The 69,583-nt window shown below is 30.7% G+C and overlaps 9 protein-coding genes across 9 annotated transcripts; 4 read left to right on the top strand and 5 right to left on the bottom strand.

Annotated features, from left to right (window-relative positions):
- Positions 1-13,046: 13,046 nt before the first annotated feature.
- On the top strand, positions 13,047-16,472 carry TRIADDRAFT_56629 (uncharacterized protein; the record flags this gene model as incomplete). Its single annotated transcript, XM_002112483.1, has 6 exons — positions 13,047-13,078; positions 13,737-13,808; positions 14,121-14,192; positions 14,923-14,994; positions 15,262-15,333; positions 16,391-16,472. The coding sequence occupies 6 exons, from the start codon at positions 13,047-13,049 to the stop codon at positions 16,470-16,472; spliced, it is 402 nt and encodes a 133-aa protein (XP_002112519.1).
- A 617-nt stretch (positions 16,473-17,089) lies between these two features.
- Positions 17,090-26,096, top strand: TRIADDRAFT_56630 (uncharacterized protein; the record flags this gene model as incomplete). The annotated part of the gene is made up of 21 exons (XM_002112484.1): positions 17,090-17,142; positions 17,686-17,757; positions 18,439-18,510; positions 18,950-19,018; positions 19,169-19,231; positions 19,870-19,950; positions 20,052-20,123; positions 20,247-20,312; positions 20,423-20,494; positions 20,645-20,716; positions 20,847-20,918; positions 21,063-21,134; positions 21,592-21,663; positions 22,350-22,421; positions 22,568-22,654; positions 22,758-22,829; positions 22,962-23,081; positions 23,654-23,725; positions 24,071-24,142; positions 24,246-24,317; positions 24,767-26,096. The coding sequence occupies 21 exons, from the start codon at positions 17,090-17,092 to the stop codon at positions 26,094-26,096; spliced, it is 2,805 nt and encodes a 934-aa protein (XP_002112520.1).
- Positions 26,097-29,876: 3,780 nt separating this feature from the next.
- On the bottom strand, positions 29,877-30,907 carry TRIADDRAFT_56631 (uncharacterized protein; the record flags this gene model as incomplete). The annotated part of the gene is made up of 5 exons (XM_002112933.1): positions 29,877-30,079; positions 30,153-30,193; positions 30,437-30,501; positions 30,641-30,720; positions 30,856-30,907. 5 exons carry the CDS (start codon positions 30,905-30,907, stop codon positions 29,877-29,879), a joined length of 441 nt encoding a protein of 146 aa, XP_002112969.1.
- A 971-nt stretch (positions 30,908-31,878) lies between these two features.
- TRIADDRAFT_56632 (uncharacterized protein) lies at positions 31,879-39,525 on the bottom strand (the record flags this gene model as incomplete). The annotated part of the gene is made up of 17 exons (XM_002112934.1): positions 31,879-31,938; positions 32,197-32,240; positions 32,322-32,352; positions 32,765-32,838; positions 32,921-32,945; positions 33,023-33,063; positions 33,390-33,458; positions 33,545-33,643; positions 33,854-34,091; positions 34,722-34,787; positions 34,900-34,959; positions 35,119-35,235; positions 35,591-35,681; positions 35,893-35,950; positions 36,363-36,522; positions 36,930-37,036; positions 39,462-39,525. The coding sequence occupies 17 exons, from the start codon at positions 39,523-39,525 to the stop codon at positions 31,879-31,881; spliced, it is 1,404 nt and encodes a 467-aa protein (XP_002112970.1).
- Positions 39,526-39,965: 440 nt separating this feature from the next.
- On the bottom strand, positions 39,966-40,911 carry TRIADDRAFT_56633 (uncharacterized protein; the record flags this gene model as incomplete). Its single annotated transcript, XM_002112935.1, has 3 exons — positions 39,966-40,363; positions 40,482-40,761; positions 40,828-40,911. 3 exons carry the CDS (start codon positions 40,909-40,911, stop codon positions 39,966-39,968), a joined length of 762 nt encoding a protein of 253 aa, XP_002112971.1.
- A 157-nt stretch (positions 40,912-41,068) lies between these two features.
- TRIADDRAFT_56634 (uncharacterized protein) lies at positions 41,069-42,860 on the bottom strand (the record flags this gene model as incomplete). The annotated part of the gene is made up of 8 exons (XM_002112936.1): positions 41,069-41,213; positions 41,308-41,403; positions 41,562-41,635; positions 41,749-41,807; positions 41,947-42,008; positions 42,347-42,480; positions 42,563-42,661; positions 42,810-42,860. The coding sequence occupies 8 exons, from the start codon at positions 42,858-42,860 to the stop codon at positions 41,069-41,071; spliced, it is 720 nt and encodes a 239-aa protein (XP_002112972.1).
- Positions 42,861-43,688: 828 nt separating this feature from the next.
- On the top strand, positions 43,689-45,553 carry TRIADDRAFT_25085 (uncharacterized protein; the record flags this gene model as incomplete). Its single annotated transcript, XM_002112485.1, has 10 exons — positions 43,689-43,730; positions 43,848-43,911; positions 44,231-44,304; positions 44,430-44,475; positions 44,569-44,674; positions 44,759-44,804; positions 44,890-44,986; positions 45,074-45,194; positions 45,263-45,369; positions 45,456-45,553. Coding segments are annotated over 10 exons (801 nt in total), but the record flags the coding sequence as incomplete, so codon positions are not given.
- A 3,130-nt stretch (positions 45,554-48,683) lies between these two features.
- Positions 48,684-50,428, top strand: TRIADDRAFT_25022 (uncharacterized protein; the record flags this gene model as incomplete). The annotated part of the gene is made up of 4 exons (XM_002112486.1): positions 48,684-48,843; positions 49,109-49,275; positions 49,371-49,761; positions 49,944-50,428. 4 exons carry the CDS (start codon positions 48,684-48,686, stop codon positions 50,426-50,428), a joined length of 1,203 nt encoding a protein of 400 aa, XP_002112522.1.
- A 6,511-nt stretch (positions 50,429-56,939) lies between these two features.
- Positions 56,940-57,826, bottom strand: TRIADDRAFT_24789 (uncharacterized protein; the record flags this gene model as incomplete). Its single annotated transcript, XM_002112937.1, has 3 exons — positions 56,940-57,130; positions 57,433-57,632; positions 57,711-57,826. Coding segments are annotated over 3 exons (507 nt in total), but the record flags the coding sequence as incomplete, so codon positions are not given.
- Between the last annotated feature and the right edge of the window lie 11,757 nt (positions 57,827-69,583).

Below are 69,583 nucleotides of genomic sequence, written 5' to 3' on the forward strand. Positions count from 1 at the left end.
TGACAGTAAGTAATCACTGCCATCTCTGATCTGATGTAGAAACTGAAATTCCTGAGTAATAGTGAAGCACTTAAAACTTATGAATTATAAAGCTATAGAACAACTGTAGTGTATTTAGAATATACCGTAACTATATTCTACTGTTACAAACCAGCTTCGTGACAAGGATAACGTAAAACAAATCTTTAAATCTCTATAGTCTCCGGGATTCAGTATCCCTACTCACAAGAATTTAGACGCCTTTGATTCTACGTTAAAACAACTATACAATTGAGAACTGCTTTATTCAACTATCTGACGGGTTTATATACCCTTCTACAGCAGCTAACATTCACAAGTCATCTTATAAAAATACTTGGGTGAGAACATCTACTAACTAGTTTTTCACAGTCAGACTACAATATGTCCATTCACAGAATCATTTCAGCACACATTACAGCACAGCAATAAATTTACTGTAACATATTTATAATTAGAGTAATTCCTATTGTAAGTAACTAGTTGTAATATAATATCACTATATAATATTAACCAAATTTAGATATCTATTTCTTCACGGTAGTTCGCACCGTGACATCTACTCTTAAATATAGACATGTTGTATTGATCTTATATTTAGACATATCAACAGTCTGTTCTCTCTACAGTGCAATTCTCTGCATGACAACTAAAACCACATTATCTGACTCTTCGAACCCTCCATCACAACAACGATAAAATTAAAAATACCAATCAGAAACATTGCTACTGATAAGAATTGATGATCTATTGATAATTAAGTAAAGAATCCAAAATACGTCTATGCTAGTGTTACATTACAAATTCACAATTCATAAAAGGTACTTACCTATTATACGGAGAATCGCTTTGCAATTTGTTATTGCATATTGTTGAACACAATTAATTAATAAATAACTTCTCTAAAATTACAACGTTCATTAAATCAGTTTCCATATGGCTTAGTGCTACCTGTACCGACGGTTACAGAAATTTCGATCACTTTATTATCGTAAGGCAGACTCAGTTTTACTCCCGTAATAAGCACAAATACTTAGTTACGAAGTGTATGAACGCAGATCGTTATAGAAAGATTTTAAATTTATTCTTAGACATATTTATTGTTATGCTCAAATAATTCTCAAGAAATTTTTTAATGTCTAGACAGTTTGATTTCAGGCTCTTAACTTACTAACTTAATGTTAGCCGGAGATCTAGGCGAATAGACACCTAGAACATTTGAAAAATTTCCAGTAATTTCTATATGAAAGATGCTTATTGTGACTTTTTACGCAATCATAAGCGTCAGATCGATATTAAGTCAATTCTTGTATATTAATTCGAAAATATAGCTTTTCTACCGTATTCCAGTTTCTTAAACCGTTAGGGTATTAACATCAGTACAAAGTGCATTTATTTTGTGAAAAATTTTATAGTAGAAATTTCCGAAATATACATATTCTACTTTAGCTATAAAATCATCGTACATTATTCAACATTTGACAGGAAATTTTATATACAATTAACAATCTTAAATTTTAATTTTTCCTTACATACCACTTTTTATATTTTGAAAATTAAATAACACGGATAGCACCTGTATTTACATCAGTAAAGTTTTAAAATCAAATACCATAAACTATCTTCTGAGAATAATATATCCTGTATTCCGCCCTATTTTAAAGGCTATTAAAATTTGAAAATAAAATTTTTCAAATATAAATATTTTAAACTGAGATAATATCATTAAAGGGTACAAACTATCACCTTTATCATCAATGATTCCGAAAACTTCTTTTGATTATTGGTAACCGCATAATAAACGAATAAATAATTTTTAATGACAAAACCTCCTACCTTTTCATCGTTCATTACGCAAATTATTTTTAAACATTAATAATTAGAATTGCTAATAGTGAACACAGATAGCATCAGCGTTTCAAGATTCTCAATATACTCATGAATTGAATGATTATGCGGAACTACATAAGGCCCTTATTAGCGATTAAAATCTCAGATGCTGTTAAAGAATAACAGTAAAACATACAATTCTGTTAATTTTCTGACTATGCTTAGGTCTTTATTTGAATGGTAACTACGTAAGCATAAATTCGTCACTACCATATCATTCTTTTATAGCAAAATATTGCTTATATTAAGATTAATTATTTGTAATAATGATGTTGCAACAAAATTTAAAATAGAATTTAAATAATTAATTTGTTGATAAAAAAAATTTAAATGATCTATTACAAGAATATCATGAAAATTAATTACAGCCAACCGATAAATTAATTGTTCCCATGGATATCATTGAGGTTACTAACAAGAAAAGAAGTAGTCCGTTTCATTTTGGATTGTTTTTGAAGCTTGACAGTAGCCGTACTTTGTGGGATATCTCAAATCTTGAAATCAGTAAGTGGCATCTGTGCAACGAGCAAGAGTTGACATGTTAATAATTACATCTATAACATTTGAATTTATATAATCTAGAATATATTATCAATTATTTGTTTCTGTTGTATATTTTGCGATCAATTTGGGTTCCAAATAGGTGATATATCTGAAGCCTTAGTTTCTTTCATTTTAAGCTGTGGGCATGAAATATTTGTTTTACCTCTCAGATTTCGTTTCACAACTTTAATTTAGCCCCTCATATTATTGCACTTATCAGAATTAATTTTAAATTGCAAATACAGTATCGATATAGTTATAAAACTTCACGAATTATGAATATAAGTCGAAGATTTATATTTGTACAATATTTAATCAACATCAAAGAATACTTTCCTTAGAATGAAAATTCAAGTCTTTTAAACTACGTAGAAATAAATTGGATTTAGTGGAGAAGTTCAACTTACCTTGCGTCACCGTACTCTAGCACGAGTAGCTGATTATAAAGTAATATATTTGTCAAAGAATATATAGACAAGGTCATTAGCATATAAAATTGTCTAATATTTTATTTTTTCTAATGTTAGATGATGATTTTATCTTGAAATACCAATTGTTTCCTTTATCAATTTTGTAACCTTGAAATAGTCAACATTCAACAGCTAATAAATATCTGATATTTATAGTAATGTTAAATTGTAATCTTATTACTTCCTGTAATTTCTGATATTACATTAAATCTTGCAAACATTAAAACTATTTCGTTACAGCCTCTCTACATAATTTAGGCTTATTAGCTTATCGATCCGATGGTAGAATCAAATTTATCGTTTTCAAAGATACTTGATTATCGGTTTTCGATAGATTGATTTCTACTTCGTTATTACTCATTTCGGAGTTGATAGAGACTAGTGACTGTTAAGTTATCATCTCATCTAGTAATAGTTATAATTTAATCTATCTGACGATAGTAAATGCACTTCTATTGATTTGAATATAAATTGATTACATACTCTGTTTATAGATTAACATTCGACACCAGCTATGATTTGAAGTGCATTACGATCATGGAATCGATTATATGATAAATTTTTGTTTAATTTTGTTTTATCTACTTCAAAAGTATCAATGAAAAAGCTCAATCTATTCCATTTTCTTGCTATGTAGTGTTTAAAAATATGCTTGCATGTATTAATGTCAAAATGCAACACGAAATTCTTAATATAATGATGTTATATATATGCAATCATTCTTTTTTGTTCAAGCTTAAAACGATATCATATTTATTATACGATAAAGAATACTTTTCACATTCAGTTGATAAAATCTTTCCTATCTTTTAATTTGTATATTTTTTATCTAAGGAAGATATATTCAGCATTGAATATTGCAGTTTTAGGAGATTTGTTCAAGCGTAATTATACACTATATCCGCTTATGTTATGTATTTTTCGTGTGATTAACATGTAGCGTGTATCCTTTGGTATATAATGGCGGCTACCATCCTAAGTAATGCCTTACGGCGTAGCTTAGTACTTCTACTGATTGGAATTTGGTTTCCATCAGGTTAGTTAGCAGTCGTTACTACATATACAAAGCCTATAGATTATTCGCGAATTATAGATTTCGATATATTATTTAACGTATGTTGGCAATTTAATATTGGTTTTGCTGCAGCACTAGTTTATTTCTAAAAATTTATGCAACGAATATAACTTAATATACTGTTGCGAAACAACTAAATTCAATATATGCATATCAATGCATTCTCGTGATTTTTATTTGTACTGTATTTTAATCCATAGTTTAATATTTAATTATTTTTGATTTTAATAATTCTTGGCTTCAGTGCAAATTAATTGCGGATATGAAAAGATTTTAAAAGTCAGTTCTAATGATAATTTTTATCACATAGTAATAAGGGATGAGTATCGCTGCAAACTATAAGGCCAGCAATTATTGATGATTAAACTATAGCGTAATTTACTTTGCTTATTAAAATCATTAACTGAAGAGCCATTGTGATATATACCAATCACGAAATTCCAAATTTTAGAAAAATAAGGGCTTTAATGAATCTTATACAAAGATTAACTACACACAGCTCTACTCTAGCCGAATACTACTACTAAAGACTTCTACAGCGAACTAACAGAATAATCTAAAGTTGCATGCTTTTATACTTTTCGTAGCATTCGCAGCTACAATCCGCATGGCAACCTTTTACCTTATTTTACACATAGTTAAATTATTCTTATTAAGTAACACTATTCTACTGCGGACCATCATTAATCCAATATGGATACGACTACAGTACTTACGTAGATATTATTCACACCAGTCAAAGTACAATGAATTAACCATATCCTAATATATGATTTACAGTTCTATTTTTACCTATAGCCTTATTAGTAACTCAACACCTTACTGTATATAGTCATCTGTACTCTAGCATAGGGTCTATATCACTACAGTCTATAGTTATAGCTACCAAATATCTCTTAGGATAAATTTCTACCGTACATTATACTAAACATGGCTAACAGTCTATAATCACAATACTAGTTACATTACAGTCATCCAATGAGTTCATACAGTGCTAACTGAAATTAAAATTTGGTTATTTTGTATTATCGTATTACTCAGATCTTCGAGTTGACAATTTAATATTTAAGTAATAATATCGTCGCCATTTACAGAACTTTATGATCGATATAACTACAAGGAAATGTATTTGAGATAGTATAGATTTTAAATTAACTTCTACGTGTAGTAATCATCAATGACACAAAAGATATTTCGTTCCACATGAAATATACATTACTTTGTAAACTACTCTTCATCACAGCTACCAACTCCAGCGATGCTAATTAACTGCCTATCTTAAGCTAGGCTGCTTATATCGTAAAATTTTAACAAAATATGAAACACCTTTTCATAGTGTTATTTCGAAAATAATTCTCTCGATATAACATTATTGAAATGGTTAGTAATGGGATGATGAATCTTTCGATAGTGATAAATTAAAAATGCGCTTAATATGTACAAATTAGCAATCAATGTCGTAAATATGAGACAATGCCTTGAATACTGTTGCCATTTCGATTAATTAATTATTAATGCAACATATAATTAGAAACTAACAAATGATAATGATACATCAAATCATTTTACTTTTGATTTACAATGACTAATTCAAAAAATACAATAAAGATTGATTCTAATTTTAGATTGAGTTTGCATAATTCGTTAGTAAATTCTGTTCTAGAAACTTATCTTTCCTAAAGAATTCGTAAGTACAAACATGATTATTTTCATAAGTATTAAGTTTAATATTGTATGAATTAATTGAGCTAAAATTATCGTAAAGTTCTGAAGACGTATCTTTAGATATTGCATGCAGTAAATTACTCCATAAATTACGATGAAAATTCTTCAGAATGTCTTTCATGGTGACACTTAATAGTGAAGAATATGATCAAATATTAATAATAATGTTTCTAAATTGCACGAAGTTCTGTATTAGTAACAGAAATGATATCATATTTTGTTACGAAAGATCACATTATTATTGAAACAAGAAATGATATCTTAATTAGTAAGCATTCACAAAGTAACATTTGAATTGACTCATTAATTTTGGTTATGGTCACCTGGTGGCACTTTGACGAATAATCATATTTCCTAGGTTATTGTTATTTATTGCATAGAACCGATCAACGGAAACAAAAATTCATGTTATTGCTAATAACGGAATTAGTGCTTACGTACGATCTTTGTCATATTTTACGTAAGAGAGTCATTTAACTCAGTTCGTACAACGTAAAGATCTGCAGTTATTTGGAATTAGTTATCTTCATACTTTTAAACTAATAGTCTACTGTACATCATAAAATCAGCGATAAGAAAAATACTCGTACTGGCTCAATTCCACTTTAATAGCCCTACTAAATCTATTGAAGGCTTGCACCATTTTGCCAATTGATTTGAATTTTAGATGCATAATACTAATTATTTTCTCCACGATACATAAAATACTATAAATCTTGTATTTCTTAAATTACATACCTTACTATATAGTATGTTAAATTCCGAAAGTATTCCTGTATTGGGTATCTTATCTAATGATTAATTAACAGAATTCGAAGACATTTTTAATAGTAAATACTTAAAATCAGTTTATAGACTTATACATAAGATCATAATTATTGAAAATATAAATTTATAGTTTAAATTTAATTACAAGTATTCAGTCTTGAAAACAGTATTGCTACAAGATAGCGTAATTTACGAAGCATAAATCGACTCACTGAATTTCATATCGTGGAATAATATCTGCGTTATCGGAAATAATTTTCTTCTACTAATAGATATATCATGAATTAGACGCCTCGTATTATGCATTAAACAATAATTTTAAGAAATCCTTTTATCATTGGAGCGCGGTATATCGTATTCATATACTCCTCTGCAGTACTTCTTGAGTCCTAGTTAGAACTATTAGCTTTAAAATCTTTCAATGAATAGAAGTTGATCGTACCTACCGCTACTTTAGGAAAGTGACAGTATTTACAGACATAGACATCTAATGACAAATATAAGATAATCAGATTACATTGCATTCATACATGGAATATTTTTGAATTAATCTGCAATTTACCATAACTTAGTTACAATCACAGTTATTCGAACTGTAAAGTAGATATCACTTCGTGACAGTCACTGACTGATACCTATCTTATTTTCATCAGATAATATTTTGTGATATTTATTAAACATGTCGTTATTTATGATGTTAGACGTTCTTTTAGAGACAAATGTGTAGTTACACAACATTATGTATGCACTAATAACTAATAATTACGTATTGAGTATAAAATTCATTAGTTTATCAATATAAGTTTGGGTTTATCTTTGTCAAATGAGACTATAAGGTTATTGTTCCTTAGGACGATAGGAAACCGTGAGCATTCAGTGTTTTAATGTAGGTAGAAATCGGGGGAATACCTGACAGTAGACTTGTAGTTTTAGTTTTATGTAGTAGCTAATTTTTTGCCGTTACGAATTTTGATTTGCAACAGTAGATTATTCTAAACTTCGTTATTTAACTACTAATTTTAATATCGTGATCTCGCGAAATGTCAGCACCATATTAAAACACTATGTATCTTGTTTACAAACTTGACTAAATAAGAGTAAGCGAGCAACGTTGTAGTAACATAGATATTCCTATTCTCATATCTAAAGTACTGTGATATAACACTGTGAAGCCTATTGTCAATAGCTCATTAACTGACAGCATTACAATTAGTTCTCAAGGCGTAAATTAATTATCTATCATATTTTAAGAGTAAAAATGATTTTAAACTCGTACTAGAACTATACCGTAAACTAATAATTTCTATTTCAAATGATCTAGCCTCAGCTTTGTGGTGCATAGATGTTAAATATTGCAAGTGCGACCAGAAAAATACAACAATAATGTGTTCAAATTTCGAAATGAAAGAGATTCCAACTGGAAATGCTATAGTTACCACCGTTGGTGATCTGTAAGTAATATATAGAAAGGAACTTAAATTTATTATAATATTATGTGGAATTAGAAACAGACACGCATATTTAAAGTTATAGAATTGCATCGACAATTATTGATAGATCTACGATTATGATGTCATATGCCCACGCCTATTTTAGAAATTAAGCAATAAAGATATATTTAATCTAGATTTAGAAGTTTGGTAACAGGCTGCATTATACAACCAGTAATGAGAAATATCGATTGAAAGATAATCATACTGAAATAGTTACTATACCATAGACATTTTTGAAAATATCCCTTACGTTTATGCGTTACTGCAGCATGAACATTATAGTTAATTATTTCACCAGGCTAGTGTAACGTAATTGGAAATCTACAGATACCTCATAACTCTAAGCTCTTAGCCAAAAGTAGAATTGAAATAGTCACGGCAATAAATGATCGGTAACTGTCACTATCATCGATAGATGCCGTTTTTAGTATTAATGTAAATATTAAATACTATTCGATTTTTAACGATACCACACTTATCTAGGATATTGGTAAATAATTCTAAATTTTAAATGATATTAAAATCAATTAAAGAAACATTATATTACTATCATTTCAATTTTAAAAAATTTGGGATAAGAATTTCTGAGAAATACGATATTTCCAATTTAAGCAATTTATAGAGAATGCTTTAAATTATCACTAACCTTGCACTTCAATCAGGTCAATAACCGAAACTGGAATCAAAATTATCAGAAATTACAGCTTTATTCAATATCCGAACCTTTCAAAAGTGTAAGCTAATGTCTCACATCTTTCATTGTCTGATTTTGAAAATTATACACAGATTGTCACAAACCAGCTTGGTGACGAGGATAACGTAAAATAAATATCTAAATCTCTAAAAATCTGCGGATTCAGTACCCCTACTCACAAGAATTTAGACGCCTTTGATTCTACGTTAAACTCAACTAGACAATTGAGAACTACTTTATTAAACTATCTGATGGGTTTATATACCCTTCTACTGTAGCTAACATTCATGAGTCATCTTATAAAAATACTAAGGTGAGAACATCTACTAACTAAGAGTCATCTTATAAAAATACTTAAGTGAGAACATCTACTAACTAATTTTTCACAGTCGGAAATACAATATGTCCTTTCTCAGAATCATTTCAGTGCACATTACAGTACAACATTACATTTACTGTAACAAATTTATAATTAGAATAATTCCTATTGTAAGTAACTAATTGTGATATATTATCACTATATTATATTCACCAAATTTAGATAGCTATTTCTTCACGGTAGTTCGTACCTGACACTGATACAAAACAACCTGAACCGCGTATGAGGGAGCAGTATCTACTCTTTCAGGAACACTTTTCCTATACTAGTAGACTACAAAAAGACTTAGACGCCTCGTATCTTACGTTAAAGATTAAGCATAAGAACTAACTTTATTACACGATTTTTTGCATTTATATACTCTTTTGCAATGGCAAAGATATCCTAGTTAGTAATATTAACGTTGAAACTTGATAATGAATTAAAAACTAATTTTATCTACTGCTACCTAATGAAGATAACAGTATTTGTGAACATAGACATCGAATGACTAATACAAAATTGTAAGATTATAATATGTCCTATCACGTAACATTTCTACAATAATCTAAAATCTACCATAAGTAAATTACAATCACAGTGATTTGAATTATAAGAAGATTATTCTCGATTCCCTAATTAAACTACTAATTTCAGTAATGTCTGTATATATCACTATAAAAGCTAGTGCTATATTTAAATATCACACATCTAAATTAGAAACTCTCCATATAAGGGTAAATCAACAAAATTATCCTAGCATAAATGTTTCTACTATAATTTCGATATCATAGTGCATAACACTGTAACATACGCCTATCCTGTCAAATAAAATCAGCTAAGATACGTTTAGTATTCCTTTTTAAGCTAAAAATACGATGAGTTTCTTTTCCGAACATTTTATTAGTAAACTTATGAAAATTAAGTGACATATATCCTATAGCTTGTTGTTATGGTGTTGCGTAGTCATTAGGATAGTTTAATAAGTACAGTAGTAGCTAGTATGGAGAATATCCATATTTGTAGTGCTAGGTAAGATAAGTAATGCCTTAACGTGGATGTTGTTTGTAATAGTTCATTACATATTTGATATTGATTGTTATTGTGTGATAGATAGCAGTAAGATGATTCAAGTTCTAGTTAATGATAGTTGTATTAGACAACCTTCGAGCTTAGATTAAGATTAAGTATGAGCAAGAGATTCAAAATATTTACTGATAGAAAAGCTATGTAAGGAACATCTCAGTTCGAGACGTTTCTCCTAGTAAGGTATAATACCAACACTGTTGTTGTTTACAAATTAGACGGTTCCTATATGAACGGGAACATTTGAGTTCAGTGGTGGTAAAAAGTTGTAGATGTATCTTTGCTAATAATAGTTTCATCTTTACAGTGTTTTGCTGTGTGTCTTTAACGTTAAGTAAAAGGGCATTTAAGCCAGTAGCTACTTATAGACTTTTACTGTACGTTACCTTGTCGCAGAAGTGAAATTGTGACACTTGTGTACCGAATATGTAATTCTTTCATGTCTTACTATTAAGACATAATAACTAGTTTTAACAAAGCGTGTAGATCTGTCTATAGACAGATCTACACGCTTACATTAAATTTATTTCATTAGAAAATATTAGAAGTAACTAGAGAGTTACTGAACGCAAAACTAAACCACAGCTGATATATTACCAACAAGTAACAAGATTAAATCTAATCTATGAATTTACGATCTTTCTAGCTCTCTTTGGCTTAGCTTATATAGCCTTTGATATTGTCCAATTTAGCCAGTAATATTCAAGTGTACATATATATTTTAAGACAATTACACTATGTAAAGAACCATATATAAATCTTGATAATTAAGACTAACGATAGTCGTTACATGAACGATAAATACCTAAACAAGAACTTAATACTCAATATCGATTATCTATCTTTGACTTATTCTTTAGGACAATGTCAAGCAATAAAATCAGTTTTATTGAAGATGATGCTTTTAAAGGATTGAAAAATTTGCGAGTTTTGTACGGCAGAAGAAAAAATTACCTAATCTTATTTCTATTATAATGGATGTAAAACTAATCTTATTTTCAGTCACGCAAGAAATGTTATTAATTTCAGTTTAATTCATAATTTTCGCATTAGTATCTTATAATTGCAAAGATTAATTTTTCCATTACTAATTGAGTAGATATCAATTAGATTTTAGTTAATTCGAAGTTATCGTAACACAAATTTGGCCATATTTTCCGAATATACTGACTTTGTTTTGAAAAATATTTCATCAAAACTGAATAGAGATCTAAGCCAAAATCGGATAACGTCCCTTTCAGCCAATGTATTTGAAGGTTTAATGTTCCTGAGCTCAATGTATGAAATTTATGATGCATTTTCATAGATGCTTGTGATAACATATTTAGTACAGTACATAACATTGTAATCGCCTGTGATTATTATGAGGCTCATCTTTAATGGTTTCTAATTTCAATTTAGGTCCTTGAGATTTAACAGACTGAAACGTGTTGATGCTGTTGTTTGGAAACATTTAAGCGGTCTCATTAATTTGTAAGCGCACATATAAAGCCATGGATTAATATAAATAATAAAATAGTCTTAATATATCACCTAGAATACCATTTTATTTTGAAAAAAGATATTTAGATACTGTCGGAACAGCGTATTCATTTATTTGTAGATTTTAAATGAAACACGTAAAAATACCAATTGATTTTTTAGACGAATATCAGGCAATCAGTTTACTTCGGCTGAAGATATAGGCCTCGCTGGATTAATTAATTTACGTATATTGTAAGTAATGTTTTAGCTTCAACGTTATATTGTAGAAAGCATAGAGAGGTATAAGTGTGAACCTATAGAATTATATTTTATGACTATGAAAATTTGCATTTATTACCATCTAACTTAACACTTAATTGGCAGTACATTTTACTTATCGTAGGCTTATTTTTAATAGAATTTTAGTTTTTATAACGTAAGAATATCTATAAAATTATCTTTTGTAAATTGATACCGAATTGGAATAACAATCTAAGTTTTACTGTAAATGTAATCCCTTGGAATGTTAATTTAGATTCCTGCAGTTCAATCGCCTGAAATCCTTCAACTGTTCAGACTTTTCAGATGCACGCTTCTTACAGAATTTGTGAGTGGTTTGCAGATTTATAATGGCATCAAACTTCGAATTTCTATGAAATTACAAATATTAAAAAATTTTTGGCGGTTTATTTGATGTGACCTTTTGTAGGCATTTGTCAGCAAATTTTATACAAGAAATTAACCCTGAAAATATGAATTGCCAAATTCCACTGAGCACATTGTAGGTTAAAGCTTTTACAGCAATCAAAATTGCTACAGAGAACAATACTAGATTTTTACTATAGATCCATAAATCCTTATTAAAATGAGACGAATTTTTAGTTTGGGTTGATTTATACAGTTATAAATTAACATTCTAACAAAGACAGTATGCTATTTTGCATTCCTTCCTGAAATTGCCTAGGGTAACTATCAATAGCTAAAAGTTGATTTAGATAGGCGAATTGGCTATGTTATAAAATCCATCTCGAAATTTCAAAATTTGCAGAAAATTAGAACTTTATCAGATCATTATCCAAAGATAACCTACTCATAACGCTTCTCTAGGGGAACATTGCTACTAGAAAGACTTCTTGAAAAACTCATCGAATATTTTAAACTTATCTGCTTGCTTGCTTTCTGTAGTGCTTACGGGCACAATCTCCATGTTAATATCCTACCGTATTTTTAAATTGTTTGTATTTAAATATATGCGTATAAAACGGTCCGTTTATACGTAAAGTCATTAAAAGGGTATTCCAAGTATCATAAGCAGGATATTATAACTAATTACTAGCTTAACGATAAATGCAGGGAGCTATGCTACCATACATCATACCATACATGGCTAATAATAATATAAAATCCAATTCTAAGTTATGTTAGAGGCTGTTAAAAGAACTACATTTTAGTATTACTGCACATGGCATTTAATAAAATTTCAATTGAAAGGTAGTAAGTATTCTCTTTACTCTTGAGGCAATATAAATGTATCTGATGTAGATAAAAATTATTATATATAGCTACAACCTTAATGATAGTTAATCATTTATTTATACCTAGCCTATGCTTATTTCGATAATAACTATAGAGAGTTGGATGGCAACAGAATTCGTTATTTAAGAAATGGAACATTTGCTTCTTTATCTTCCTTGAAGATACTGTGCGTTAAGATCTAGTTTAGATGAAAGCAAACATAAAGCTTTCATATGTGTTAATTACGTTAGGGATTGATATGAATTAGGATAATGACTTTTTCATCGCTAAATGTATAGAAATTTGGCTTTTAATTCTATTTACTCAATGGAAGTGGCTGCTTTTAGTGATGGTCATAAATTAAGAAATCTGTATGTATCTTTACGTTATTAAATTTTCCTTTATGTAAATGATTTCGAAAGAATTCAAGATGCTTTTAATTGTACTAAATCTCTCATTATCTAATTGCTCAAAATAGATATATGAGTAACAATAAATTAAAAATACTGGATGGAAGGTTTTTTAAGAGACTTCCCCGTTTGCGAATATTGTAAGTATACTAGATGTAAATTATTGATCTTAGAATCATAAACTTAATTCTAATAATATATATTCTTCCGCTATAATTAATGGATAGCTATGCAAGAAATAATCAAATTCACAGCATCATAAATGATGGATTTAAAGAAAATTCAAGAATGGGAACCATGTTAGTTTTTGCCTTAGATTATAGCATTCTCTTTCAGATTGTAGCTGATGCTGTTTTCGAATGGGTGTAAAATTTTATTTTAAGAATTAGAAATTTGATAATAGAAGTAGAAAATAAACTTTTCACGTTGCATCTTTTCTCAGAATCTTGACTTCAAACAATTTAAAGGAAGTGGCAAAAGATGATTTTGCTAATTTGAAAAGTCTGATTGATCTGTAAGCTAGATTTACAAATGGGTTGAATAGATAATCGATTTTAGATCGATTATTATTATCACCGCTTCATAATAGTAGTTATACATATTTTATTTAGAAATTTATCCGAAAATAATATTAGTAAGATCGACTACAGAGCTTTTGAAGGATTATCAAATTTAAAAAGATTGTAAGTATTAATCGCAGTGCAACCGTTATTGCTCACTTACATATCTCAAAAAAATTAATTGCGCAGTTTTTATTTTGTTCATTCTTTTGTAAAAAGAAGTACGTTGTTGAATATGAAAGTGCACAAGTCATTATACGTATTACTAACTATTAAGTTGCTATCATTTTTCCGGTAATAAGATACTTTTTACGACTTTGCATGGTCGTTATTAGAATTTCATTAATTGAAATTTATTAAACATAGATTGAGATTATATTATTAAGGAAAATGACGTTTTTCAAATATGATGTCTTAAAGACACCCTAAATTGTAAATTTATCTAGATAGAATTAAAGGAATGAGATTATAAAGTTATAAAAGCTTATCAGTATCCTCTTAGCTTTCTATCTGCTATTACCTCAATGAACGCCTTAATCTCGAAGAAATAAACCTCACATCAACTGCTATAGTAATATACCGTATTATAGACATCCCTGAAATATAATTAATTACTGTAGTACTATTTTTGATTACCGATATTTACGCCCATACTGAAAATGAGCTTTATAAAGAACGACATTTATGCTTACATTCTATCATTTATGAGCTAGATAATATGAAATTTAATAAATGTTATGCTTAATAATACTGATCTTTATTGTCAGATTCTATAAAAAATACAAGCGTATATATTGAAAAGTGAAACTTATAAAAATTCTAATCGCAATTTTAATTCCTCAACTATACTTAGGCGCCTAAATGGGAATCCTATTGGCAATCTATCCATGGAGAATTTGAAAGACCTATCTTCGCTTGAAAATCTGTAAGTAAAAACTTTAATATTTATTTTAGTTTTTAATGGATGGATGAATTTTTCACTTATCTATGATTCTAGAGAGTTAAAAAATATCCCCAATTTGGTTATTCACCTGAAACCTTTTAGTGCCCCACCATCTGGACCTCTCAAATTGTAAATAATAATATACCATTTTTTCAGCTCTTTAAATTATAGATGCGGTCTATGGAGACATATATATCTATATTAACTATTTTATAAATTTTATTTTGTCTATGGCAACAATTTTTATAGCTATTTAACAGATTCTATAATAAACTTTATTGATGAAATGGCTTTTGCAAATTTCTCAGCTATGGAATATTTGTAAGTAAACATGTTTAACTATAATTCGAAAAATATGAAAAATATATGAAGTTAATAGTCACATTAGTAAGGTTTTGTGGTTATCTAAAGTTTTCATATAATACAAATTGATTTTCATGTCTCTATGTTTCTAATAACAAAGCCACTACCATAGCCCGCTGTGATAAAGTGAACCAAAATAAATCAAGAGCTACAGTTTCTAGTACATTTCAATTTATTACATAGGTTCGGTTCGTCTAATCTCTACAATAGACACCAATTTTAGAAAATTACGGCTGAATTAAAAATAATCCATATCATTCATTCTTAGCGTCATTTCTTTAGCTATTAACATTATGAAGCGCTATTATAAATGATTTTTTAGCTCCATTTTTCTCCCAATGTCAGACATCTAGCCAATTAAATTAAATATATAACTGATTGTCTCAAAACAGCTTTGTAACCAGATAACGTAATGTACGATAATTAGTCAATTCCTTGAACCACGTATCAAGGAACGATATCTGCACTATCAGGAATACTTTTGCTCTACTAGCAGACTATATAAAGATTTAGATGCCTCGTATTTTACGTTAAACAATAAGTTTAAGAATTAACTCTATTACACAATATATCGTGTTTATATACTTTTCCTCAATAGTTCTTTGGAATCATTCTCTGAATTAGACATTAATTTTAGCTACTACTCCCTAATTCAGACAACAGTATTTACCAACATAGACATCTAATGACTCATACAGAATAGTCAGATTACGATACGTCCTATCGCGGAACATTTCCACGATAATTTACAATCTACTATAAGTAAATTACAATCACAATGATTCGAACCGTAAGTAGATAATTCGCATTCCCTAATATAGCTATTAATTTCAGTATATGTATAACATATATCTGTCACATATAGCCAGTGCTGTATTAAAAACTCAGTATATCCAAATTAGAAGTTAACTAAATAAGGATAGGCTAACAAAATTATCTTAACATAGACATTTGTACTCTAATACAGTATATAACACTGTCACACTGATTAACTAGAATTATTCTTTGATATTAGGAATATGGGGTCTACCGGATTAAGATATTTTCCCAATACCTTACTATCGACTAACCAGGAAAGCGCCTTGAAAGAACTGTAATGCGATGTTATTTATTGAATTACGCAAGAATAAACATATTTATTGTCCATCTCGAAAAAATTCTAGAATTACAAGAGCATGTTAGCCATATATTCTTAAAAGCTGATTACAGTCGCATAATCTACTACAATAAACTAGTTGCAGTGTATTTACGGTCTTAATTCTACAGTCTGAGTAATAAATACAGCGAGTTCATGAGTTTGTTCTTGATTATTTTAGCTATTTATACCAAAATCTCATCGAATCGCTTCAAAGTAACTCATTTCATGGATTAACCAAGCTTCAAAAGTTGTAAGTCTTATGGTATTGCATTCAAATAATCATGACCATTTACGGTATTCGTGGACAATCGAATAATGATATCAAATCAAGACCTAAAGATAACTCTTCAGCCATTTTTATTTAGGTATTTAGATGATAATTTTCTTACAAGAATTTGTAATTCTTCCTTTGATACATTAACCGCTTTGGATACGTTGTAAGTTTCGAGTCTTCGAGTTTGAAAATTTTAATTTGTATAAAGATCAACCCAATATTAGAAATTTGAAATTTATTAAGCTAATTTCAAAACTATAATCTTTATGGCTAATTTTTTCAGAATGATAAGAAATAATAATATGACACATTTGTCTGAATATCAGTTTTCTGGAATGCCAAATGTTTTTAGAATGTAAGCAAATATGTTCAATTCTGGGAAATATTTTAATTCTAATAAATTTTCAATCTGAAGAATCATTACCATATATCATGGTAAGAGCGAAATAGACATGTTTATGTATATTGATATACTCCGAAAATAGATCATTATCATCCAACCAACTTTGTTGTATACATCCCAATACTTTTGCAAATTTAACACGCTTGACCAGCCTGTAAGTTATAAATGATAATTTACGTCATTACTCCAGGATAAACATATTTTAATTCAGTTGATAGCAATTTAAGTCTCAAAAATCATAAAAATACATTATTGAAGGCCTGTTAATAATTCGGCCTATATTACAATTAAGAACGATTTAATTTATCAATTTTCGCGATATACTCACAGTGAAATTTTATTCTGTCAGAGATCTGTCGGACAATGTTATTAGCGATATACAGGGTTTTCAAATACCAGATCTTAAGGCTTTAACATTATTGTAAGGACCGTATTGAGACTTTTATCTAAACCGTATTGATTAAGATAACTAAATAAATGCAATATTTTATTTAGGATGCTAAATGAGAATCAAATATCAAAAGTCTTGAATGGTTCCTTCTCGGGCTTGAAAAGTTTAAAGAAGTTGTAAGTACAGCATTCTTGTCAGATAATTTTGTAAATATTTATTCGTCAATTAGCCCACAGATTCTGATTGGTCACAACCTATCGATTACTGACTAATGTTGGTATAATTTTAACTATCGAAAGGCAATCACCATTCCTTGGATAATTTCATTATCACCTTTTGTACCATATTAATAATCATTCATAGTAATACAATACATGCATCAATTAGTTTATCATGGGTATAGTATACAAGAAATGCCATTGATATATTAGCTGCTAAGGCTTGATCTTAATAATTTTTTTGCTTTCAGCATCAGCTTATGAAAATCTATTAATGTCTTAGGTAGTTGTAGGTTTGATACCAATCAATTACACATAACACCAAGACAGTACTTGCATTACTCATATTACGAACATTAAATCTAAACGGACAAAGCGATAGTATTCTATATGCATTTTTGTATAAAGAAAGCGATATATATATATATATATGTTATATATATATACTTAAATTTTCCGTATGTCAATTTGCTTTTTTTTCCAAAAAGTAACCTGTAAAGCTTGACCGTATAGAGATAAATGCATGTTAAAAGTATTACGCTGATTATACTCTAAATTATTGATTTCAGCAAAGTTTTATTAGAATTTAATAAAGATTACAAATTTTAAGTTATACTACGTGCTTACTTATTTTGTTAGGGTTTTACGAACTAACAGAATATCTTATATTGCACATGCAGCCTTTGAAGGACTAATTCAAATACAAGACATGTATGTAAAGACATTATATGGCTATTAGTAGCAATTTCGCTTATATGTTAACTTTTGTATATGTAACGGAAATAATCTTTAATAATTCTTAGACGCTTGGACGGAAACTGGATTGTCTCTGTTGCAATAGATATATTTAGTACCGGAGCGCCGCTAATAAATTATGTGTTGGTTGCATTAAATACCCACGAATTATAAATAGACGATTATAAAATTTATTTTTGATACAGATTTATTGACGTAGTTCAAGTATATCACTAGTAATCTAAAGCACTAGTATCATAGTATGTAAAAATTCATTGTCAATTAAGAACTGAAAGTAAACAGTAAAAATATCTGTAAAATAATATTCAATCTCTTTATTTCAAAGCAAAAATTTTCTAATCCATTTCTTATCATAGCATGCTTGACTAAATCATCTGAATTATTTTACTTTTAGAGGTCTATCAAAAAATAAAATTAAGTCTGTCCAGTTAATTAATACTAGCTTCAGCTTAATTCAGCATTTGTAAGTTATAATTTGCTAAAGTTCTGGCGCTATTTTAATTTTGGATTTGTCTCTCATAAATTTTAGCTACCGTATTGTATTTCTATACTATTGCAAAAGTGTGTTTTGAAATAAGTAAATTTTTTTCTTTAAAACTGGTTATAAAAATAGAGACCTATCTCATAACGTTATCCGTAAATCTATTATACTATCCGGCAATAATCTTCAAAAGCTGTAAGTATTAAATATTCTCCTGGTAATTAGTTAAGAAGTTGTTAATTATGTTGAGAATTTTAGTTAAATATGGCGGTCTTTGGTCATTTTTCTTCTGTTAATTGCAAAAATTGTATATATATTTAAAATTCTAGAAATCTTTCTGCAAATCGCATTGATCATGTCTCCGAATTGAAGAATCTTAATCTGTCGTTATTTGATAGCATGTGCGTATCAAATCTGCCGATCATAAAATATGTTATATATGTTAACTGATATCATAGTGAATTCCCAGCATGATTTCGCGTTCTACTGTATATTTAAAATAACGAGCTGCATCAGTAAAAAATAATAGTCACGGCAATTTCGTAAATTTTGTTGCCGAGCATTCATGATGCTCATCAATGGCCAAATGTAAAAATCCCCTTGATATTATTTATTAAATTTTGGAATGCAGTTACAATACTACAATAAAACCTTAAATAAGATTGTTGACAGTCTAAGATTGATAGCAACCAAGTCTAACTCTCCTAACAAGTTCTACCACACTAACAAGAATGCCTTAACGAATTTTTATCATTTTTTAAGTTAATAATATTTATACATTATATATGTATAATTTTACTATAAAATTCGCCATTAAAATTTATGAATCACAGAGACTTCAGCAACAATCGAATTTTAGACATTAATAATCAAATTATCCCAAATACTCAAGAATTTCCTAAAATAAGAGCATTGTAAGTTGACTATGAAATTATTACTTTAAATGGTTAGTACATAATGCTAAATTTCCTTTTTAAATATATTCAAAATATTTAAAATCTCTCATATATCATAGGTATATTAAAAGCAATAAACTAAATCAAATTCATCAACGGGCATTCCAGAACCTACAGAATTTGGAGATTTTGTAAGTAATCAAATACGAGATGCTAACAGTTATATTATCAGTGCAAAAAATTTCGTCTCCTTCAGTTGGATTTGATATGGTAATCATGTATTCTATCGGTAACTCTGTTTTCTGTTCCTTCAGAGACCTGCAAAATAACAACATCAGAGTTTTATCTTTTGCAGAGAATCTACGCAGTCTTGAGAAGCTGTGAGTTACCATTAATAGACTAATTAGATTATAGGCTTATTTATAAACATAAGGAAAATTGGTCATTATCAAATAAAATAAAACCACTTAATTGTTGGGTTCACTTTTAGTATTATGGGCAAGAATAAGATTCAGCAGCTAAAATCACAATATTTTCAAAATCTAACAAATCTTACCGAACTGTAAGGAAAGCAATGACTGCAATTTATTTTATGTACATTATGCAATCTCCATTATTTAGCATGCGACTGGTAGATTTAATAATGTCGCCCAGATTTTGTAGAAGGGATTCAGTAACCACTATAATTTCTACATGTAATCTGCCAATATAGGGATGTAAGCTGCAATCAAATCAGACGATTAGAAAATCACATGTTTAAATCCTTAACAAAATTAAAATCGCTGTACGTACTACTTTCTGCCATAAAGCTGATTATTGCGACCAAAATATTTATAAATGGCTTTCTGAATTCTGTTGATGAAAACGAAATTCTAATTCCTATTCTTTGTTCTTGTATATAAATATTTTCATAGCAAATTATCTGGTAATCGTATAGAATTAATTAAAACTCAAGCTTTTAATGGTTTGATTGCTCTAACTAATTTGTAAGTAAAGTTTTAACAATATTAACATTTTCAGCATTTTGTAAACTGTATGAATTATATTATTGATGCGAGGGTGCTTTGAGTAATTTAGTCTCAGTTTAGTCTAAGTGTAAAAATTGGACTACTTTTTTAATTTAAATCTAGGCAACTGGAATATAATTTAATCCAATCAATTGATGGTATATTCAAGAATCATCTTCAGAATTTACAGACATTGTAAGTTGGATGATGAAATCTAATTTGATCTGATTTTGTATATACCACTAAATAGTTGGTAGTAGTCCATTATCAGCTAGACTTTTACATGTGGAAATCTTAGAACAGATTAGTAGCTGACTTTAATCGACTTTGGCAAGTAATTTTTACAGTAAACTTGAATTAATACCGGCAATAGCAATATGAATGCGAGTTAATATAGTATTTAAATATCGAATATGGGCGTTTGTTTTCATAGTAGCTCTAGAGAAGAATGTTATTTGTTTGTATTATAACAATAGCGAAGTAAAATATTACAGTCTTCGTTTAATTATTTAAAGAAGTTTAAACTGTATGCAGTCTCAAATAACTGCTGACATGCAACTATGGATAGCTTCAAGCCAACAATTTATGTACCTTAGAGGGCTAAAGAGCCAGATTTCTGAAGTAATTTTCTTCATATTACAATGAATTTTAGGAACATATCTAATAATAAAATTACATCGATTGGAGGCTCCTCTTTCCTCTCCATGTCTTACTTAGAACAGCTGTAAGTCTTAATAAAGTATTGACTACCTAAATATTTCATTTTATTTGAAATATGCAAAATAATTGATGGAATAGCGCTTTTATTGAAAGCTAACTTATTCAGCAAATTTGCTGACTTCAATATGCCCTATTCTATGTTAAAATAAATTAATTATCAAATAATTTGCAAGTCCATTTTTTGTATGAATATATATCTGCAATGGCGAATATATGCAAATCTTTTTAAATAATATTTAAAAAGTGTATTCTTTCACGTGATTTATCGTTAACTAACCGTTGTTACTTTTCAATTTCTAGCTGGCTTGATAATAATCAAATACCATCATTGCCAACTAATAGTTTCAACGGATTATCAAGTTTGATAATTATGTAATTTACATAATATGAATATTACGTAGCAATATTGGTGTAAAAACGTTACAGAATATTAACGATTGATTAATGTATTCGATATTTATTGATGTCTAGATCCTTAAGTGAAAACTTAATTGGAAACCTTTCTTGCGAAAGCTTTACCAACCTAAATCAACTTGATGAACTGTAATTATTAATAGTGATAATTAGCTATCTACTAATATTTAAAGACGTTTAAATCGTTGAAAAATAATTTGACACTTAAAGCAGGAAATGCAATTTACATTAATTTGTTATCATATTAAATATTATCCAACCATTTTTTTCTATTAGACGATTGGCATCAAATAATATATCGTTTATTCACCATAACTGCGCGTCAGTTTTCTCACGGTTAAATAAAATGTATGTCGAGTAATAACTTTCTGTAAAGGAGTTTCCAATAGCACTTCGTCTTGCATAAATTCAACTGTCTGACAAGCAGCCTACTCTTAAGCAGTATTTAGTTTTAAAAACCATCAGTAAATTTATCTTATTTCATGATTCTATAGTGATTTCAATTTTAACAACTTAGTCCGAAATGGCATCAATATCAGCAATTCTATTCTCGATAGCTTGAGTGGATTCCCGTTCGAGCTGTAAGTTACAATTGTGCTAAAAATCACTTATCGTAGACTAAATATCGATATTGGAGATACGTTTACGCAATCTAATCTTGACACTAACTATATTCATTTCTAGGAAATTGGCTGGAAATAACATCAAGCATTTACAGACAAGCTACTTTCGACAAAATATCTTACTTAGATCAATGTAGGTCCAAATGGAATATTTTATTAACCGATAGAAAATAATCTATGTGTTATGCCCAAAATTGAATTTTTAAACGTAAATATAATATAAATTTTAAGTCCTAATACTACATTTGCTAATTTTCGATTTTAGAGATATTGGCTACAATGAACTAAATGATGAAGAAATGGCCGGATTAATTTCGTCTATAATAATTCTGAATGAGGAGTGCCAGTCATTTAAGAAAATTTTTCGTTGCTACGAGTATTCAATGTTAGTGCTTTAATAAGTTGTCTCCATATAGCCCGGTCAGAAGAATTTTGATTGTCTTACCGGTATTTAAAAGTTAATTACTATTGATAATCTTATCGTCATTAGAAATGTGGCCGGTAACAATATGCACTCCATTCCGCCTGGATTTTTCAACTATTTAAAGGAATTTATTCTAAAAATGTAACTGTTAATTTTAGATGCTAATAGTCAAAGCTTAAATTTTCGCTATTGCGATAATTTACTTTAAATTAAGTAAAGAGAATCAGAGCTAGATTTTATCGTAGCATAGAATTATGACGAATGCATTCTTAATTAGAAACGATCTTCATACTGCTCTTACAGCAACATTACTAACAACAAATTACAAACGGTGGATGCATCAGAAATCTTTTCTTCTCATGACTATATTCTTCAAGAATTGTATGTTCTTTTTATCGTTAGATATCATTTTCTATATACTTACTAATTCATATCATTATGGTACACACACTCATTACTTAAGATATTACATTTCATTGAACAGAAGTTTATTCGAAAAGATATAAAATTAATGATTCAAATCTTTAATTCAGGTATATATCGAATAACCGAATTCAATATTTTACCAATTTCAAGAAATTACAGTTTTACAAACTCAGAATTCTGTAAGTGACCTAAAGTTTATCTAAAGCTTTAGCTAATATTTCGACTTGAACTATCATCAAGCCCCTTCATCCTTTTCATGAAGATATCTAAAGTTATATTCTTCATTAAATAATATCAAATGTACATAAAATCTCTTTAGAAATATTGACAACAACAATATCGCAGATATTTGCCAGAAAAATTTGGGTCGAACATGGCCTAACCTCGAATATTTGTATGTTTATAAAAATTAATAGCCTAACAATTATTGCTATAATATAATTCATATCAGCATGATCTAAATAAGATTATGTAGTCAAATACATGTGGTCGATCATTAAATACCATGCCATTCTATTATGCAGGTCTGCAAATAAAAATAATATCAAAGTATTACAGAGTCGTTGCTTTCAATATTCATCTAAACTAAAATTTATGTAAGTCTTTAAGATTACTAACAGAAATTTTTAATGTTAAATGCAATAAAGAGGATTCAGTAAAGAAAGGAGTAAACTTTATTCTAATGATAAAATTCTACAGATCGCTGAAAGAAAATCCAATCAATTCTCTCAACCCTCGATCATTTTATGGACCCCCTATATTAGATACAGTGTAAGCTACATTCAAATCAACAAATAAAAGATATATGTATTTTACTGACAGTGTTGGCAGAATTTTCTAAATTTTTAAAATAATTATTTCCTTATATTGATATAACGTACGGATTGTTATATAATAACTAACTCTTATAGACTGTACAAACTATATTCTAATCAACATATTAAAATTAATTGTACTTTACTGATAGTATTGCTAAATTTCCCAAATTTAAAAATATAATTATTCAGTTCCATTGATAAAATATTAGGATTGTTATCTAATTTTTAATTCTTACATTGAAACTGTGTAACTATACTCAAATCAACAAGTTATAAGAAAACACATTTTAAAAATAGTATTACTAAATGTTTGAAAATGTTTAAATAACTATTTGTTTATGATAACAAAATATATTGAATACTATATAATAACTAACTTCTGTCTTGATTTTTTACGATCAGATTGTCAACGCGAGATTATTTATGTTGTTATGTACCTGCTCAAGTCACATTTTGTACACCCATTTATGATCAGGACGCATTGTCTACGTGCGATGATATGCTATCTCATCCAACGCTGCAATATTTTGTATGGATAATAGGAATTACAGCATTTGTCGGAAATATTTTAGTATTTCTCCATTATTGCCAACAAAGTAAACAAAAGCATCCACCCATATCAGTTACTACTGTTTTGCTAACTAACCTGGCATTAGCTGATTTCTTTATGTCAATCTACCTGATTATTATTGGTATTGCGGATCAAATCTATCGTGGATACTATTCCATGTATGTAGAACCATGGTTAACGAGTGTGCCTTGCTATTCCGCATCATTCCTGGTATCATTATCAAGTTTAATGTCGGTATATATGATGATCATTATTAGCATTGATCGCTTTATATGTATTACTTTCCCATTTTCAACAAAAAGATTAAAAGTTTCCAGTGCAAGAAATGTGCTGTTGGTCGGTTGGTTATTCTGTATTGTTTTTGCTGGCATACCAGTAGTCTTCAGCATAGGCAAACCAGGAGAGAGCCGCCTCTACAAGTATAGCAGTATATGCATGCCTAGTAATGTCAATAACGTTTACTATAGAACTTGGATATTGTGCTATACTTTCTTGACCATGGTAGCCTGGATACTAACATGCGCTTTATATTTTGGCATGTTTTTCTCTATGCGTCAATCTAGCAAATCAGTTCGTAAAATCGGATCTGTAAATCGCGACAGAAAAATTGCCATACGGTTATTTTTAATCATTATTACTGATTTAGCCTCTTGGATGCCTTATTATATCTTAGTTATTCAAGTTCTTTTTACTGGTACAATTGACATCATCGTCTTACAGTTTGTCATCATTTTTGCATTACCAATAAATTCTGCTATTAATCCTTACTTATATACGATTACAAACCTATCTACATTTAATAAAGCTTTTAGTCAAGTTGTACCTAGTGGCGTCCACCAGGCAATAACTAATATAAGAAGTACAGAATTAACACGACAAGGTAGCGAAATATCTCGTCGCCAACGCGAATTTAATCTGTCACATGCTACAAGAAGCGATAGTGTAACACCGAGAAAGAGTATCAGCGTAATACTACTAGATGAGAAACAATCGTCTAATTTAATCGTAGATCAAACACCAGTAGGACAAGGCATATTTAAAGAAGTCGAATTTGGATATTCCGATACGCTTACTAATATTAGCGGTCAAACTGTTAAGCATGGATTGCATCATATTACCCCTAGGCGCAATGATCCATCTTCTATTACTAACATTCATTAAGATGTAACATGCAATTTTTTCTTATGCTTATTTATTTCAATTTTGCCTTATTTCTGTACTGGACTTGGTATTGGTTTGAATTATCACTTCTACCAAATACGCATAAAAATGCTTGTACATCTTTAATGGCTATTTACGGAACTGATCAGTGACGTAAAAGGGATGTAATAACATATAATCAAAAAAAGAATTGACAATAAATACAACCGAAGTTCCTCGACATAACATTAGAACAGGTGTCACAACAGCGAGAAAGAAATAAAATTACTAATGGTGAAAGGAACAATAAATATAATATTTTAACTATTTTATGTTATTTGCACTTATATAACTTAAGATTTTCGCTAGCGAGAAAATCTTAAAGCATGTTAATGTTAGGCCCATTAATGTGATCGAGAAATTAATTAACCTGAGTGTGAAATAATAATCAAATGTAATAGAATTTAAAATAAGGTTAAAATAGCTTATCATCTTCTGTAATGCAGCAAGATGCGGAATTTCATCATAATCGTTACGTTATACAGTTCTTTAAGTTTAGTGTTTAATCTTATCATAAGGAAAGATTAATCTAACAATATAATATAAAATGATCTTCAACCTTTTCAGCGACTTAGACACTACTCTGCTTTCGCATTTATTCTAGATGCCTGAGGGAAGTTTTATTAATTGATACCTATATAATCTGCGATTGAAGGATTCCTAGAATTATACTATTCCAACCTACGTAATCAATTCTATTTCAAAATATTCACGTTTAAGTGCTATCAAATTTTAATCATAAAGAAATAACGTTTGTGCTTCAATTATAAACTGTCCCCGCTTCTTTACATAGATGTAGCAATTATCATTTAGCAAATTTAGAATTATTACTATATAAATATATACTTAAGTTTTACAACTACAATGGACCATAAAATATTAACAGTAATTATTTCAATTTGTTATCAAGCAAAATTTCGTGATGTAGTAGATTACGATTACCTTATTTATTCCTTGTCATAACTGTAATAATGTTATCTAACTAAGTAGAAGATAAACCTTATTACTACATCAAAAATTGCTTGCTGTAGCAAACTTTTCTTAATTTAAGGAAATTGATACAGCCTTAATTTGCAGTAAATTGTACCATCATTTCCATTTTGCATCACACAAGTCTAATGGCTATCAATAATTGCACTATAAGGCTTTTGTAAAGCTTAAAAACTAATAGTCTTCAGCACTATCGTAGGCAAATCTTCAGACATTCTCTTCTTGACTGAAAATTTTATCAATATCACACCCTAATATTAAATCTATGTCAATTCTTACAATAACTATGTGAAACAACTTTAATTTATTAATTATGCCTTACTGACGTTCCTTTATCATAGATTTTCAAGCTGTATTATATTACTATTAATTTAAAAGCTTTAATAAAGATTACATCGGAGCACTATGGATACAGAATTTGCTATGCTAAAATGTTTATAGATCCCGGAAATATCAGGAATATTCTTGTATCTTTACCCAATACTAAAATAAGTATAGCTTGTGCCAGTAATTAAATATGATATAGAGCTGAATCTACTTGATATATAATTGTACTCGTAATTATACTATAGCGGTGATTTTTTTTTATTATGACTGATTGTGGCAGTGTTATATACTGTACTAGAGTAGAAATATCTATGTTAGGATAATTCTGTTAGCCTATCCTTATTTAGTTAACTCCTAATTTGGATATACCGTGTTTTAATATAGCACTGACTTTTTATGACGGTGATACATATACACATACTGAAATTAATAGTTATAATAGGGAAAGCAAATTATATACTTACAATTCGAATCATTGCGATTGTAACTTACTTATGGTAGATTGTAAATTATCGTGGAAATGTTCCGTGATAGGACATATCGTAATCTGACTATTCTGTATTAGTCATAAGATGTCTATGTTCGTAAATACTGTTGTCTGCATTAAGGAAGCAGTAGCTATAATTAATATCTAATTTAGTAAATGATTACAAAGTTAGTCGTACTAACTATGACTCATGAATTATTGAGGAAGAGTATATAAATGCAATATATCGTGTAATAAAGAGGATTCTCAAACTTAGTGTTTAACGTAAAATACGAGGCGTTTAAGTCTTTGTGTAGACAGCTGGTAGATCAAAAGTGTTTCTGATAGTGCAGATATCGTTCCTTGATACGTGGTTCAAGGAATTGACTTATTGATCATACATTACGTTATCTTGTTGTAAAGCTGTTTTGTGACACTGATTTATGCTGTATTTCAATTAATAAAAGTCAATAAAGACCAGTATACTAATTAAAATGTATCTGCTGTATCCAATAGTTATAGAATCTATGCTTAATACAGGCTAGGAAGCGTTTAAGCCTTATCTGTTGGAGTAAAAATTCTGATAGAGCAGATGTAGTACCATGATACAGTTTCGTGTGTCAAAATTCAGTCGTTAGAACAAGAAAAATACAAGTTAAATTAAAACGTCTTCAAATATTATTGTATCTAATAAAAGCATTTAGGTATAAATTTTCTAAATAAATTACAGTGGCTAGTGCTAATTGGGACTTTTAGATACCGTAGAAAGGCATATACGTTCGGTATTTCGTATAATAAACAGTTCTTATGTTAAATATGTACAAACCACAGATCATACAGACATGTACATATCATTTATGAATAAATATGTGCATCCCACGTGAAGGTGTTATTTTTTTTAACCAAAAAGTCAAGTGAACTTTGCTTAATACATTTGGATATAAGTGAATTTTTCGCAAGTCACAAAAAAAATATTTCGCTCAAATTAGCACTTCGTAAGACAATACTAATAGGGTGTCATTATTAGCTTAATAAATTGCCATAAAGTCCTAAATTTAAATCCTCAGGTTTAATATGCTATGTTACTGTAATAAAAAGAAAAACACTATTAATTTGTAAAATTAAAGTAAAGCAATGCGTTAATTACATGTTTGAAGCCATTAAGTCTGCTATACTGCCATACATTAAGCATTAGTTGCATTGTTACAAACATTGAGTGATTTTCGTCTATTTACTAACACATTCGAATGTGTTAATCTTATAAATATTATTTACCACTATCTAACTGATGCTAGTTCTGTGATTACAACTTACTTATTCATGAAACTAAAGTTTCACAGCACAAAATAAAAACTTTTTTATATTTATTTATTAATATTGTATGGTCCGATACCCTTTCATAACAATATTACACTCAATTTATCAGCATTAATTCCAATAGCTTAATCATAATTCTATAGTTCTCTTAAATGAAATATGCATCAAGTGTTTTATGGAAATCTTCAAGAAGCTAAGATTATCTCTTATATTCTTAAAACAGATAAGGAAGTTTAGCAAATGTATTGATTCCAGCTAATTGTAGTAGTACAGTAAGTGGCTAACATGATGAGATGGCGCACTTGTACTATTTTTATAGAAGACTGTAATAGCAGGAGGCTATTACTCGGTCATTACAGCAAAGTAGTTTTATTCTCAGCCGGGCGGGGATTGTTTAAGTTAAATATTGTAATTTTAAATATTTATGAAAAATTTTCGTTGATCTACCATTTACTGTAATAATTTTTTTGAATAGATTAAAGAGGTTTCTTTAAGTATCATAAGCCCTTAATTTTAAAATTAAATTTACTTTTTAAATGATTTTGTATCTGCGTATACAAGATAAAATGTAATTAAGGTTAGCAAAAAATTACGATATAATAATCCTCGTTCGCCATATGATTATATCATAATGGACATATTTAATAAGTAAATTCTTTAATATTTGAATCCAATTTGTTCTCAGAGGGGTTATCTTCTTTCGATACTAGTGCTATTGGTGTTTTTATCGTTAGTTCTGTAGATTCATCACTAGAGTTAGCATCATGAGATCCGGCTGAATCTGATTCATGGTCTGCATCTTCAATTGGAATATCTAATTCCTTAGTATCGTCATTGATTGCGTCTGAGAACAAGATACATGAGACTTATCCATAAAATTGAAAAATTCATTTTTTGAAATGTAGTATTAAACTTACAATTATTATCTGTAACTGCTTGATTTAATACTGCCATCCATCTACACAAATTAGTAATAAGAAACTTTACAAAGGTGTTTCGAAATCATTTTAAGTACCGTATATTATAATCGTTCAATATCATACTTAGTCATTTCTTCTCGATTATCTGCGTTTAAATAACAGATAGCTGTATGGTCCTTGGTGCAAATTTGAAAGGCACTAAATATTGCAAACGACATGGGTTGTCTGATCTTAAACCCAGAATATCGTAGTAAAAGCAAGCACGAAAGAAATATACTGACTGCCGCTTTACGCCAGATGGAAGTACAATGTAGTCGATAAGAGAAATTTTCTCCAGTAATTCAATCTAAATTAAAGATAGCATAAAATTGGCACTATATTTGCGATATTATTAAAGTCAAAACTGCATTTAGAATCTGTACGTTAGCTTGGGCTATATTTAAAAGAACAATTATATCCGAGGACATTTCATGAAGAGTTCGCACCTCATTCTTCTTATATATGTATAAATTAGTATCTAGTAATCGAAACCAGCATCGACACCATTGCTTCGATAAATTAGAACCTGAAAATTATTCAAGGAATCTAATATGTTGGCTAAGTTCGTAACATACAATATGAATAATGGCAAAATCGTTGTCGAATTACCTGGTCTTGTGGGCTTAATCCACAGAAATCCAGCTAAATCACTTCGACCTACCATTTCGTAGAAAGTTATAATCATGAACAACATAATTACGAATTGGTAGCATAGTTGCCTTTCGTATTTGTGATTAAACCACCTCATCAAGTATTAATATTGTATAAAAGTGTTTCAAGCTAGAAGTATTCCTAATTTGCAACCAAGATGAGAAAGTAATTTCTTTGTCCTACATGACAAAGAACTGGAATGTCAATCAAACGGTATCCCAATGTTAGATTTCATTGGGTAAAGACATAGTAAGGCCCGGAAATTCTTAGCCTACTCTACTAACTGAAGAATCATAACTTGAATAGATTTTAGAGCTTAAAACAGATTTAGCTATGAGAATTACTTCATCTTGACAATTGATTAAATAAATGCATATTAGAAAATTCATTATTATTAACTAAACTAGTCTAATCCTTTCCAATTTATAAGATAACTGAATGAATTAACTCCAGATTGCAATTTAACAAACATATGTTAAGGTTATCATACCAGAAGAATTTATCTAAACCTAGAAACTATACTTGCAATTTTTAACATATTTAGCCATTAATCAAGTAAAGGCAAATTAGAAAGTCTATAATTACTGACATAACTGCAGCCTGATTCTGTTGAATTTATTATACGTATTAGTAAATTAATTAACTCTAGAGCACAGTTCAACAAAAACTGGTGCTATCATATTAGAATAGCTCATGCAAACTTAGAAGCTATGCTTTCAATTCCTAACACTATTCAGATCAATTAAGATGCTTCGGTTAAACAAGTTCGTAATTACTATTTCAGTCTAACTATTCCTAAAATAAGGATTACAAATACATCAATGATCGTTATCCTTTAAAATTACACTTAGGAGGACGGTGAATGTTACTGGCCCACAAGTACATCTCAAATCGAATATGAAATTATTCTATAATACACACGTCAATATAATTTACTTTCATGACCATTAAAGAGCAGGGTGTACTGATTGGCATGACATCTTGGCATTTTAAGCTACTACATCATGTAAATGCTTCTATGCAATATCGCTTACTAATCGCAATTATAACTATAATCACCTCCTCGGTACTTGTTCACTTTATGCAGTAATTCCTGTATAAGCAAAATAATATTTAAATTATGTACTATCGAAACATTCTCTATTGGAAAATATCCTGTTACAAATTGTTATAGAAAGAAAATTCCGTCGTGAATGTGATGCGAATAATATCATGTAACAGTCTCTTTATTATACGTATCTTATTATTTGCAGAATGAAATCTTAAAACAAGTTTCTGTAAGAATTATTTGTATTTTATAATTTTAAAAATAGCTTTTCAAATATTAAGTCACTGATTAGCTGTAACTTACATTCTCGGAAATAGCTGAAAAGCTACGATCTTTATTTCGACGGCCTAAATATACGCAAAATTCATGAAGCGAAATAAAATACCATCTGATCTTAGAAATTTACGGCTGAACTATAATAAACTTACCAAATACAGCACTATCTCTCCTATGTCCAGTCTGTAGAATAGATCATAGGGATTAGCTAAACATTGGTTATAAGTGAAGTAGTATAATATTTCCATTTTTGCAATCATCAGAACCTATCAAATTAATAATAACTTAAAGCTGAATTATCGTTTACTTACACCGGAAGATTGTCCTCCCCAATCTATTAAAAATTATGATTTAATGAGATAATGATTTTTTAGCATTTACATGAATTAAAAATTGCAAATGACAGAACATAGTCCGATTACTAGAATATAAACATAGACATTACCCCATAGAGACTGGTTGCTAAAACGCTTCTTGATCTGCTCAAAAAGAGTTATGGATGGTGAATACAAAACATTATTCACCTCGAATGATAATTTATAATTTTTCTGACAATTAATTAATATTGTGAAATGGTGTCGAAAATTGAGTTTACCCTTTGCTTAATCCCAGTAAAACCCTTGCGGTTTTTACCAGGTGAGCTATTACTCCTTACGGGAACTGATGAATCTATAGAAGACAAGTAGCAATCGGTAGGTTTTATGACAATAAAAGGTGCTTATGAATTGATGATAGCGATATTCTCACTTACTTTTTTCTCCAATTGACGCAAATTCCTAAATCAAAAAATTGATATTTAGAGATTCATCGTGTCTGAGAAAAATATTTTAGAGCTATGCTATTTATAGCTAACTTTGTGATCCATTCCGATTAATGGCGGACTTTCAACAACATCTGCCAAAATGAACGACAATCATCAATTATGTCTATAATAAAATTTTCTCTTTTTCATTTTCAATTAAGCTGTAATATCATTGATAGCATCTTGGGTATTAACTAAACTTTAATAATATCAAAAAATCTTCTAAGTGCATAATTAATCACTATACGAGTATAGACAGCCTTTCAATACCGTAAGATAAATTAAACTAGTAAATTTTATTAGCATGCAAAATCGCTAAACAATTAGGAATCAATACGTTTAAACTATAGTTAAATTTCGACAATTTCAGAAGGTAAAAAATTAAAACTTATTAGTAAGTAATTAAACCTTTCAATACCTGCAAATTCGTAGTCGTCCATATCAAGGCTCTTTTGCTCGGCTATTATTAAAGATCTCTTCCGCAATTCTATATAAACAAACGTAACATCCCAGCGTGTTTTAGTCATTGTATATTCAAATAATTGCAATACCTAAGCCAGAATGAAACTATACCCCGTTCTGGAGATGAGTAACGATCCATGCTTAATCCTTCAACAGCAGCACCCAAGGACATTTGGCGTCTAATTCTAGGATTATTGCCAAATTGATCGGCTAATAGGTAAAACATAAAGGCATACATTTATATAATCAAAGAACTTAAAATGGGTCATACCCAGGCATTCTTAGGACAATAAATATATGTAATAAAATAATTTCGATAAATACATAGTATAATTTCTGGTTTTAAAATGAGAACTATCATGTCCCATTTTACAATTTTATTCAAAATCCAATGCAATGTTAATTACTATACAGTATTACCATAATTATCTTCTCCATTGGATAAATGTGCTAAATTATCTTGAGAAGCACATTTACTTATAACGTCTTTCTTGATTTTAACAGCATCTTGCAATTGTGAATGAGAGATTGATGTTCGAAGATTACAATTTTCAGGTAGTGCTTTGTCGTTGATGAGCGATTGCTTTTGAATTACATATACTTTAAGAACAGGATATGATTTAATTAATTTGACTACGTTTACTTCTTGCCAGCCCGCCTAATAAAACGACAAGTTTGTTTATTCATAAGTAAGATGTAAATAAATTTAAAAGTGAAATTATTATAGTGGCTTCTCGTTATACATTTTCCTATCAGTTTTTAAAATAGATAAATCTTTAAACTTGTACTAGCTAAAACAGGCACGCATGTAAACTGGTTACCGCATCCCATTACTATGTTGCCGTATCCAGTGCATTGCAGAAGAAATTAATTGCTAATATTATAGCAAAAAGTATGCTATGTCTCTAATAATTAATTATTCTTGGCACCATTTAGAGTCACATTTAAATCACACAAATGTTACGATGCCAAATTACTAAAAGTGCACCACAAGTTTCATGGTAGGGTATAAAAGGACGAGCGAATACTCGGCTCCTTAGTTCATAATTAGATGGAGTGCTGGAAGGCACTCGATTACTCTATTAATAAAACTATGCTAATCTATTAGAACAATCTTATCCCTGTGTGACCGTAAGTAGTATAGGACTACCACACAGTAGACCTCCAGGTTTAGTGGAGTTTGTAATAAGTAATCTATTAATTTAGGATAGTAGTTCGCACTCAAGCTAGTGACAATCAGGTTTCAAATTCAGATTACATGTTTAAGTTACATAGTAAAGAATCTTACCACATTTTGTTCATTAATTTGAAATACTTCATCACCTTCTTCCAATTCGCTGTTATATGCTGGGGACTTTTAGTAAAATTAAGCGCTTTGTTAGATAAATTCATAATTTTATGTTTCTAGAAGCAAATAAAAGTACGTGCACATAACGTTTAATTCTTTAAAAAATTAGTTTACTCACATCAGGTTTAATGCTCTCAATTATAAAGGTTCCGGAGATACTTGGAACAAGCTTTACCCCCTAAGTATTATATGAGTATATCATGACTTATGGTTTTAAGAAACAATGATCATGTGACGTCCTCACAAATATTAATCTAATATTATTTCATGACCGGAATATACCATTATAAAAGTACAGTATTTATCATTTATGTCATACAATCCATGTATTCTTTACCAAAATATCATCATTTTTGTTTATAATAGCTCGTTTTAAATTGGTAGGATAAGTTAATAATGAGTAGTCCTTCGTTTCATCCATAATTTTATTGCAAATAGTACTGGCTTCCTGACACTAAATACAATAGAAATGCAAGCGATGAAAATAGCATCAAGATTTACTATCCGGTACACAGTGTACTATGATATTTAATTAATATTGTAAATATTCTAATTCAATTAATATTGAATATAGGTATAGATTTACTTCTGCTATAAGGACTTACGAATTCTTGAAATTTCGATTTTGAAATTGTGTTGCTGGTCTAAAAACATAATTTTAATGTTCTGTTAAACGCCATTATGGCCTTCTTTTAAGTTAACGATTAAGAAATTATAAATTTTTTGCAGGGGAATGCGAATTTGCCAACCGTAATAGGGCTATGGCTTTATCGATTGATTGCTTAATTTTATGTTATACCAATAATTACCGAACTATTTGTACACCAAACCAATTCATCTGCGAACCTCTTAGCTAGTCTATTCAGTCCATGGTAACCTCGTAATGTAGAAAATGGTGGACTATATGAGCAATAAATAGGGGTTAGATTTGACTACTTTTAATTTTTCAGTTTATAGAATACCTGTAATTCTCTCAGAATAATAAATTTCTCAAGATTTTAATACAAGCTACGATAAAATTCTTCATAGAGATATTATTTTTAACGCAATACTATAGAATAAGCAAGTATGTCGTCCTAAGCTCGTACTGTGAAATTCATCATTGATTTACCTGTTTAAAATAAAGGCTAATTGTCGAGAAGCTTTAGTTAGCTTCAAAAAGTGCAGTGCTGAAGTTCGAGGCGCCAAAGTCAATCTATTTAATTTACGGGCTGCAAACAGTGCAGTCTGATTTTGTAGCGTTGATTGCTACGGTATCATTGAATTCGAAAAAAGGAAATACACATATTATAGCTATTAGTAATGTTGAAGACTGTATCAAAATAGCTAAGAACAACATGAACGCTTATGAGGGACTATTGTCATTTAATAATATAATTAGTACACCGAATAATCTTAAAACGTTTATATGTTCAATTGATATGTGGTAATAAATATCGATCTAGCAACATCATTAACTACTGTACTCTAAAGTTAAGTAATATAAAGACTGACTCTGATATACGTTAAATGCAGAGCATAATCATCTTGCATATGATTTGCAAGATATAAAGTAACTACAAGAAGAAGGTATAAACTTACCAGGATGCTTAATGAAAGAATTGATTTTAATATCGTAAGACGATGATTGAAGCTTTCGATCTATAAATGAAAATATCGTGACAAAACCAATAACGCAAGTGTACGTATATGTTTTGTTGATATATGTTACAGAATGCTCATCGTTATTTCCAGACACGTACTAGTATGTCCATTGATTTTAAGTTATTGTTTATTATAATGTTAAAAAGTTAATAATTCTTAATATCAAGATGTAGATTTAAAACAAAACTGCTTCACCTATTAATTATTGCAACTGAAAATCTAAAAATTGTAATTCAGAATAACAAACTAAAAATATATCAGAATAGATTTTCCTACAATTATACCGATATCGTATAATATTTCTAGGTCTCTAATAGTTAATATTAAGAAACTAGTAAAACTACAAGCAGGTAGAGCTAATTTTGTGTTGACATTCCGTAAGTAAGATATTATGCGAGCGATTAGGCCATAGGTTATTCAAACTGTTACAGCTTGCATTATCGTTTGCAACTAGAGATTATGTGCTTTATATGATTGAAATGATATTGACTTGGATCAACTTACTTGCATGTTAATAAGGTCATGATGATTTAATTCAAGTAATCGTTCTCCATCAATATCATCTTGAAAGCAAGCCAAGAAGGATGATACGTTTTCAGTATCATCGATGCCTAGCAAAATAAGATAAAAACATTAAGAAAAACTGCTGATAAATTAATAGCAGAATATGGCCAAACACTCCGAGCTTGCACTCTAGAATATCATTTATCATTCATTTGTATTATTGACGGTGCGATTATTGAAGAAAATTAGTAAGGCTAGAATGATTAAGGAAACATTTAACGGTATTATTGTATGTTATTCTTTCTCGATATATCAAATCTTTTATCATCATTTTGTCCGTTGCGCAATAACATGGAAGACAATGAATTGCCTTTTCTATTTCGGAATTAGATATCAAATGAATAAATTGGCATGCATACGGTATGCATAAATCGCACAATGAAATAGCATTTTTACAGTTATAAAAGCTCTTTTAAATATTTATAAACTACTGTACTGATAACAAGTTTATATGGATGAGTGGACGATTTTTTTCTGTTTCATTTTAATTGGAACATATTTATAAAATTGATAGTGTCAAGATTTCTGTTACTCTAATTGTACTTTTAGTTTACAATATAATAATACTGTCCTCTAACTACTTGTTAAAATTCAAGTCTTATATCCATTTGTTAGCATGAAACTATTAGAATATGAATGTTCTACGGGTTTGGCTATGATTATACCAATGATAGTTTAATTGTAAAAATCCGATCAAGGTTCATACAATTTTAATCTGAAACTCCTAAACAAATTCAATCAGCCCTATTTAATAAGCATAATTAAATAATTGTGTTAAATTGTAATAAAATGAAAGACCGCACTCGATTTTTTCTACTTAATCGGCTTCCAGGGAGACATAGGCTATTATGAAGTAATATAGTTTATCGGAAACAATTTAAATTTATTCAATTTTAGGCAATTTGACGTTTACAGTAAAGATTGTCAAAGCAGATAAACTAAACTATAACAGTAAAGGTCATGATGCATGGATATGGTCATATGTAGTAATGCTGTAAATTTCATAGAAATATTGAACAGTATGAAACGCCTATGTTTTTCGCTCGGTCTTTGCCATAGCTATCACGAAAACGGATAACAAATTAAGATACGTTAATATCGTTATGCACATAGATATTTTAGAGTCATATGAATAACCAGAAGTACGATTATACCATTAATTACATTTCCTTCAGCAATCTTTACTATAATCGTGCTATACGATGTAAGGACCATAAATTATCAATTTTTTATCTGGAATAATATTCTATGTTCTCTATGTGGTATAGAACAAAGGTTATAATGTGTAGCATTTATTTCCCTTAGCTACCCTTGTCATAGCTGTTTACCTATCGTGAAAGAAACGAAGACAAATGCTAACTAAATAAACTATAATATCGACAATATTGATAAATAATGCATGATTAATCTGTCTCCAATGGTATTACTATTACTATTCTATACCGTATGAAATCTATTGAACAATGAAACCTTGGGTAGAGTTTCTATGAATAAATAAAAATTTATCGTTATTGCTGTCATTTTCCAAAATCTTCATATCAGTCATCTTTCCATTTTGGAATATAGCAGAATTTTAGATTGTCATCTTCAAAGGATGTGCATGCGCAGCCGAAGCAAATGTAACAAATTTATGTTCAATTAAATAATCGATTCGTAGATATTACGTTAGGATTTAAGGACGATTCTATCGCTATTCTAGTAATTTTAAAAGCATAGCATTAATATTCTAGTTAGTTAATTGAGTATGCAAGATATCACGATGATTGCTACGATCAAAGCGAAACTAAAGGAAAAGTATGACATGACGGTCAGTCCAATTTATTTTATAGATCCTGATTGACCTCGCAAAATGTATAAATAGTGATAGGACTAATAGGTACAGTAGGCGCTGTAGGCGAAAAGTAAGGAAATGGAATTAATTCTAGACCGTCACTATAATAATAATACAAGGCCATAAAATATGTAATAAAAATTAATTCCTATTTAATTAAATTACGGAATGACTGCAAATGATACCAAGGAATAAGATCGACTACAGCAGTATGCTCTCATACCGTACTGTTATAAGGCTAAGACCGGGATCTGTTTTCTAATTTTGTCTGGTTCTGAGCATCATCGCATTGCTAAAAAGTATGACATAACTTCAGATCTTATTTATGTCAAGCATAATCGCAAGACCTCAGAAGTTATGACAGTTTCAGCCGATTGGATTCTAGTTAGTTACATCTTCTTTTGGGTAATTTTAAATTACCACCGCTGCACTGAACAGCTTAAAGCTCTAACCTTTCATTACTTATATATCTAATATAGTGAACTATAATTAAACTTTTAAATCTTACTGATGACAATTACACACCATAGAATTTAGAACTGCAAGTTATGATTCTCGCGGTCTTCATATTATCCAAGTCAACAGAAGATTGTATTTAGCGTTAATTAAGAAATAATTTTAACTATCGTTTCCAAACTCACCTTTCAACCAATCTACAACATCTGCTGAACTCCATAAGTAAACTGATCGGAAATCGCCAAACATGACGTGATGCAATGGTTGGATAATACCTTCTTATTTTAAATTCTCTTGATAAAAATGATGAATAGGTAACTAAACTTGCCGTTTTATATCAGCAGTGTAACGACTTCACAATTTTTGTAATAAAGAATTTTATTTCGTCATTTAATATTTTATACGGTGCACAATGAATCTACTAGACAACCAATAACTTATAGAAAAGCTACTACACAATTACATTGCGTTTTAGTCCAATTATTAAATAATTAATTTTTCAACTCTTTGTATAAATTCAGGTCAAAAACATGAACCAAGTGGAGAAGGTTAACATTATAATAACTTGGAATACTTTAATTATCATTAGTTTTCTAGGGCTGTACTCTTTACAATCTATATACAATAGCTTTAGAATTAAAACCGTATCAATATCAGTTGTTTGAAATTTACATATGAGCAAGTCAGCATTAATCGGTACTGTTCCTATAAAATGATATCAGATTTTGAATATCCTTCTCGTTAATTGTAGTCGTAGAATAGTTATCCGCATTGCTTGTTTCGACAGATGTTACGGGAACGGTATAAGCTCTTTGCTTTGAAGTCCTGGGATCAAGGTTGCTTCGATTAAGATCGGTATCATGGCATTTATATTGAAATCCAGTATCAGTTGGAGGTATTGGTGGTGGTGCACCAATGACCGATGGGTATGGTTGCCAATTCCAGGTATGGTTATAACTATTGAACGCAAATGACGGTTTTTTGAAGCTCTGCTGATGTCTACGCTGATTGACCGGTGAATTTTCAAAATATTCAGCAGGCGGCGCAAATTCTGCAAGTCGCTCCTGAGATGGATCATATTTCTTTACTAAGAAATCGAACGAGTAAACGGAATAAAGATTAAACTTTAAAATGCTAACATCATTGATTGTGACTAGAATGAAATTGGGAGTACAACCTCAATAACTAAAAATATTTCACTACACCTTTTTTAGACGTATCAGTTTTAGTATCATTCTGCAATTCACTTTGCTGTTCCATACTTTTACGGTTATCATGTAATTCAACACGTACAGCAGGGGATATAGTAGCTGCAGTTTCTTCATCTTGCATCTTTTTACTGTCATCACTATCATTGTCTTTGCTTACTTCTTCATCAAACGCATCCGAGATTCCTTTCCTCAATTTAACCTTTGCTAGTCTTGCATCCAAAGCTGCTTTCCTTTTTTCTTTCAGATGTTGACGTTTAGTACGTTGATCTAATGTCTATTTGATCAATCAGTTATTTAAAATACCTGAATTTTTAAAATAAATGGTTTAATAATGGACTACCTGTTCTCTTAAATTGTTTAATTGTTGAAATTGTTCTTGACGCTTGGATTCATCAGTTGCAAATTTAAAGTGTCCAATACCCATTTCTCGTACCTCTATCTCAATAAATGATGAATCTTAGCATGCAGGCAACGAATGGTGACAAATATACTGATAATGTAATGTAACGTGTGGCCAATCCTTATATAGTATCAATAATACGGAAATTTACTAAGCAAGCAGTAAGATATATAAAATTAATCTACAAACCGTCAAATTTTACGTTTTCATAGTGAACTGGACCCATTGGTCTTCTTGCGGCTTCTTCTTCTTCTTTCTCCCATTTTTTACGCAGCATCTCTCGTCTCATATCATCCGAAAGCATTGTCAAATTACGCGACTCATCACTAACAATTGCGTGCACGAAATAAAATGCAAGTTAAGATCACAGATAACTTTCAGAAAGATACAGTTATTAGGAACAAGATCAATTGCCGTTACCTTTTCACTTCAATATTTTCGTCAGTTTCTTTAAATGTTGCTAAATCCTTCTTCATACACTTTCTTGATCTGCCAAGGCTATCCACAAATTCGACCCTAATCAGCAAGAATAACATAAGTCAAAGTTGCATATGATTTTCATCAATTATTATTATCAACTATCTAAAATTTTGTATTATTATGCAATAACTGTAGGTGAATTATTCCGTAGTAACTTTAATCATCTTTAGTGAACAATAGTTATGCAACTTTACCATTCTTCATCGGGCTTAGCGGGTGGAGGCGTACTTTCTCGAAGGGCCTCATTTTCTGCGACTTTTTCATCCATCTTATAAAGAATGTTATAAAGAAATATTTAGATCTCGAGTAACGGCAGGTGTAACGCATAATAGTTTCATCTAATTAATTAGAACCAATGCGAATTCGTTAAGCCTCTGTAACCTCATTATAGTACTTCCTTTCAAAGTCGACCAAGTAAGGAGTATCAGTCTCATCGTCTACTACGATTGATTCATATTCATAAAATATATCAGAGCAAGTGTAGTCAATACCTATTCTATCAATTCAATATGGGAATCGACTTGAAAAAATGATAGTACTATTCCATGGATGGAATACTAGTCAACGTAAATAGCTTACCAAAATCTGCATGACCACTTTTCAACTTTTCATATAGCGCAGCCTTTCTTTCCAAGGCAGCTCTAATATATTGGATGAAGCATATCAGAATAAGGAGATTACTGTAGCGAAGCAGTAAGAGCTCATGCTATAAATTGCGAATATAACCCTAACGTTTTCCGTCGATGATTTACAACTTGCGATGATAAGGCTACAGATGACGATATAGAACTAATGCAGTATATGTAAATAGCACCGTACTAGTGGAAGCATTTGCATGGCTACTACCAAAATGATTAAAACTCTCATCTCGAATATGATCATTACGCACATACGAGTATATAGATATATGTAAATACAGTTGTATCGATACCTATATAATCCAAGTAAACATACAACTATGACTAAAAATGAAAATTACTTTGATTTACGAATGGTATTTTCTTCCTCGTCATTCCTTTCAGGTTCATTTGATCTAGGTGGCATTACGGCTGCTGGTTTCTTCTTGACTTTAGTGCGCTGACTAAGTGTCATCCATTTGGGCTTTTTCCCAACCTACAGTAGAAATGATTTGTCATTCTCTCTCAATAACATTATCCTATATCAAGCTTAATATCAGTGTGAAAAGATAACCTACATCATTTTGAGCGGATGATTCAAAAGCTGAAGTACCACTTAATTTCTGCTTCTGAAATTCTTGCTGCTTTTTATATAATTCAGCTTTTAATTCAACAATCTGATCAGATCAAGAGCATGGCGATGTTAGTCCATTTCCATCAACAGGCTAAACACACATCCAGTACAAGCAATCACAACAAATGGGTAGCCTAAAGCCTAAGCAAGACTGAAATTACTGTAGATCATTAGTAGGGAATAAGTCTCACCGAAGCAGCGTTGATTTTCACGGACGATCCACTAATAATTGATTTACTCATGCTGCAAAAGATGGATCAGTAACTAGAATCCAAGGCCTCTTATTCGGTTATTCATTAGAAATAATCTTGTAGAAATGAAGAGCATCAGGATTAGTCGAAGATAGTGAGAGATTTTACTAGCCGCTACCACACTTAGATCATGCCAAGCCGCGCCTGATTGAGAGAGTTAAAGTGGGTAAAAGTCCATGACGCAGTCCTACAGTATAGCGCAATATAGTCTTGCAATAGACTACTTGTGTACCGTAGCCACCGACAGTACAGTACAGTACAGTACTGTACAGTACAGTGCTACAGTGCACAGTACAACATTGTACTGTACTGTACTGTACTATACTGTACTGTACTGTACTGCACTGCTCGGTGCTTCTGCTCCGAAATTGCAACCCGATTACCATTTAATGTACTCATAGCTATTAAAATTGGAGATTTTGCAAACATCTCTAACCGATGGTGATTCAAGATTGATATACTGTTGCTGCATTATAAGGATATTTTCATACTTTGCATACTGTAGTGTAGAGCGCACAGCAAACTCCAACTAACTTAAGCTCCATTTATAAATTGGCTAAAACGCTCAATTACAGCTATTAAATTATCTCTTCTTGTCCGCACTGCATCATAAACTGTTTATGCGTATGCGTACCCAACTGTACATAATTGGACCTATAAAGATTCAAGATTAATTCGAGATTACATCGTTACAGAAATTGAAGGAGGAAACAAGATAGAACATGGCTTTGCAATTCAAGTATGCTTGACACAATAACTTAATACTTGCTATACTGATCATCACTTTAATCATGCTTATTACCTTTATTGATCATCAATTTTAGAACGTTGAGGCCTAAGGAATTCTACGACAGATTTATTGTAAGCCCATTATAGTTAAAAATGGCCTCGATCGACATATTGCACATTGAGGTTCAAAATAAGTTCGTATCGCTGCCAAGGATGGCACGTAATGAGTAATTTATTCCTCTCTTCTAGGCTGAAAATATCAGACCTGATCGCAGGACGTTTAAGCAATTTCGAAAAACAACAGTCAATGTTGGTGAGTCTAGTGGTTATGAATCAATAAATAAAAATTAGCTCAAATACCCTAATTCTAATAAAAGCAAAGGTACGATAGGACACTGTTTTATTGGTTAACAATAACTGCATATTTTGCAGACATTGTAGTTAGTCTATACTCTACCTCTGTTTATGCTTTTTGCCTAATTGGTCTCAGTTTAGTGATATGGAAATAGTGTATATCTTTACTCTCATGTTCGTATATGTATGTTCATACTTTTCGAAGTATACCTAAAATCACAATCTAGGAATAGTCACGCCTGCTAAATGAATCATTATAATCTACTTTGTTGGTAAAGGGTCGATTACTACTGCTAACGGATCCGCATTAGTTAAAATTGGTAACACCACTATGCTATGTGGTATAAAGACTGTAAGTTGCTCATCACTATTTTATCATTATAATAAGCGATACTAAGCTAATTCGTAAACTGGATAAACTTCGTAACGATAGCTTTGCAAAGACAGTTTTTTGATAATGTTTTTGAATTAATGTAGGAATTTGCGGTCCCGAAGTTAGATAGTCCTGACCATGGCTACATTGGTGTGTTCATTTGATTGAGGATATACATCAGAGTTACGGTATACAGTGTCTGCTTTCTACTAATATACATTGTTATTGGTTGTTTCCATTCAGTTCCAAATGTAGACTTGCCCCCATTATGCTCTTATCGATTTCGTCCCGGGCCTCCAGGGGAACAAGCTCAAGTATGCAGCCAATATTTAGCAGACATAATCAAAAGGTTCTTTGTCGTATGGCATCTATTCTTTAACTTCTCTATTATTGACTACTGTAGTAATTGCATTTTTAAAATTCTCATTTATAGCTGTAACTTGATCAATCTGAAGGATTTATGTATTGTTAAAGAGAAGGTAATCATAGTGCACGTACTTTTTACCAAAATTTACCCATCAACTTTGCAAAAATTTGGTTACAACTATTTCCTTCATTTCTCAGCTCGCGTGGGTCATTTATATTGATTTACTATGCCTGGACTGCGATGGAAATGTACTAGATGCTAGTGTTATTGCAATGTTGGCTGCCTTGCGAAGTGGTACTTTTGCGCTATTTTCTACTCTATCTTGATACCGTTTTCAAAGTGTGTCTATATACTCAATTAACTACCATGAATCTTCTATAGCTAAGTTTCCGAAAGTAGAAATTGATGAAGAAGTTGATAAACCAATTGTCTCGAAAGATGAATCATTTTCTCTAAATGTTAACGACTGTCCTATCTCTTCCACATTTGTATTATTTGATAAGTATGTCTGTCTTTACTGGACTGCTGCAGTTTTATCGCAAATAACATGATCTTCATTTGCAACTGTAGAAATTTAATACTAGCGGATCCGACTTCCGAAGAAGAAAATTTATCCAGCGGCTACCTCACCATTACAGTTAATAATGATGATGGATTATCTAACGTTCTAAAACCAGGTTTAGTTTCTGACTTAAGACAATAATTATTAAGGTACAAGTATGCCATAGGAATAGCTTGTGTATGTTTTATCGCGTTATCTTAGGTGGACGTGGCGTAAATGACGCCGAATTAAATGAATGTATAACATTGGCTATAAAAAGAGCACGGGATATGCGAGATCTACTATCAAAATTATGTTGATTGAATAATTTGTAATGAATATTTAACCGTGCACGTACGGTATGCGAGTGAAATTATAATTCTACACAACAGAGTATTGTACCATATTTGCCTAGGATAGAGCGCTGGCAATGATATGAAATTATTCTCTTTGTTAACTTGCAGTCTGCTGTGCCTTTATGCAAAAAAATGCATTCAGATACAATTACACCAAAGTTCTCTGCATAAGATTGTAAAATAATGTGGAATTTTACTTCAAAAGTTAGGTTGCATTATAGCATATTAACTGATCTTGATATCTCCATGTTCATTTGTATATGAATCTACATCTCTCTTTTATTCTTACATTATATTGGAAGTAGTTCTAAGTACTGTCCATTATATAATAACTATCTTCAATAGGAAGCCCTACCGATCGTTAGATTGATACGCAAATGTGTATTTCATTTTTTTGTATCGATTATCTTACGTATTATATTCTTTCAAGGTATCGTTAATGTTGCTGCACTCAACCAATATCAAATTCATTTGTAAAATAAAACAATTTTTGGATAGATTTGACCAGTATGATGTATCAGTATACTAAATTATTGCAACTGTTGACTTTTATCTACTGAATTTGCCGGTTATGGAAGTAATGTAAGTGTAAAGGCATTGATAAAAAGAGTCAAGAAAAGGCTAATGTTATTAGCCTTCAATTGTACCATAATTATAGGTCAACAGATGAAAAATTAATTTTATAGGAGGAATCACAAAGAATAAGGCTAAAATAAAAATAAACATAAGAGTAATTCTGAACTGTCGACATTAATGCTATCATTTGAGAGGCAATGACCAAAATGATCTGAAAAATAAGGATATCGGAATTGTCACAATTTCAGAATTTTGGATATTTATTTAAATTTCTGTGATGTCTTATAAGTAGTCTATCAGTCTATAATTGTTTAAATTTTATCCTTATTCTTATTCTAAGTCTATTTCTGAATAAGTGTAAATGCCGTAGTGCGCCAAAGAGATAGATGTATTGAAATTGATATTTATGTGACCCGATAAACTCTAAACGTGTCATATTCACACTGTACCAAAGGCCGTTGTGCATATCAATAAGATCAATAACCCTGCAGCCAGATACGGATGAAGAGTAGCAGATACTGTTTTCAATAATGATATAATGAGCTCTAGTGCTTTGTATAATTTCGTAGACTTCACGAGCTGATAAACGAGAGTAGAATTGATCTAAAAGTAAAATAATAGTTCAGTACTAAATTAGTACTGTATTTAACATAAGTGCTTAATCCATTTCATTCAGTATTCATTCCATGGCTATGTTCGATCTCTCTTCTACGCGCGTTTTCATTTCCAATAAGATCGCAATTACCTTCGTAGTCCTTTCTGTTAACCATTTTTCTTCGTAATGAGGATGATTGGTAACATGCCTACCAGTGCAGCACTTCACCCCCGCAAGAAGTTGCATACTACTAGCAAAGGAGGTTTCCTTCCCAATACTATTACCGTTAACATTAAAAATAGAACGTTTTTGATTCGATCCTAATAATAGCCTGTGAGTAGGCATATTGTATAACTAAATAAACTAATAAGTGTAAAGATAATAAAATAGCTGTGAATCTTGTTAGTTTTATAATATATAGCTTAACAATACTAATTAATATTAATCCTTAATAATAAAGGCAATCACTTATTACAACTTCTGTGCGAACTTAATCCAGTTCATCAAATCTACAGTGTCAGGATCGTAAAATTCCCTTAGTTTACTCAATTCAGTTGTTAAGGTAATAGTCAGTATACTATTCTTCTATCCAATTTTAAATCGTTCTAAAAACCTTTTACCTTGATGTTGGTAAACCAAAGATTTACTTTATGTATTTCTTGAATTATTGATCGAAATTAATAGCCACAGTAAGCACAAAGTACTACATGTAGTAAGTCAATCTGCGCCGTACTGGTATATGTGCAAAATTGAATGATTCTATTTGAGGATAATCTATAGTGCAAATTTAATTAAAAATATAGCAAATTCTGAATACCTTTTTTTACGTTTCCATACTCCTATATAGATATTTATTAATTCTACTATGAACGCATTGTTCACGTTCCAAACTACGTTATTGGCGATTTATGGTTAGTTGTTATTGAAGTAGCTATCCCCTCAATGACGTATAATTTGATAAATGATTCTAATTAATCATTATCCCAGTAGGATAGTTCCTACACTAGTTACAGTAACTTTATAGTCTGAGTTGTATTGTCACCTTGGAAAAAATCTCTGAAGTAGCTTTAGAGATGGGAGGAAATTAACTACTTCATTAACAAACGAAACCAATCATAAGAGAATAGAAGTTGCTACTTCAGCTCCTGGCGGAATGCACCTGCGTATTTCTTTCTAGGTGCTGCTTCAGCTCCCCGCGAAATGCACATGCGTATTTCTTTCATTGCGCAAAAGTGAGCAAACTAAGGAAGATGAATACTATACACTATACAGTACATACTGTACAGTACAGTACAGTACAGTACACTTATACAGTACTTTCTACTGTATTCTGTTACCAAATACTGTACTGAAATTATTAAGTTGCTCTACTGTACGTACAGTACAGTGTACAGACCTGAGAAAGGTTCGGTTTAAACCGTTATGATCTACTGTACGGTACAGTACAGTATACAGTATAACAGTACTACTGCACTGTACTGTACCTTAGACTGTACAGTGTACAGTCTACAGTCTATAGTGTACGCACAGTACTGTACTGTACGGTAAATGTTCTGCATACACAGAGTAAGATATATGTTCATACACAAGTCTTCAGCATTGAAATACACTCAGAAGTTCATTACCAACTTATACATTGACCCAAACAGCCCTTGTTGGAATAACGTAACCTAGCGATTAGACGCTGAGATTATGATTTCACTATTGGACGTTTTAGTGTATGCGTACTAAACCTATTTAACGTATCAAGACATTGATTGGCTCGGATCTTGGCATCAAGAAGACTTTAGCTTCCTGGACATGATCGGATTGATATCGCGCTTGATCTTGACTCGATTGCCAAGGATAACTTTGAATCAAAATTCTCCTTATTACACATCTGCTTGTAGAACTTTCCAACCATTAGCATCTCTACAGAGATCAATGTCGATCCAAGTAGATACACCCAATTTCAGGGCTATCATAACCGATGAGTTAAAACGAGTCATCCAACTTTTCCAAGAAAATAATTATCAAATCAGATTAGTAGGAGGAGTTGTTAGGGATGTGCTCTTGGATAAGGTTGCCAAAGATATCGACTTAGGTAGGGCAAGCCATTCAATACTGCAGTGATCTTTACACTTTCATAATGGTACATTAAATTCAGATTGATCAAGATATAATTTGAATGACATTGCTGAATACAGTTCATATGAATTCCATACAATTTGAATAATCCAACGTTTTGTTAGACGTTAATGTACCATCAAGAGTAGGAGTGTAGCAATCATCAAGCCAAATCAAAATTATTTCCTACTGAGCTATCAGTAATTATATCATGACTCTTATGGTGTATTCATTTAATTTAGCAACCGATGCAACTCCTGATCAAATGATTGAAATCTTGAAAAAAAATGAAATCAAATATGTGGAAACAGGATTACAACATGGAACCATCACGGTTATTATTAATAAAGCTATTTTTGAAATTACTACTTTAAGGATAGACGCAATAACAGATGGGCGTCATGCACAAGTAAGTACTTTACATTTACTTCAAATATGCCATATTGAAGAATAAAGCATCAACAAAACATCATAATAACATTCAAAATTTACTCCCAATCCAAGGTACAATTTACTAATGATTGGAGAATTGATGCTGAAAGAAGGGATTTAACTATCAATGCCATGTCTCTATCCATTGATGGCACTTTATTTGATTACTTTAATGGACGAGAAGATCTTATCAATAGGCGAATAATTTTTGTAGGTAATACCAGGAAAAGGATACAAGAAGATTATCTTCGCATTTTACGTTATTTTCGTTTCTATGGTCGAATAGCTGCTAATGCCGACAGTCATGATCCTGATATTCTGCAAGAAATTCGTCATACAGCTGCTGGACTCGAGAAAATCGCTTCGGAGCGGATTTGGATGGAGATGTCGAAAATATTAGTCGGAAATTTTGCCCCCGATCTCCTACGTCTCATGTATGATCTCGGTGTCGCTTCACATATCAGTAAGCCATTCAATACAGTATATCAACCAATGTTATCATATTTGATAGCTATACTATAGCATGAAAGATGTCCTTGACTAAGAACTGAACTCTATGATAGAGTGTTATCGTTATATAACATATAGCATATAGTGCAAGGATTTATCAATTTTAACTTTAACTTTAGTAATTGTCAATCACAGATTTACCAAAAGACGGTAATGTTGAAGAATTTCAAGCGATATGGGATCGAATGCGAAATTATAAGCCCCAACCTGCTGTCTTACTCGCAAGCTTGGTGAATTCTGTATCAAGCGCTGAAGCGCTAGCTAGGACGTGGAAGTTATCGAACGTGGAACGATTTTTGATGAAGTTTATAACTGGCAAGAGACAAAATCACTATACGATACTTAAGCAATATCAAGACTTACTATTTGACAAAGAAACCATGTCCAGAGATCATATCATTCAACTAATGTATTACAATGGTCATTCACAATTAGTGGATGATATTAATAATTGGGTAATTCCCAAATTTCCTATAGGTGGTAATGACTTAAAATCTTTAGGTCATAAGCCTGGACCTCAATTTAAAAGAACCCTGGATATGCTGAAAAAGCATTGGATGGATACCAATTATAAGACTACCAAAGAAGAGCTACTTATGTTGATCCAGTCTAACAAATGATTCCCTATCCACCTACGATTGTCTAATTTATTGACACAATGCGTAATATCCATAAATTTACTCAGTAATTCATGAAACCCTGCACCAAATGTGTTGTACAAAAGGATTAATTTAACTATCGGAAATCTTTACTGCGTAAACTTTCCTCAATATTATACTTGATGAGCTTACTGAAGTATTAATGATCAAATGTGTTACTTTAAGTAAAAGAGAGGTACTTGTCTACCTTGCATATAAGGTACATAAGTAGCTGACGAGTTATTCTTAATAGGATGTCATTTCTCTAAGCCTGATAATCTAATTTTTTTAATATTTTAATTATATTTGTTTCTAAAAAATTAATCTCTGTATTGATGTTTGCTGAAATGGCTTGATATTGGTACACATTCTAATCAGAAGTATTTTATTCCTTACGATGAGAAAATTTCTTTCATAAAGCTGAAAATTTATTCGTGTAAAAATTCATATTGCTGAGCTCTCAAATGTTGATATTAGTAGCTAAAAAATGACCACTATTGAACAACGATAACCGATTAATGCTATGTTGCCAGTGCCACAGGGTTATTTTTCTAGACTCAATTAAACATAAACTGTTGTTCATTAATAATACATGATATCAAAATGACATTCTTCACCACAGAGATGAAGACAAAAACCTAAATTATTTTATTTATCTCTGTACTTATCGAGTTGTATAAAATTTGTTGAATAGTAGAAATATATTAGTTGCTTTCCGAACGGCGTGGATAGTATTACAATTACTAATGTGTCTGTAGTGATAATGATAAAAATAGTTAGTCTAAGATCTGAATAGAGTTATTACGAAATTATGTCGTTATCCTAACAAATTAAGTTACCAACAAAGATGTGCTACATTTCCATTAGCTTGATCTTCAAAATCGCATGTGTATAATTGAATTCTTGCTAATTGATATCGTTTAAAAATAGAGATCTGACTACGATTATTCAATGATGCCACCTAGATCAGTAGTTATTGCAGTTATTTTTACATATTAACATCAATTGCCGCAATATCTTGGTTAAGGCTATGAATAAGCTCTGCGCTACTCTCGCTCTTGGATTTTAGCTTCTCTGGATTAACTGCAGCTAGAAAATGCACTTCCCCATTGCTGCATCCTACAGAAATCTGGCTACCATCTTCGCTCATATCGAAGCAAGTAATATCTGTTCCGTGAATAGATGCTTTGCCAATAGATTTTCTTGATATTAGATTAATTACCTGCAGTGCTCGATTGCTGACACCTCCAAGCATCCATCCCATTAAGGATATATTATTGGCTAGAAAGCCGGAACCTCGCCAGACTTTGCTATAGATACCGGGTAGGGTCCGTTTATGTTGTAATCTACCGGTTAGACTAACTGCATGAACGACTCCTTCAGATATTTTTTCCTCTTTAAATGACGTTACATCTGCTGTAGTCGAATTTTGCCAATAAATTACGGGTTGGGTATTAACTAAAGTGATGAAATGATGCTTCGTCAGGCAGCGTTTATCGGTTGAAATTGTTTTCAGTTTACGTTGAGTTTTGTAATCCCAAGTGGTAATTTGAGGAACTCCATACAACCAACCGGCAACGTTATCACTTGTCGAATGGACATGAATTGTTGCTAGTTGACTACAGTTATCTGATAATGTAGCTGCTATGACCTTTAAAAATGTATCATATGAAGTATAATTAAAGATTTATTCATTACATTAACGGCTAGATAAATTTTACAAACTGTTATGTACGAAATAAGACAAATTACTGCCACTTCATAAAATTAGAAGTGTTTGAATATTATACTGTAACTTTATTTGTATATGCAGAACATACCTTGTCAGTGATTTCATGTCTAAATTCAACGGTACTAGGTTCTGGAAAATTTGGAGGTGTCCTCGATAATGTCCATTCTCCTAAGACCGCATTGTCAGCAAGTACAGCTGCGATAACCACATTTGGTAGAGATTCACGGATAAAAATTGTACACAATCCTAAACGATTGAAAACGGTCCATAGATGCTTTCTTCCAGCATATGGCAATATGCTATTCAACGAAAAAACCATAAAATTAATCAATTTTAAAACATTATGTAAGCTAAATCATTTCATTACAATTAAATTTATGTAAGTGATTAGAATTAGGCGCTACAACAAGGCAAACTTCAATTTAATCATGTTATTACTGACCAATGTTTACTTCTAGAGGTATCTTCGCGCAATGAGGTAATCAACCAGATTTCTATACCATCATCTGATATACCCGCTAAGAAATCATCCTTTGGAGAATAGCATACAGGCAGTACAATTTCTAATAAAACAGAACAGAAATCAAAGCTTGATTATTAAATAAGATAACGATTTATCTCAAGCCTAATGTTACATGCCCTTCTATCAATGTCATTAAAGCTCATATTTAGCTGAAATCCTACTAGCCATCCTCAAATAATAACTTTAGAAAGTTAATCCTGCAATGCCGTTATTCATATTTGTTACCTGAATTAGTATCGGCAATTAATGATGCCTTCAGCTTAGGCGGCTGCGTTTCCCATAGCCATAGATGCTGATCGCGAGTGCTTGTAACAAGTATATTGCCTTTGTGCGATAATAGACAGCGTTCCACTGAATTTTTATGCACCTAAATTGGCACAAAATAGGCACATCAATGAACATTAAGTTAAAGCTGTTCGATAGGAGTCTATTTACGCTTTAAACATAATGTCGGATAAGGTAGATTCAAGTTGAAAGAAATTAGTAATGTCGACATACGGGCTGCTTAAATTCTTCAGCACTGGTAGGCACAATACAACTACCATCCCATAGCCTTACTGAGCCATCCTTTGAAGATGTTGCTAATACGGTCGATTCAATATTGCCAGGGTCATAAACAATTGCACAAGAAGTAATCTCCATGGCATGACCTTTTAAAGCAGCTCTACTTATACTATTTTGCTTATTGAGGATGATAAGCTATAGCAGAGACAATGAATGACATAAAAGCATGCTTTAAAAGTAGGCTTGAACATTGATCTTATTCATTACGATAGAAAATATTGATTATGTAATTGATAAATAGGAGAGAATTAAGCGTTAAACTAATTTTCAAGCTAATTTCAGAGGTTATAAAATAATCTATTAATAGTGTAGATTTAAGAAGGTAAATCTTAGTTATAAAAAGACAATTAAGGTTTAGCTGCTTACTTGCAGTTCTCGGCTATTGGTGCGATTTGGAGTGGCAATATAATCCAAATTTAACGAGAAAGAAATAAATCGATGATCGCTAGCGCAATTTAAGGTCAACTTTTGACCAATACGTTTCCCTTTAAAAAATGTATGATATGACAATTTTAGCAAAATCTGATCATAAAATAGTGTTGTAATTAATTGCTTTAAATTTATCAGTACATTTGAAGCAAAACCTTGATATTGTGAGAACTATAATAATTTTAAAACTACCAATACCGTAGTAGAATAAACTTACCATTACTAACATGCCAAATGTAAGTTCCGTCCGGTAAGACAGCTGCAACTCTTTTGGAATCTCTCGATAATCGAATAACTGCGTTTGTAGCTTCACTATCATACAGCTTATCTGTCGCTAACTTCCTAATTTCCTATCAAAATTTATTAATAAATTGAAAAATCATTAAATTACATTATCTGATCGTGGATAATGATAGTAAAGGAGGTAAAGTTTGATTATCGACATTAAATGCGCAATTTACTACCAGAATTTAATACTGCTAACCTTAAATTTAGACAAACTATATAGAAATACTTTATTGGTTATAATAGCTAATGTCTTTCCGTCGTGAGAGAAGCAACTTGACTTCGGCCGAAACTATAGAGCAGATAAAAAGGATTAAGAACTCTACTTAAGAACTTCAAACCACAACAATTTTATCTCTATATGAAAATAGTATTACCTGTAAATCTTTCTTTTCTACTACTTTCCCGCTATTTGGATTGAATACTTTTAAGGTATTCTTCTCTATTAGTGATATTCTGGTCTGCAACAATAACGATAATGAAATTGACTAGTATCTCGGCTAAGCAAAAGTGGTAGCGGACGTCTTTAGTATTACTAACAACCATTCAAGCATTATTTTCAATATTAAAACTTACTTGTGCACTTGTTTTACCGGATATGAATATCTGCGATGCTTGGGTAAAGGCACAGGGAATTCTTTTAATTATTTGACCTAAAAATAGATACAATAATAATAATTATGGCCAAGTTACGGAGATAAATCATTTAACAATGTTAATATTTTTAATAAACTCAGTGATATTGGTACATTTAGAATGAAGAGCCTCTAAACAGACCCTCTGATTCTCTATTTAATCCAAAAATGATAATTTCATCCGTATCCCATGCAGTTATCCAGTCACAATGAGGTGGAAAAGCAACTGTTTTAATGCTTGGATGCTTGATTTTCATTAGTAATGATCCACTTACAACCTACATATTCACACATACGCGTATGTATCCAAAATTATTAAAATGCAGTAATACAGCTATTCAACTCTGAAATTTTAATTAGGATACATCATAGAGGTGATAGTAAAATATAATATATTGCAATGCTACGAGTTTCAAGGCATAATTAAAGGATTTTATTTGTGAAGTATTCAATAAGTATTATCGCATTCAACCTACCTGCCATACTCTTAAGATATTGTCATGACAAAATGTTGCCAAATATTTACAATCATCAGAAAATTGGCAGAATAAAGTCGATTCAGGATGTTCTAATAGTGCTATTTCTGCTGACATGGTCTGCGACTTAACTTGATCAATATAATATCGCTGAATGTTAAATTTATCATTCTTTTCTATAAATACATTAAAATGTATAGCAAATAATTAGATAAAAAATAATTGACATCGCAAGTTGTAAGAGATCTATTTTAATAGAAATAAACATTGTAGACAAAACTATCAGTGTTCAACAGCTACTATAACCTAAGATACTAGGCACAAGTACTGAAGTAATGGCAGCAATATTTTATTAACTGATCTTGGGATAAATTTTAATTTACTACAATCTTGCACTCTAACGTACAATTTAAACTATTCTCGTACAACCTTGGATCGTAATGTAAGCTATATTTGGGGCTGAACTACATTAGCCTTCAAGAAAATTTAAATTTTTTAGAATTTACACTAGAGAATAGCTATAATAATATAAACTATCATTAACAACGGTGTATTGTAATTCGATTAAAACGTAAAATTATTACAGGTAGAGTACGCTTACCTTTCCGCCTTTTATTTCGCATATAGTTCTAGCATAGAAATATAAAAATTAAATACGGAGCAATCTCATATACAATTTATAACTTAGAGAGTATCAATTTATTCAAAGTAAATCGAATCTACTTGGTGTAGAATTTGGATGAAATGCATACCACAGCTAGTTTGAAAATAGTGGAATCATCTGGCTGATTGAGAGCCTCTTGAATCAGCATATCAGGATGGTCTTGCAGTGTATTCGTGCATGAACGGATAAATTTATAACAATTATCGAGCTTTGGATTATCGCCAGCAAACAAGGAAGCCTGGTAATAAATAGGAAGTTGATAGTCAATTAAATTCAGGCGCAATTAGGCAAAATATTTTAAATGCTAGTTTTCGCTAAAATGCAGTATTAACCTGAGATAATTCTAAGCATAATTCAAAGACTCTGCCGGATCTGCATTTTGCTTCTAGCCATTCTAGATCGCACATAATCTATGGAAAATTAAATTAAGTAAGCGGTTGTTAATTATAAAATTAATGCACTTTTTACGCTATAAAATTAAAATAAATCAACAGTAGGATCCCTATACCTTTTCTGCATCATTCCAGCGCTTAGATTCAATAAGATGATGTGCTAATTCACTTAATTTTCGATGATTATAATTCACAGTAGCCGACTTTATCTGCAAAGTTTGAGATTTTTTATCGCTTTCCTCATCTTCATCTTCAGCACTAAATATCGTTGGTTGCTCCGGGACCATTCGGTATGCTACACAGAATTCGCCAGTCTTTTCATTTTTAAATGGTTTGGCCGTATTTGACCATCTAAATATAAAATTATTATAAGTTTCTATCAGTAATTTTCTTGTTGTATCATACTTAAATGAGCCGTCAAATAGTGCGCGGAATGGTAATTGAATTAAAGTTATGAACGCCATACTAAATTGGCTTGACTTAGAGCAATATACGCGTATATTATTAATTGTAAATTCTTCGTATTTAATAATATTATAAGTTCCTGCGGCTTTAATTTCAGGTAGCATACGCCCAATACTAATTTATTTAACGCTGTATGAGTTTTAGCCCCTAAATTCTCTGAATATGTTTGATACAAGTTTTGGAGCATTTATTACATAGACTAAAAAATTTCTCTTCAAAGTAATGACGTAAATTATCACCATTATTGAATACAGACACTAAATATTAAGATATACGAAAGGACAACCCCTTACTCTTAACGAGATTTAATAAGCGGCAAAACAGCAACTTATACGTTATTTGCATTTACATTCTCGATGACTACTAACCTTCCAATGAAATAATCAACCAACATCCCATGAATTTCCTCTTTAAATTCAACATTGCCAAGAAAGTATTCTTCAGCAACCTCTCGAAATTGTCGATGATACCATGAATAGACTACCACGCCATCTGCACCTCTCTCAGCTAGATAATCACCTAGATTTCAAAAAATAAGCGATTCTCATTTATATTTTTAATCTAGTACGGATCTAAATGTATTGCTAAGCAACAAATTTAAAGACCAGCTTTCTATGCAATTTGTGATTATACCCCCTTCAAAGAACAGGCTACTGATAAAAAAATGATTAGAACGGATCCACATCATGATATGAAACTTCGAAAATATAATATTCGATTGCCATGTTTTATACAATCCAAATATACTGGTACTGTATGACGATTGCAACAAATAAATAAACACATATATACGTGTTTTAAAGGGTAAGAAGAAATCTTACCTAAATCATTACGCAGTCGCGTCCAAAGTAGTGTAGGTAATCGTCTTAAGGGAGGAATATGAAACTGAAAGACATCCCTTAAAGCTTCTTCATCGCACGAAAGTAAATCTTCTAACTCTGTGGACGATAAACCGTTTTTACTGGCCGTTATGTAGCCGAGAGCTCGTTTGACGAATAATGTCCCATGAACCTGATTTAACCTGGAAAACGCCCACCACAGCAATAAAGTTTACTCATCGACGGAGGATACTGTATATCATCAATATTATCTATTGTACCTTTCAAAAAACTGCTTAATAATTTCTCTAGGAGTTGGAGCTAATTTCATTTCCGATTCAGGTGTATATGATTTCCATCGCTGTGCTGCTGAGCAAGCAAGCTTAAGGTATAATGGAGTTGGTGTACTACAGGCCTTTAGAATGAAATTTCTTTGTGCAGTAGTTAATTTCCTAAATTAGATTACAGTTATTACACAATGAGATCTTCCAACATTAGCATTGTCAGCAACGATCGAATTCGATATTCCTATACAGATGCCATCAAGTATGATCTAAGTTAACAGAAGCTGATTGTACTTTACCAGAATAACTACATCTTTCAAAAATTACTTAAAATAAATCAGTTCGAATTTCAAGTCTTTACCTGCCCAGTGATTTTAGCAAAAACTCAATAATTTCTGTTGTATCATCTTTACTTAAGGTTTGAATCTATAACGAAATGATTAAAATTACAGAATTCAATAATTATTATAAAGGAAAATTATTTATAAATTATATTTAAGCATGGAAAGCAAGTCAGTGTAACTAATATGTGCCGTATTGACTTTCTAAGATCTTACTTCAACATAATAGTCTTTAGTAGGGTATAGAAAATCTAGACTTTGTAAGCAAATGCCAGGTAAGGCACTAAGGACAATGTAAACATTATCTGGTAAATTTCGCGGGAGCCAAACTAAAGAATGAGCTTCATCTTCGTCATTTAATTGATCCAGAGAGTCTAGAAATATAACTGTAGAAATAGTAGAAGCGATCTGTTTTGATTACAACGAATAATTATTGATTTACATGAAAGGCTGAAATAATCCTATGCTCTAATCATCTTCCGATTCATAAGCCTAACAGAACTTCTGATATCGTAATTAATAGATTACCTAAAGGCTTATTAGACCTTGGACATATCACAAGCAAATCATGGAATTTCTTAGTCACTGATCGGAAATCCTTTCGTATTGATTTTACATCTTTATTGTAAAATATAGCAATCTATAAAGTCGCAAAGAGAAGCAATCTCGAATTAATCATTCATTATTGGCTTCGAAATTTCTGTAGAGATCCTGCAACGAATTTACAATCACAATTGGTTGCTGTTTGCATTATCCTATACCTTACCTGCTGGCATAAACTATATAACAGTTCTCGGACATTTGATGAAGCTGGTGTTATACCAATGCATCGAATGCAGCATAAACCCCTATATTAATAATATAAAGAAGTATTGAATCTTAACTTTTTCCAAGTTCTATCTTTAGCGTAACTTTTACTATTCACTTACTTGTATTCAGGTTCTTTATGGGTTTGTAGAAATTCTCTGAAAACATGAGCCATTATAGAAGTTTTACCAGTGCCAGAAATGCCATGAACAACTAATGGCTATTTCAAATTATAGGAAAGCGTAATTGTCTTTCAATATAGCATTTTGCAGTAGCTTAACATTAAGACCTGAATTACTAGGTTCAGTAATAAACTTACCACATTAGGGGATTTTCGTCCCAAATACTCCTGAATCTGTTAGACCAATGTTTTTATTAAACACAAAACATACCCGTAAAAAATAATTACTCAGTAAGTTCTTCCTTAAAATCTTTTCTTTTATTAGAATATATCCACTTTATCACTTTACCTTGTTCGTATATGCAGATCTACCTACAAATGATTTCGAACGCTCAAGACAAAAGATACTATGCCTAAGGATTTCCGTGTAGATTCCTTCCTCGATTTTAATAGATGAAGCGGCAACTATGTACGTTATAAATAGAAATTATAAGTCAATAAAGATTAGTCTATCAGCAAAATATTCAGAAATATTAAATACGTCTGCTATTATGATAATTTTAAATGCAAGTCGCGATATTAATTCTGTTCGGAGGCAAATATGTACAGTTATTATCTCCATAAATAGCTATCGTAAAATTTCAAATTATTGCTTAATTTATCACGGTTAGGCTTTTATTGTAAAGAAGTGCGAAGTAATAAATAGCTCTAAATTGAGTTACACAAGTGTTTGTCAATAACTGGAATAGCACTACTAATAATGTTACTAAAATAGACGACTTACATTTGATTATGGAATCAGTCATAAATTCGCAAAATCTATCGGCACATTCCATTACGGCCTTTTTATTGGTTTTATAGCTTAATGCAACGGTATCTTCGTCCAAAGTGAATTCGTAACTTTATTGTTTTACGCATAAAAAGGGATAACATAGAGGAGGTAAGATTAGCAAGTTATGTTATTTAGTTGTATCTAGTTTCAAAATCAATGAAATCTGCTTAATTAATCTAACAAATTGCAGCAAAGCAGTAATTTTAAAGCTGTATGTTTGCTATCATGTATTAAAATGGAGGCTAAACAGTTGAAGAAATCGATTTGAGTGCTAAAATCAAGCTGCAGCTATGCAGTAATTTCATCGTAATCATAAGTATAGAAATTGAAAGTTTTGTTTATTTCTAGAATTGAAAATTTACAACACACTTGAATGTAACTTATACAATGAATGTAAGCAATTTGATAAATGAAATACTAGTCTACATTCTAACCTATATTTTTGTTCTCTTGGTAATTTAAAGTCGATAAATTCTTTTAACTGCTGTAGTCGTGTAGTTGCGTCTGTATCCACTTTGCCATCATTCATATCAATAAAAAACCTAGATTCTGATTTACTAGTATCTAAGTTGGTAATTGCACGATTGAAGTAAAATCTGCCAGGACGATTTGGACTATCTTCGCTTTGCAAGCCACCACGGACTTCATTTTCAGTGATAGATATAAAAAACTGTTTTCTATCATCTTCAGACATTTCACATGCTTTTGCAGCTGATCTAAAAACCTTCTGCATTTGATTAAAATCTTCATTCCATGCAGCCCAATCTGATTTAACACCTTTATTATAGCCTGCATAATGGCTCGAGATAGGTTGAAGTACATATTCTGGCTCAAGAGCAGACTCATCTAGCTTGAACCATTTCTTCAAAAGATTTACTTCTCTAATACTGTTTGAAGAATAATCTTGAGTATATTTAACTATATTTTCAAATAAAGCTTGTTTAATTTTAGAAGGAAAAGGCCGATAGCCATATTTACGGCTAATAATCCCCAAAAAATAAGGTCCAGCAGAAGTATCTCTATTGTATAGATGAAAAATTTACATTTTTCGAAAGGAAAATACAAGAATTTGAAATGGACGCAATTTATTCATATTCACTGTTTCACAAAGAACTATATATAGCTTCAGCCGAAGCAATCAATAGTACTTGTCAAATCTAGCAATCATAGAATTAAATTATCAAAATCACCTGCATCGTACAAGCTCACTATTGCATATGTCTGTCGTTTCATGTTCATCTGTAGCTCCTTCACGAACTCCCCAACGTAAATCGACGACATTAAAAAAGTAGCCAACTTTACGATAATATTGGCGTAAATAAGGATAGACATCGTCGATAAAGAAATCACGTTCGACTTTAGTATCGGTAAATGTTGAACTAATAAAGATCCAAACGTCGGTATTAAGGATAGATTTAACTTGCGTCTCTGGAATATCACCTTTGAGGATGGCATGATAAAAGCTTTTTTCGAGTCTCTAAATTATAAGATTGCAATAACATTATGAAGCAGATGAAGAATGAGTCTTGTGCAGCTTATTACAATTAGATGATATTTTCAGTCGTTAATAGCATATATGCACAAATTGAATCGCTTTTAGGGAAGGAAATCGAATCAAGGCCGTATTATAAGTCGTCAAGAAAAACTAAAGAAGTTTTTACACTTAGAGTGGCATAGTATTTATTGCCTATAGGTGCATTTCTAGCGAACTCAGTCCATTAAAGTTAATAAGGAAGTTGAAATTAAAGTAAGATGAATTAGAGTAAATATGTATTATCAGCCTAATAATTAGATCTTAAAAGATATTTAACTATTAACTATATGCGCGTACTCGTATGCATAAATTGAATCATTGTTTCAACTTAGTTTCATTTATTACTATTTATAAAGAGCGAAGAGTAGGTCAGATTGGTTTACATATTCAAACTTATAGATATTCATACCTAAAACTAACAACAAATATTAAACTTTATAACAAGACAAGTACATAATTATGTTAATTGGTATGAATTAAATTAAAATGATAGCAGATTTATGACTTTCACCCTTATTCTTTTGAGCTTTATTCATACTGACAGATACAGTACTGGAAATATTTATGCTTCTATAACTTGATCGCCAAATTTCAACTCTATTTATATGTTAATTTACATCTTACAACGTATGAGTTCAAATTTATTTGATTAGCGTGGTTTCATGGAGCATGCTAGAGACTTAGAGTCTTTAATCCTCATTAATTACTGGTGGAACTCTCACTCGCGATACTTTGCGTACTGTGCTTCTACTTCTACTTTATATTTATTAATATAGAACTACTGAGTTATGTGTATGATATAGTAAGTCAAAGTTATACTTGATTACAACCATTAAATATAAATTTACATTTACTATCCATAATCTCTCAATTTTACAATGTTACACTCAATAACTAAGGTTTATCGTAGTTTGTTATCAAATATGTAATAAAGCCGTTTATTATAATACTAATAATTATAATCAATTCTTTAATTACATTATAGTTTCGTGACAGAGTGATTAATTTTATTATGCTATGCACATCTACTTAATTAAACTCATTACGAGATCTTACTTTATTTTGGGAACATTTCTTTCTTGCTGCATCTGCATCTCTTACTGCCGAAGCTAGCTTTTCTTTCCAGGGTGATCGATTGGCTCTTAGCTCCAAATTGTGGATGGAATTAGCGATTTTGTAGTGTTTTACTTTTTCCCATACATTATTTTTATTTTTTGAGAAATTGTTAGCGCCACTTGAATTTTGCTTCTTTGTGGCTACAGTAAGAGCTTGTACCCATTTATCTTCATTATTTTTGCTATTAGATATGGTAGCACTGTTTCCCATACTGTAACATATGAAAAGAGTTTATTGAATTAAAAATTTTTATTTAAAACCAATTAGATACTATAGCCAAATATCAATAACTTTAAATAGTTACTAGAGAACGTGGAATCAACAATAAAGATAGAGCTATTTAATAACCCTTTAATAACGAGAAGCCTGATCAAAGATTTTCCTGATAAGTATAAATTAGTACAAATTATAGCACTGGCCTAAAAATTGGACGTACCTCCATCGATTTAATGGGTTTAATAGCTTGAAGAGCTAGAACTATAAATATTATTAGCTAATAATTTTAATTGTAAAGGATTATCTGAAAGGCATCACTAATTTATTTTTGATCGAAATATTCACACATATATACTAATAAAATCCCTGTGCAAGTCTAAAAAATTACCAAATTTCTGTTATACAGAAAATAAACTTGAATAAAATGGCAGTAAATGTCCGTTCAGGGGAAATCTAAGTATTCCCTTATAATAGCCAGACTAGACAGCAAGGTATAGGCTATTATTGTCAAACCTTTACCCAAAGATTACTGATGTATATGAATCATAAATCACATTAAGTTCAAGAATTTAAGGATTTTATGATTCAATTAACACCATTAGTAAATTTTAAAATTTAACGAGGGCTATGTTGTGATTGATTGGTGACATAGCAGTGCAGTCACTGTATAACACTTTAATGGTATCCTTCAAAAATGCTATATCTGTTTTATTTGATTCGATAATTAGTTGTTCCAGCTGACCAAGAATAGTCTATGATTAGCCTAAAAAAGTCAATCGTCCTTAATCATATTTATAGTATTTACTTCAGATAATAATCAAGAATAATAACTACGAAAACAGAGCTTTTAGCTATAGTCAGACCCCATGCTAAAAGATAAATATTATTCAGTAAGTAAGAAGTAAAGAAAGATATAGCCAGTAAGACATGAACTGTTTGCTATTAGATAGGTGTTCATGAATAAAATTAAATTATAAGAATTAGTAAACTTCGAAACATCCAATATAAATTGTACAAAAGTAACGATCGTAGGTTTATAAGGCTTCTGATTGTCAAGTTAAAGTATACAATCTGTTTATTTTTATCGGAGTATCGTTATTCTAAAGCACATTTTTTCCTTCAGCAGTTAGAATCAATTTACAATTTGACCTAATCTATTCGATATTTTTCTACCAACCAATCAATCAACCAATTGTAAATTCTGAAATATAAGTTTATTGAGTTCCTCAAGAATATAACTTACTACTTATAAGGATAGTATAGATAAAGGATTCTTGTATCTATGACTTACCAATAACGAAATTAGAAAAAGTGAAGCTTGTAAAGAAATACAAGTAATTTACTTTATAATTCTAGGATTTATTGAAAGAGTATTAATATTGAGAGACTACTTCGCTTCAGGATTGATTGTGAAAATTATGTTATCCTTTAGGCATTAGCATCACCCATCCACGCCCGCGTCTACTAACTTACTCTACTTTTAATGACATGAGCCATTCAAACTCTGAAAGAATCGTCAGATCTAGTCTTAGCAATTTCAGTACCGACGAAGATTGAATATAGTCATGACTTCGTTTTTTCAATACTAGGAAAGATATAGTAGCAAGTACAGAAATTTGTACTGATAATGCTAAAATTGAATCCTTTGAAGATGTAGGCATCTCTATAGAAGCAGTCTATCTACCACGTTTTCTCCAGGAGTGTTTGCAATATCTATTAGGCGTTAGATACACTTCTCAGTAATATATACCGCTACCATACTTACGAAGCAAAAACTAGGCAACAGATTGAATATGGTAGAGTTTATCACCGATTGAAAATTCAATAGCTTTAGTGAAACCCAATAAAAATCTGCAGTTCGTGTGGAACTGTTACAGGTAATACTCAGTGAGCAATGCTATCATACCAAAGTTAAATTAGATTACGCCAAAACCACAAGAAGTTAGATCTCTATTGTAACTTAGTGACTCAATCATATCCGTGATACTGATTCAAAGTTCAAGCTCATTAATTGAAATTCTACAGCAAAAGAGTTAATGAAACATGGATAATAGCTAATAGCAACAAACATGTCATTTTCGCAGTATTATTGGAGAATTTCTCCACTTTTAGGGCAAACGGAAATTGTAAATTGTGTGTCTATGATGATACACTGATTGAGTTGCTAGTTTCATATTTACAAATCTACCAGCACATTTTGTTGTTCCTTATGAAAATAAATATATGTGATTTGGAATCGATGTACCAAACAATTGGCAGCTCTACTTTTTTTAATTGCTTTCTGGGTAACTAAGATAGTTACACCTCAATCTATATTTTAAAAATCCGAAAAACGGTAAATGCTTCTATAAAAAATTGCATTAAAACTGAAATTAACAAGAGAAAATCAAATCTAAATATGTGTATAAATGAATTGTCCATCAACATCATCTCTAGGCATAATCTACTATATTACGTGGCCTCTATAGGTGCATATTTAGAGAGTAGGGTTATGTTTTGCATGTTGATCGATTTGGTTGTCATGATAGGTGAACAATCTCTTGGGTCTGAGAGTGCAGTGTGTTATCATAGAATTAGCAAAAGTACAAAAAATAAGAAGAAAATGCTAGCAATTTAATCAAATTCTAGTTATTTAGAATCGAAGGAATCCAATTTTTTACCTTAATCCAAGTTCGACTAATGTCTAGTCTAAATAAAATAAACCATACTCAAAGTGGTCTGGATTGGAATAAAACCTATGAGGATCGGGTTCTATATTAGAACTCTTTTAATCTTGTACAAATAAAAAGCAAATGAACTGATGACGATAATAAATTTAATAGATTGACAAACGTAACAATAGAAGAAAGGAGTCGAATAGAAGACATGTTAATGTAGCTATTTTCTATTCAGTATTAATTGAATGGGAACTTAGGGTGCGGTTCGAACTATCAATTGACTCTTACTCAACAATATGCAACATCCAGCATGTTTAGACCACATTTGAGAAATACAATCGCACACATACTGTATGAAATCAAGATTAACAAACTCAATATGGCCTATATCGGCAGCTAATCCGTATTATTCTTGACAAACAGTCTACGATAAAAGAAGTAAAGGATAATAATTATACTGTAGTGGCACTCGAATATGTGACTTCGGCTAGATATCTACTAGTAATGCTGTGCATAGTTTATTATTAGGAAGGCACAGTTAGGTGTAGAAGATTAGCTAGTTAGAAATTAGAAATTAATATTTCATTACATTTAGCATAATTTGATGGTGACTTAGAGCTAAATCGAATAATTTAATATTAGTATGGAATACTCGTACATGAATTAAGTCTCAAAATGATTCTATTAAAAAATTCTTTTCTAGTTGCAGAGATTATGTTAGAATATATAGCAATTAATATAAGCGTAGATTTTATTAGATTGTGATAGTGTACATATGCCGTAATTTTAACTATAATTTTATATCTAAGCATTCAATACTGTTTACAGAGTCAGAATGAATTAATGTGCCAACAACGTGTTAGTTTCGAGGGAACACTATGATGAATTGCTGCAACAGCGTCTAAATAGCAGTCTAATAAGAGAACTAACGTAATATGAGCAAGAAAGACTACTTTTTCATTAAGTTTTTTTTGTAATTTATTGATATTATGACGGACGCCTAATCATTTAAAATATCAAATTAACATAACTCAACATAACATTAAGGCTACGAAAGCATTATACATGACGGGCAAGAGTGCAGCTAGTCTATGCTTGCAAATAATTAATTTTTACTCTATGCTGTATGAAATGAAATTCAGAGACAACGTTAGCCCTACGGGACAGAATCTACTAACTATTTATTATATAGTATTTACTTGTAATTTTTTGATACCTTTTCATCATGATTAACTTGCTACTGTATTAGTAACAACGTTGAATTGAATCAATGCTTTTCTTGCTGACTACTGTAGTCAGGTGTAACATTTTAAATATTGTATTTCTTGGAAATTGTTAGTTGCGATTAAAGCCTAGCTAGACAATAGTGATTTTGTAAAATGACGGATTTTTGAATAAATGCAGTAACAGAATTACGAACTTTTATATTTCAGGAAATTTGGCTGGGTCTTATAACATATATAGCTAATAGTACCAACCTATTTAAGGACTTGCTTATAACTTCTGAAGACTTAGCATTATTACTGAAGTTAACGTTAATATTTTTAGTAAGTATTTCCTAGTTATTATTCTTAAGATTACATTAATACTTTTGTGACTTTTACAATAGTCTGCAAAAGTCGATCTCGAGTCTAAATTGTTCTAGTAACAACATCATTAGTATATATCTAATTGCTGAAACTTATTCACTCCCTTAGATATTTTGTTCAATAAACAATCACTGACTTTACTTTTAATAAACTTCTTATGCTAAAATCGCTAATTCTACTGCTTTCCATCCGCCGGCCATTTCATACTAGAGAAGAATATAAATACCCTCATCTATTCATCGCAGAAAAGGAATATGCGGCTATTTAAAATTAAGCTGTTAACCAAATAGCTGCTGCAGTGAATAAATAGTAATATCTTTACTACATTTATGTAATAGAAGAAATCGTGATATGGATTGCTATCCGCTTAATTGACCGACAATTTTTAAGTTTTGATATTACGCGTTCTCTACATTTTAAACTTCGTTATTTTAATTTTTTATCATATAACAGTGAGTTCTACAAACATATCCAAAGTATGATATTGTATTGTCACGAAAGTCATCATCGTGACGTATATTTTATTTCTATGTTACGTTCTATATATATTTATATCTCAGAAATATTTTACGGTCTCCTTAATTGTAATTTTAGTAGTTAGCAGTTGATATCCTTAATGTAGGATTAGATAGACTAAATTAGTAATTGCCAACTAGCTAAACTGGATTGTATCTATCACCTCCAAAGTTGTTAAGGTTCAAAGTACAATTCCTAAGTTTAAAGGAAATATTTTAGTAGAATAGTTTTATATGTACCTGTTAAACTATTAATAAGCAACGATTATCATAATACTATTAAAGTAAATTTAATAGGATCAGATTCTATCTAATCTGTACAGATAGAATCTCTTTAGGGTATTAATTTGGTTAATTTCTAATAGACGAGGTAACTTCCGTAGCTAAACCGGTTTTAGGTACCGAAACCAATATAAACAACGAGTTCGCCGACAATAAATTAGATTGAAATTTTCTATTAAGTCGTGAAGGTCTCGCACTCTTAAACCCTATCTGCCTTGGAATACTAATTATCTGGTATTCCGAATAACAGTAGTATACGATAAAAATTACTCTCTCAATCCTTGTTGCAAGTTAGGGTTATTTCTGGCTCGTGACATGTATATTATATAGTATTCTACATAAATATGAATGACTAATTTTTAAAGACAAAAATAAAATTCCTTAAATTCTTATGATCGACAATCTTGGTGTTTTCTTGACCAGTGGGGAAAACATTGCGCTCTTTTCACAAGAAAATATACAGATACACAATCAGGAAAACGCTAATTTACGCTTTCTTTTTAATTTCGTGTAATTTAAATTTTTAGGCTGTTTACGTTAAAAATAACAAATTTAAGGCTAAATAATCGAATCAAATCATGTCACCACAGTAATTAATCATAATCAGAATTCATCAGGAATGGAAGTAAATGAATAAATTTATAATTAATTTTTGCAAGAGGTAAATGCACATATGGTATCGAACTTTATTCAGATACACTCTGTGATAAAACTGATTCATCACAACTTATGAGTAGAAAGGTTGCATTGAATACTTTTTGATAAATCAAATTAATCACAAATCTTAAGTAATTGTGAACAAAATATTATAAAATACCCTTAGCAGTATCAATAACTTCTCATCGGGAACTCATGTGATTACGTAGAATTTACGTGAATGTGAGTAAATTTAGTAAAATTGCTTTGTCGAGAAACTATAGAAATCGATGCATTTTATCAAACTCTCTAGACTACTATTTTGGAATTTTTAATTATCAGCGTTAAATAGAAATAGATTACTACAAAACAGATCGTGAATCCAATTCTATAAATAACCATTTGAGTTTTACTATCTCTATTGACGAATGATAATTCTATGATCAATATTACGTTTTTCTATTATCTCTATAGTTGTACTAAATACCCTAAGGCAATTTGTACTTATTAGGAACAGTAATTTTACATTCAATTTGATTCGTATATTCTGCAGTCAGCCAATTATTATGAACAATTGAACGTCTTGAAATGATCTCTGTTGTCTCTTTGCGGGTAAAATTTAGAGCAAGAACGTTGCTGTTGTATATATAATTAGTAATAGATTAAATACGATATCTTAATCATAAAGGCATAAATAAAGGAAACACTATATATGTACGTATATGATGATTGTATGGTAGTACTTGTAATACAGTAGGTGATAACATTGTAAAAGGCGGACTGCTAAGTTGCTAATTGTAGTGCGAAGTATAAACTATAATCGTATCGAGGTGTAACCTCGTGTAGCTATAAATACCGATCAACTAATAATAAAATGCAGTTATCAACCTTACTCACGGAGTGAACTTATTATTGAAGAACATAACAGTTACTAAGAGATAAATTATAATTATCATCACTAGGGGTATAGTCTTATCGTTCTGTTAGTTATCTGGAGCAATAGCGTTTCAAACTTTTCCGAATTTTAAAAGCCCTATTAATAACCAACAATATCTTATCTTTACTTTCAAATCTAGTTCTCTAGAAGGTTATTAAATACATTATTTCTGAATATTTTAAAGTCTACGATATCTATTTACTATTTTACTTTAATCTGAGCATTCCCTAAGTATGAGCATCATTTATTTTGCTTCAAGATCAAAAAGAATATCATTTACTATTATG

The sequence above is a fragment of the Trichoplax adhaerens genome, genomic scaffold, assembly GCF_000150275.1.
Source record: "Trichoplax adhaerens TRIADscaffold_5 genomic scaffold, whole genome shotgun sequence".
NCBI classification, from domain to species: domain Eukaryota; kingdom Metazoa; phylum Placozoa; class Uniplacotomia; order Trichoplacea; family Trichoplacidae; genus Trichoplax; species Trichoplax adhaerens.